We start from the raw sequence: 71,612 nt of genomic DNA, 5'->3' as shown, positions 1-71,612 counted from the left end.
TTTATTTAACTTCACATGATTACTAGCAGCAAGGCTTATCCCATGTCCCCAAGAACATAACAGACTACTCACAAGCCATCATATGGATCATGATCAATGGGGATGATAATACGATTAACAATCTGAACATATGATTCTATTACCAATAAAACTTCTAAGCATCAACTAAAAGTAGTAATCAACACCAGTAAGTAATGTCAGCAAAGGATTTGAGGCAATTGTTCATAGATCGGAAAGTAAGGGGAGATGGTGATGATGGTGCTGATGCAGATGGTCATGGAGATGATGATACCAATGATGATTGAAGCATTGGTGATGACGATGGCTTCGATTTCCCCTCCCAGATGTATGGAATTTCGACAGCTTAACTCACAGAAAGTGAAATGGTGCTCTTCTCTGTTCCGCCTCGTAGACAGCTGTGAAAAAATCCCATAAAATAAACCAGGCATTTTAAGGGTGATAAAGGACCAGGGGGCATCGAAGGCACCCAGGAGGACACTTGTGGGCCCCAAGCACCACGTGGACCTGCTACCTCTTGAGCATGCGTTGGTTTTTCCCTTGAAGAGGAAAGGGTGATGCAGCAAAGTAGCGTAAGTATTTCCCTCAGTTTTTTAGAACCAAGGTATCAATCCAGTAGGAGGTTACACGCAAGCCGCCTTGTACGTACACAAACAAATAAGAACCTTGCAACCAACGCGATAAAGGGGTTGTCAATCCCTTCACCGCCACTTGCAAAAGTGAGATCTGATAGAGATAATAAGATAAATATTTTTGGTATTTTTATGATATAGATTGGAAAGTAAAGATTGCAAAATAAATAACGGAAGAAATAGTAAATTGGTAGGAAAATAATATGATGGAAGATAGACCCGGGGGCCATAGGTTTCACTAGTGGCTTCTCTCAAGATAGCATAATTTACGGTGGGTGAACAAATTACTGTCGAGCAATTGATAGAAAACTGCATAGTTATGAGAATATCTAGGCATGATCATGTATATAGGCATCACGTCCGCGGCAAGTAGACAGAAACGATTCTGCATCTACTACTATTACTACACACATCGACCGCTATCCAGCATGCATCTAGAGTATCAAGTTCATAAGAACAGAGTAACGCATTAGGCAAGATGACATGATGTAGAGGGATAAACTCAAGCAATATGATATAAACCCCATCTTTTTATCCTCGATGGCAACAGTATAATACGTGCCTTGTTGCGCCTGCTGTCACTGGGAAAGGACACCGCAAGATTGAACCCAAAGCTAAGCACTTCTCCCATGGCAAGAAAGATCAATCTAGTAGGCCAAACCAAACTGATAATTCGAAGAGACTTGCAAAGATAACAAATCACACATATAAGAATTAAGAGAAGAACCAAATATTGTTCATAGATAATCTTGATCATAAACCCACAATTCATCGGATCTTGACAAACACACCGCAAAAAGAATTACATCGAATAGATCTCCAAGAGAATCGAGGAGAACTTTGTATTGAGATCCAAAGAGAGAGAAGAAGCCATCTAGCTAATAACTATGTACCCGAAGGTCTATGGTAAACTACTCACACATCATCAGAGAGGCTATGGTCTTGATGTAGAAGCCCTCCGTGATCGATTCCCCCTCCAGCGGAGCGCCGGAAAAGGCCCCAAGATGGGATCTCACGGGTACAGAAGGCTGCGGCGGTGGAAATAGGGTTTCGTGGTGCTCTTGGATGTTTTCAGGTATAATAAAGCCCATTAAACATCCAAAATAGATAATATAATAGCATGGAACAATAAAAAATTATAGATACGTTGGAGACGTATCAAGCATCCCAAGCTTAATTCCTGCTCGTCCTCGAGTAGGTAAATGATAAAAACAGAATTTTTGATGTGGAATGCTACCTAACATAATTTTCTAAGTAATTCTCTTTATTGTGGCATGAATGTTCAGATCCGAAAGATTCAAGGCAAAAGTTTAATATTGACATAAAAATAATAATACCTCAAGCATACTAACTAAGCAATTATGTCTTCTCAAAATAACATGGCCAACGAAAGCTTATCCCTACAAAATCATATAGTTTGGCTATGCTTCATTTTTGTCACACAAAAATGCTCTCATCATGCACAACCCTGATGACAAGCCAAGCAATTGTTTCATACTTTAGTAATCTCAAACTTTTTTCAACTTTCACGCAATACATGAGCGTGAGACATGGACATAGCACTATGGGTGAAATAGAGTATAATGATGGGGGTTGTGCGGAGAAGACAATAAAGAAGAAAGTCTCACATTGACGCGGCTAATTGATACGTCTCCAACGTATCTATAATTTTTTATTGCTCCATGCTATATTATATTCTGTTTCGGATGATTAATGGCTTTCTTATACACTTTTATATTATTTTTGGGACTAACCTATTAACCGGAGGCCCAGCCCAAATTGCTGTTTTTTTGCCTATTTCTGTGTTTCGCAGAAAAACAATATCAAACGGAGTCCAAACGGAATGAAACCTTCGGGAACGTGATTTGTGGAACAAACGTGATCTAGAGGACTTGGAGTGGACGTCAAGCAACAGACGAGGCGACCACGAGGTAGGGGGCGCCCCCCCCCCAGGCACGCCCTCCACACTCGTGGGCCCCTCGTGGCTCCACCGACCTACTTCTTCCTCCGATATATACCTACGTACCCCCAAACCATCAGAGGCATCCACGAAAACCTAATTCCACCGCCGCAACCTTCTGTACCCATGAGATCCTATCTTGGGGCCTTTTCCGGCGTCCTGCCGGAGGGGGCATTGATCATGGAGGGCTTCTACATCAACACCATAGCCTCTCCGATGATGTGTGAGTAGTTTACCTCAGACCTTCGGGTCCATAGTTATTAGCTAGATGGCTTCTTCTCTCTCTTTGGATCTCAATACAAAGTTCTCCTCGATTCTCTTGGAGATCTATTTGATGTAACTCTTCTTTTTGCGGGTGTTTGTCGGGACCGATGAATTGTGGGTTAATTATCAAGATTATCTATGAACAATATTTGGATCTCCTCTGAATTTTTTTATGTATGATTGGTTATCTTTGCAAGTCTCTTCGAATTATCAGTTTGGCTTGGCCTACTAGATTGATCTTTCTTGCAATGGGAGAAGTGCTTAGCTTTGGTTTCAATCTTGCGGTGTCCTTTCCCAGTGACAGCAGGGGCAGCAAGGCACGTATTGTATTATTGCCATCGAGGATAACAAGATGGGGTTTATATCATATTGCATGAGTTTATCCCTCTACATCATGTCATCATACTTAAAGCATTACTCTGTTCTTATGAACTTAATACTCTAGATGCATGCTGGATAGCGGTCGATGTGTGGAGTAATAGTAGTAGATGCAGAATCGTTTCGGTCTACTTGTCGCGGACGTGATGCTTATATACATGATCATACCTAGATATTCTCATAATTGTGCTCAATTCTATCAATTGCTCGACAGTAATTTGTTCACCCACTATAATACTTATGCTATCTTGAGAGAAGCCACTAGTGAAACCTATGGCCCCCGGGTCTATTTTCCATCATATTAATCTTTCATCACTTAGCTATTTCTTTTGCCGTTTATTTTACTTTGCATCTTTATCATAAAAAAACCAAAAATATTATCTTATCATATCTATCAGATCTCACTCTCGTAAGTGACCGTGAAGGGATTGACAACCCCTTTATTGCGTTGGTTGCGAGGTTCTTATTTGTTTGTGTAGGTGCGAGGGACTTGTGCGTGGTCTCCTACTGGATTGATACCTTGGTTCTCAAAAATTGAGGGAAATACTTACACTACTTTACTGCATCACCCTTTCCTCTTCAAGGGAAACCAACGCAGTGCTCAAGAGGTAGCACTAATCAACGGGCTAGGGAGATGCCCATCAATTGATGTCAATGCAAGGAGTAGGGATTGCCATGCAACGGATGCACTAGAGCTATAAATATATGAAAGCTCAACAAAAGAAACTAAGTGGGTGTGCATCCAACTTGCTTGCTCACGAAGACCTAGGGAATTTGAGGAAGCCCATTATTGGAATATACAAGCCAAGTTCTATAATGAAAAATTCCCACTAGTATATGAAAATGACAAAATAAGAGACTCTCTATCATGAAGATCATGGTGCTACTTTGAAGCACAAGTGTGGAAAAAGGATAGTAGCATTGTCCCCCTTTTTTCTTTTCTTTTTTTCCTTTTTTCGCCTTCCTCTTTTTTTGGCCTTTCTTCTTTTTTTATTTGGGACAACGCTCTATTAATGATGATCATCACACTTCTATTTATTTACAACTCAATGATTACAACTCGATACTAGAACTAAATATGACTCTATATGAATGCCTCCGGCGGTGTACCGGGATGAGCAATGAATCAAGAGTGGCATGTATGAAAAATTATGCATGGTGGCTTTGCCACAAATACGATGTCAACTACATGATCATTCAAAGCAATATGACAATGATGAAGCGTGTCATAATAAATGAAACGGTGGAAAGTTGCATGGCAATATATCTCGGAATGGCTATGGAAATGCCATAATAGGTAGGTATGGTGGCTGTTTTGAGGAAGATATAAGGAGGTTTATGTGTGATAGAGTGTATTGTATCACGGGGTTACTTATTGCAAAAATCTACAAGTCATCAAAAACCAAGCATTACGCGGATGGTCCTAGGGGGATAGATTGGTAGGAAAAGACCATCGCTCGTCCCCGACCGCCACTCATAAGGATGACAATCAAAGAACACCTCATGTTTCAAATTTGTCACACAATAGTTACCATACGTGCATGCTACAGGACTTGCAAACTTCAACACAAGTATTTCTCAAATTCACAACTACTCAACTAGCATGACTCTAATATTACCATCTTCATATCTCAAAACAATCATCAAGTATCAAACTTCTCATAGTATTCAATGCACTTTTTATGAAAGTTTTTATTATACCCATCTTGGATGCCTATCATATTAGGACTAATTTTATAGCCAAAGCAAATTACCATGCTGTTCTAAAGGACTCTAAAAATAATATAAGTGAAGCATGAGAGATCAATAATTTCTAATAAAATAAAACCACCACTGTGCTCTAAAAGATATAAGTGAAGCACTAGAGCAAAATTATCTAGCTCAAAAGATATAAGTGAAGCACATAGAGTATTCTAATAAATTCCGATTAATGTGTGTCTCTCCAAAAGGTGTGTACAGCAAGGATGATTGTTTTAAACTAAAAGGCAAAGACTCAAATCATACAATACGCTCCAAGCAAAACACATATCATGTGGTGAATAAAAATATAGCCTCAAGTAAAGTTACCGATAGATAAAGATGAAAGAGGGGATGCCTTCCGGGGCATCCCCAAGCTTAGGCTTTTGGTTGTCCTTGAATTTTACCTTGGGGTGCCTTGGGCATCCCCAAGATTAGGCTCTTGCCACTCCTTATTCCATAATCCATCAAATCTTTACCCAAAACCTGAAAACTTCACAACACAAAACTCAACAGAAAATCTCATGAGCTCCGTTAGTATAAGAAAACAAATCACCACTTTAAGGTACTGTAATTAACTCATTCTTTATTTATATTGGTGTTAAACCTACTGTATTCCAACTTGTCTATGGTTCATACCCCCCGATACTAGCCATAGATTCATGAAAATAAGCAAACAACACACGAAAAACAGAATCTGTCAAAAACAGAACAGTCTGTAGTAATCTGTATCAAACGTATACTTCTGTAACTCCAAGAATTCTGAAATAAATTGGTGGACATGAGGAATTTATCTATTAATCATCTGAAAAAATAATCAACCTAAAAGCACTCTCCAGTAAAAAATGGCAGCTAATCTCGTGAGCGTTAAAGTTTCTGTTTTTTACAACAAGATCATAAAGACTTCACCCAAGTCTTCCCAAAGGTTCTACTTGGCACAAACACTAATTTAAAACATAAAAACACATCTAAATAGAAGCTAGATGAATTATTTACTACTAAATATAAATAAAAAGCAAGAAACAAAAATAAAATTGGGTTGCCTCCCAACAAGCGCTATCGTTTAACGCTCCTAGCTAGGCATAAAGGCAAGAATAGATCTAGGTATTGCCATCTTTGGTTTTAAATTTTTTAGCGGAGTCATGCTCGAATCCGGGAGGAGATTCTTTACATTTCCCTTCATATTCGGAAATTATTAGATCTAAAGAATCCAACCGCTTATTGCAAAGGGTAAGCAACATATTCATGCGGTGGAGATTTCCGCTAACACTCTTAAGAGGTTCGAGAGATTTTTGTAAAATTTTCGTTACTTCGCAAATCTTCTCAAAAACTTGTGTCTCTTCCTGGGTATGATGTGGCCCCTTTTGTTGAGGTAGTGTTCCCACTATTCCCTCTATGATTTCGTGCGCAATACTAGGATCAATTTTGATAAAATTTCCCTTGGCAACGCAATCCAAGAGTTGTCTATGGGACATATTTAGTCCAACATAAAAATTGCGAAGTAAAATTCTAAAATTCACCTCTAAGGTGCAATTACGATAAGATTCCATCATCCTATGCCAAGCATCTTTTAAGTTTTCTCCTTGTCTTTGTTTGGAGTGAAGGACTTCAAACTCGGGAGACAAAGGAGCAGAAAGAGGACTAGCCATGACAACAAACGATCTAATACACGGCAACACAAGAAGCAAGCGAAAAAGTGGCGAACGGAAAAAGAGGGTGAATAAAATGGCAAAGGTGAAGTGGGGGAGAGGAAAACGAGAGGCAAACGACAAATAATGTAATGCGAGTGATAAGAGTTTGTGATGGGTACTTGGTATGTCTTGACTTGACTTGACTTGGCGTAAGCCTCCTCGGCAACGGCGGCAGAAATCCTTCTTGCTGCCTCTTGAGCATGCGTTGATTTTTCCCTTGAAGAGGAAAGGGTGATGCAGCAAAGTAGCGTAAGTATTTCCCTCAGTTTTTGAGAACCAAGGTATCAATCCAGTAGGAGGTTACACGCATGTCGCCTTGTAACAACACAAACAAATAAGAACCTTGCAACCAATGCGATAAAGGGGTTGTCAATCCCTTCACGGCCACTTGCAAAAGTGAGATCTGATAGAGATAATAAGATAAATATTTTTGGTATTTTTATGATATAGATTGGAAAGTAAAGATTGCAAAATAAATAATGGAAGAAATAGTAAATTGGTAGGAAAATAATATGATGGAAGATAGACCCGGGGGCCATAGGTTTCACTAGTGGCTTCTCTCAAGATAGCATAATTTACGGTGGGTGAACAAATTACTGTCGAGCAATTGATAGAAAACTGCATAGTTATGAGAATATCTAGGCATGATCATGTATATAGGCATCACATCCGCGACAAGTAGGCCAAAACGATTCTGCATCTACTACTATTACTCCACACATCTGAAGGAAATATGCCCTAGAGGCAATAATAAAGTTATTATATATTTCCTTATTTCATGATAAATGTTTATTATTCATGCTAGAATTGTATTAACCGAAAACATGATACATGTGTGAATACATAGACAAACAGAGTGTCACTAGTATGCCTCTACTTGAATAGCTCGTTAATCAAAAATGGTTATGTTTCCTAGCCATAGACATGAGCTGTCATTTGATTAACGAGATCACATCATTAGGAGAATGATGTGATTGACTTGACCCATTCTGTTAGCTTAGCACTTGATCGTTTAGTCTGTTTCTATTGCTTTCTTCATGACTTATACATGTTCCTATGACTATGAGATTATGCAACTCCCGTTTACCGGAGGAACACTTTGTGTGCTACCAAACGTCACAACGTAACTGGGTGATTATAAAGGTGCTCTACAGGTGTCTCCGAAGGTACTTGTTGGGTTGGCATATTTTGAGATTAGGATTTGTCACTCCGATTGTCGGAGAGGTATCTCTGGGCCCACTCGGTAATGCACATCACTATAAGCCTTGCAAGCATTGTAACTAATGAGTTAGTTGCGAGATGATGTATTACGGAATGAGTAAAGAGACTTGCCAGTAACGAGATTGAACTAGGTATTGAGATACCGACGATCGAATCTCGGGCAAGTAACATACCGATGACAAAGGGAACAACGTATGTTGTTATGCGGTTTGACCGATAAAGATCTTCGTAGAATATGTGGGAGCCAATATGAGCATCCAGGTTCCGCTGTTGGTTATTGGCCGGAGACGTGTCTCGGTCATGTGTACATAGTTCTCGAACCCGTAGAGTCCGCACGCTTAACGTTTCGGTGACGATTGTATTATGAGTTTATGTGATTTGATGTACCGAAGGCAGTTCGGAGTCCCGGATGAGATCAGGGACATGACGAGGAGTCTCGAAATGGTCGAGACGTAAAGATCGATATATTGGACGACTATATTCGAACATTGGAAAGGTTCCGAGTGATTCGGGTATTTTCGGAGTACCGGGGAGTTACGGGAATTCACCGGGAGAAGTATTGGGCCTCATTGGGCCACACGGGAATAGAGGAGAGAGGCCAAAAGGAAGGAGGCGCGCGCCCCCCCTCTGGCCCGAATTGGACAAGGGGTGCAGCCCCCTTTTCCTTCTCCCTCTCTCCTTCTTTCCTTCTCTCCTGCTTCGGAAAGGAAAGGGGAATCCTACTAGGACTTGGGAGTCCTAGTAGGACTCCCCACACTTGGTGCGCCCCCTCTAGGGCTGGCCTCTCCCTCCCTCCTTTATATACGGGGGCAGGGGGGAACCTCTAGACACAACAATTGATCTCTTGATCTCTTAGCCGTGTGCGGTGCCCCCCTCCACCATATTCCACCTTTATAATATCGTAGCGGTGCTTAGGGAAGCCCTGCCTCGGTAGCATCATCATCACCGTCACCACGCCGCCGTGCTGACGGAACTCTCCCTCAAAGTCGGCTGGATCGGAGTTCGAGGGACGTCATCGAGCTGAACGTGTGCTGAACTCGGAGGTGTTGTACGTTCGGTACTTGATCGGTTGGATCGTGAAGACGTACGACTACATCAACCGCGTTGTGCTAACGCTTCCACTTTCAGTCTACGAGGGTACGTGGACACACTCTCCCCTCTCATTGCTATGCATCACCATGATCCTGTGTGTGCGTAGGAATTTTTTTGAAATTACTACATTCCCCAACAGTGGCATCCGAGCCAGGTTTTATGCGTTGATGTTATATGCACGAGTAGAACATAAGTGAGTTGTGGGCGATACAAGTCATACTGCTTACCAGCATGTCACACTTTGGTTTTGCGGTATTGTTGGATGAAGCGGCCCAGACCGACATTACGCGTACGCTTACGCGAGACTAGTTCTACCAACGTGCTTTGCACACAGGTGGCTGGCAGGTGTCAGTTTCTCCAACTTTAGTTGAACCGAGTGTGGCTACGCCCGGTCCTTGAGAAGGTTAAAACAGCTCTAACTTGACGAACTATCGTTGTGGTTTTGATGCGTAGGTAAGAACGGTTCTTGCTCAGCCCGTAGCAGCCACGTAAAATTTGCAACAACAAAGTAGAGTACGTCTAACTTGTTTTTGTAGGGCATGTTGTGATGTGATATGGTCAAGACATGATGCTATATTTTATTGTATCAAATGATCATGTTTTGTAACCGAGTTATCGGCAACTGGCAGAAGCCATATGGTTGTCGCTTTATTGTATGCAATGCAATCGCCCTGTAATTGCTTTACTTTATCACTAAGCGGTAGCGATAGTCGTAGAACCACTAGTTGGCGAGACGACAACGATGCTACGATGGAGATCAAGGTGTCGCGTCAGTGACAATGGTGATCATGACGGTGCTTCGGAGATGGAGATCACAAGCACAAGATGATGATGGCCATATCATATCACTTATATTGATTGCATGTGATGTTTATCTTTTATGCATCTTATTTTGCTTTGATTGACGGTAGCATTATAAGATGATCTCTCACTAAATTTCAAGATAAAAGTGTTCTCCCTGAGTATGCACCGTTGCCAAAGTTCGTCGTGCCCAGACACCACGTGATGATCGGGTGTGATAAGCTCTATGTCCATCCACAACGGGTGCAAGCCAGTTTTGCACACGCAGAATACTCAGGTTAAACTTGACGAGCCTAGCATATGCAGATATGGCCTTGGAACACTGAGACCGAAAGGTCGAGCGTGAATCATATAGAAGATATGATCAACATAGTGATGTTCACCATTGAAAACTACTCCATCTCACGTGATGATCGGACATGGTTTAGTTGATTTGGATCACGTGATCACTTAGATGATTAGAGGGATGTCTATCTAAGTGGGAGTTCTTAAGTAATATGATTAATTGAACTTTAATTTATCATGAACCTAGTCCTAGTAGTATTAGCGTATCTATGTTGTAGATCAATAGCTCGCTTGCTCCCCGTTTATTTTGATATGTTCCTAGAGAAAAACTATGTTGAAATATGTTAGTAGCAATGATGCGGACTTGGTCCGTGATCTGAGGATTATCCTCATTGCTGCATAGAAGAATTATGTCCTTGATGCACCGCTAGGTGACAGACCTATTGCAGAAGCATATGCACACGTTATGAATGTTTGGCAAAGCTCGGTATGATGACTACTTGATAGTTTAGAGCACCATGCTTTACGGCTAAGAATCGGGGCTTCAAAGACGTTTTGAACGCCACGGAGCATATGAGATGTTCCAAGAGTTGAAATTAGTATTTCAGACTCATGCCCATGTCGAAAGGTATGAGACCTTTGACAAGTACTTTGCCTACAAGATGGAGGAGAATAGCTCAGCTAGTGAGCATGTGCTCAGAATGTCTGAGTACTACAATCACTTGAATCAAGTGGGAGTTAATCTTCCAGATAAGATAGTGATTGACAGAGTTCTCTAGTCACTATCTCCAAGTTACTAGAACTTCGTGATGAACTATAATATGCAAGGGATAACGGAAACGCTTCCCAAGCTCTTCGTGATGCTGAAATCAACGAAGGTAGAAATCAAGAAAGAGCATCAAGTGTTGATGGTTAACAAGACCACTAGTTTCAAGTAAAGGGGCAAAGGGAAGAAGGGGAACTTCAAGAAGAACGGCAAGCAAGTTGCTGCTCAAGTAAAGAAACCCAAGTCTGGACCTAAGCCTGAGATTAAGTGCTTCTACTGCAAAGGGACTGGTCACTGTAAAAGGAACTGCCCCAAGTATTTGGCGGATAAGAAGGATGGCAAAGTGAACAAAGGTATATTTGATATACATGTTATTGATGTGTACTTTACTAATGTTTATAGAAACCCCTCAGTATTTGATACTAGTTCAGTTGCTAAGATTAGTAACTCGAAACGGGAGTTGCAGAATGAACAGAAACTAGTTAAGGGCGAGGTGACGATGTGTGTTGTAAGTAGTTCCAAGATTGATATGATCATCATCGCACACTCCCTATACTTTTGAGATTAGTGTTGAACCTAAATAAGTGTTATTTGGTGTTTTGCGTTGAGCATGAATATGATTTGATCATGTTTATTGCAATACGGTTATTCATTTAAGTTAGAGAATAACTGTTGTTCTGTTTACATGAATAAAACCTTCTATGGTCATACACCCAATGAAAATGGTTTTTTAGATCTCGATCGTAGTGATACACATATTCATAATATTGAAGCCAAAAGATGCAAAGTTAATAATGATAGTGCAACTTATTTGTGGCACTGTCGTTAAGGTCATATTGGTGTAAAGCGCATGAATAAACTCCATGCTGATGGGATTTTGGAATCACCTGATTATGAATCACTTGATGCTTGTGAACCATGCCTTATGGGCAAGATGACTAAGATTCCGTTCTCTGGAACAATGGAGCGAGCAACTGACTTATTGGAAATAATACATACTGATGTATGCGATCCGATGAGTGTTGAGGCTCGCGGTGGGTATCATTATTTTCTGACCTTCACAGATGATTTGAGCAGATATGGGTATATCTACTTGATGAAACAAAAGTCTGAAACATTTGAAAAGTTCATATAATTTCTGAGTGAAGGTGACAATCATCGTAACAAGAAAATAGAGTTTCTACGATATGATCGTGGAGGAGAATATTTGAGTTACGAGTTTGGTCTTCATTTGAAACAATCCGGAATAGTTTCGCAACTCATGCCACCTGGAACACCACAGCGTAATGGTGTGTCCGAACGTCATAACCACACTTTATTGGATATGGTGCAACCTATGATGTCTCTTATCGATTTACCACTATCGTTTTGGGGTTATGCATTAGAGACAGCTGCATTCACGTTAAATAGGGCACCATCTAAATCCGTTGAGATGACACCATATGAACTGTGGTTTGGCAAGAAACCAAAGTTGTTGTTTCTTAAAGTTTGGAGTTGTGATGCTTATGTGAAAAAGTTTCAACCTGATAAGCTCGAACCCAAATCGGAGAAATGCGTCTTCATAGGATACCCAAAGGAGACTATTGGGTACACCTTCTATCACAGATCCGAAGGCAAGACATTTATTGCTAAAAATGGATCCTTTCTAGAGAAGGAGTTTCTCTCAAAAGAAGTGAGTGGGAGGAAAGTAGAACTTGATGAGGTAATAGTACCTTCTCCCGAATAGGAAAATAGTTCCACTGAAATCAGTTCCAGTGATGCCTACACCAATTAGTGAGGAAGATTAATGATGATGATCATGAAACTTCAGATCAAGTTACTATCAAACCTCGTAGGTCAACCAGAGTACGGTCAGCACCAGAGTGGTACGGTAATCCTGTTCTGGAGGTCATGTTGCTTGACCATAACGAACCTACGAACTATGAGGAAGCGATGATGAGCCCAGATTCCGCAAAATGGTTTAAGGCCATGAAATCTGAGATGGGATCCATGTATGAGAACAAAGTATGGACTTTGGTGGACTTGCCCAATGATCGGCAAAGCCATTGAGAATAAATGGATCTTCAAGAGGAAGACGGACACTGATAGTAGTGTTACTATCTACAAAGCTCGAATTGTCGCAAAAATGTTTTCGACAAGTTCAAAGTGTTGACTACGATGAGATTTTCTCACTCGTAGAGATGCTTAAGTCTGTCCGAATCATGTTAGCAATTGCCACATTTGATGAAATCTTGCAAATGGATATCAAAACTGCATTCCTAAATGGGTTTCTGGAAGAAGAGTTGTATATGATGCAACCAGAAGGTTTTAACAATCCAAAGGGTGCTAACAAAATGTGCAAGCTCCAGCGATCCATCTATGGACTGGTGCAAGCATCTCGGAGTTGGAATATACGCTTTGATGAGTTGATCAAAGCATATAGTTTTGTACAGACTTACGGTGAAGCCTGTATTTACAAGAAAGTGAGTGGGAGCTCTGTAGCATTTCTGATATTATATGTGGATGACATATTGCTGATTGGAAATGATATAGAATTTCTGGATAGCATAAAAGGATACTTGAATAAAAGTTTTTCAAAGAAAGACCTCGGTGAAGCTGCTTACATATTGAGCATCAAGATCTATAGAGATAGATCAAGATGCTTGATAAGTTCTTTCAATGAGTACATACCTTAACAAGATTTTGAAGTAGTTCAAAATGGAACAGTCAAAGAAAGAGTTCTTGCCTCTGTTACAAGGTGTGAAATTGAGTAAGACTGAAAGCCCGACCACGGCAGAAGATAGAAAGAGAATGAAAATCATTCCATATGCCTCAGCCATAGGTTCTATAAAGTATGCCATGCTGTGTACCAGATCTATTGTATACCCTACACTGAGTTAAGCAAGGGAGTACAATAGTGATCTAGGAGTAGATCACAGGACAGCGGTCAAAATTATCCTTACTGGAATAAGGATATGTTTCTCGATTATGGAGGTGACAAAAGGTTCGTCGTAAAGGGTTATGTCGATGCAAGTTTTGACACTGATCCAGATGACCCTAAGTCTCAATCTGGATACATATTAAAAGTGGGAGCAATTAGCTAGAGTAGCTCCGTGCAGAGCATTGTTGACATAGAAATTTGCAAAATACATACGGGTCTGAATGTGGCAAACCCGTTGACTAAACTTCTCTCACAAGCAAAACATGATCACACCTTAGTACTCTTTGGGTGTTAATCACATAGCTATGTGAACTAGATTATTGACTCTAGTAAACCCTTCGGGTGTTGGTCACATGACGATGTGAACTATGGGTGTTAATCACATAGTGATGTGAAATATTGGTATTAAATCACATGGCGATGTGAGCTAGATTATTGACTCTAGTGCAAGTGGGAGACTGAAGGAAATATGCCCTAGAGGCAATAATAAAGTTATTATATATTTCCTTATTTCATGATAAATGTTTATTATTCATGCTAGAATTGTATTAACCGGAAACATGATACATGTGTGAATACATAGACAAACAGAGTGTCACTAGTATGCCTCTACTTGACTAGCTCGTTAATCAAAGATGGTTATGTTTCCTAGCCATAGACATGAGCTGTCATTTGATTAACGAGATCACATCATTAGGAGAATGATGTGATTGACTTGACCCATTCTGTTAGCTTAGCACTTGATCGTTTAGTATGTTTCTATTGCTTTCTTCATGACTTATACATGTTCCTATGACTATGAGATTATGCAACTCCCGTTTACCGGAGGAACACTTTGTGTGCTACCAAACGTCACAACGTAACTGGGTGATTATAAAGGTGATCTACAGGTGTCTCCGAAGGTACTTACTTGTTGGGTTGGCATATTTTGAGATTAGGATTTGTCACTCCGATTGTCGGAGAGGTATCTCTGGGCCCACTCGGTAATGCACATCACTATAAGCCTTGCAAGCATTGTAACTAATGAGTTAGTTGCGATATGATGTATTACGGAACGAGTAAAGAGACTTGCCAGTAACGAGATTGAACTAGGTATTGAGATACCGACGATCGAATCTCGGGCAAGTAACATACCGATGACAAAGGGAACAACGTATGTTGTTATGCGGTTTGACCGATAAAGATCTTCGTAGAATATGTGGGAGCCAATATGAGCATCCAGGTTCCGCTATTGGTTATTGGCCGGAGACGTGTCTCGGTCATGTCTACATAGTTCTCGAACCCGTAGGGTCCGCACGCTTAAAGTTTCGGTGACGATTGTATTATGAGTCTATGTGATTTGATGTACCGAAGGTAGTTCGGAGTCCCGGATGAGATCGGGGACATGACGAGGAGTCTCGAAATGGTCAAGACGTAAAGATCGATATATTGGATGACTATATTCGAACATCGGAAAGGTTCTGAGTGATTCGGGTATATTCGGAGTACGGGGAGTTACGGGAATTCACCGGGAGAAGTATTGGGCCTTTTTGGGCCATACGGGAATAGAGGAGAGAGGCCAAAAGGAAGGAGGCGCGCCCCCCCCCCCTCTGGTCCGAATTGGACAAGGGGTGCAGCCCCCTTTTCCTTCTCCCTCTCCCCCTCTTTCCTTCTCTCCTACTCCGGAAAGGAAAGGGGAATCCTACTAGGACTTGGGAGTCCAAGTAGGACTCCCCACACTTGGCGCACCCCCTCTAGGGTCGGCCTCTCCCTCCCTCCTTTATTTACGGGGGCAGGGGGCACCTCTAGACACAACAATTGATCTCTTAGCCGTGTGCGGTGCCCCCTCCACCATATTCCACCTCGATAGTATCGTAGCGATGCTTAGGCGAAGCCCTGCGTCGGTAGCATCATTATCACCGTCACCACGCCGTCGTGCTGACGGAACTCTCCCTCAAAGTCGGCTGGATCGGAGTTCGAGGGACGTCATTGATCTGAACGTGTGCTGAACTCGGAGGTTCCGTACGTTCGGTACTTGATCGGTCGGATCGTGAAGACGTACGACAACATCAACCGCGTTGTGCTAACGCTTCCGCTTTCGGTCTACGAGGGTACATGGACACACTCTCCCCTCTCGTTGCTATGCATCACCATGATCCTGTGTGTGCGTAGGAATTTTTTTGAAATTAGTACATTCCCCAATAGTGGCATCCGAGCCAGGTTTTATGTGTTGATGTTATATGCACGAGTAGAACACAAGTGAGTTGTGGGCGATACAAGTCATACTGCTTACCAGCATGTCACACTTTGGTTCTGCGGTATTGTTGGATGAAGCGGCCCGGACCGACATTACGCGTACGCTTACGCGAGACTGGTTCTACCAACGTGCTTTGCACACAGGTGGCTGGCAGGTGTCAGTTTCTCCAACTTTAGTTGAACCGAGTGTGGCTACGCCCGGTCCTTGAGAAGGTTAAAACAACACTAACTTGACGAACTATCGTTGTGGTTTTGATGCGTAGGTAAGAACGGTTCTTGCTCAGCCCGTAGCAGCCGTGTAAAATTTGCAACAACAAAGTAGAGGACGTCGAACTTGTTTTTGCAGGGTATGTTATGATGTGATATGGTCAAGACATGATGCTATATTTTATTGTATGAGATGATCATGTTTTGTAACCGAGTTATCGGCAACTGGCAGGAGCCATATGGTTGTCGCTTTATTGTATGCAATGCTTCGCCCTGTAATTGCTTTACTTTATCACTAAGCGGTAGCGATAGTCGTGGAAGCAATAGTTGGCGAGATGACAACGATGCTACGATGGAGATCAAGGCGTCGCTGTCGGTGTACAAAAAGAGGGGCACACTTTTGTACCTTTTTACCTGTGCACGGGCAGTCGGAGCCGCGCCCACGACCACACCAAGTAGAACAGGGAAGGTGAACCAAGGGAAGACCGAAGCCCAAGACAATCAAAGCAACGCCAAGGCCAAGACCACAAAGAGCAGAGGGGCGAAGTAGGTTCCCCCGGCAAGACCCTTGCCGGGCGGCCTCAGCGGCCCCGGCAAGACCCTTGCCGGGACAGCTCGCCCCACACCAACAGAGCGAGCCACCCTTGAGCCCATGGCCCCCAACGCCGTCATCAACATGGGGCCAGGGCTCGGGAAGGCACCTCTGTGGTGGCATGCAGATCTTTGTGAAGACATATTCAAGATCAGATGAGGATCAGAAGACGACGATTCTCGGCAAGATCCCTGCCGAGGAAGGCCAACAGACCCCCGGCAAGGTCCTTGCCGGGGGACGACAGCACGCCACGGCAAGACCCTTGCCGGGCCACCCGGCAAGACCCTCGCCAAGGACGCCAGCGGGGCCACCGCCAAACCCGCGCCAAACAAGCTTCCACCACCGTTCACATGTAGCTGCCAGCCCAACCAACTGGGCAGGCACCTGCGTGGCAACATGCAGCTCCCAGGCCAACTCATCGAGCGCCTGCGTGGCGGCATGCAGATCTTCGTGAAGGCTCCGCCACCGCGCCACCTCAGCTGCCTGACTGCCTACATGGCACCACGCACCTCACTGGCCAGGGCGCGTGTCAAGGCGAGGAGGAGCGGTGACGGACGGGACGAGCCTCGCCCCCGTCCCCAATAAAGCAAGGGGACACCTAAGCTATGCATTAAATGCGTCTTGTCCTGTAATACGAGCGATAAGCTCAGGGCACTGTACGCCTTTTCCACCTCCTGTGTGTCACTGTGGCTGCCACTTTCAACTATAAAAGGAGGCCCATGGCATACTGGAGGAGGATTCGGCTCTTTCGAACCACGCACTGACCACAACTAGTTCGAGAGCTCAAGAACTCTCAGAAATACACCCACCAAAGCAGGACTAGGGTTTTACGCATCCTCCCGGCCCGAACCTGGGTAAACGATCCTTGTGCTGTCTACTAGCCCTGCTCTCCTCGCAACCCTGCGCCCCCGGCAACCGTAGTAGGGATTCTTGTGATCCCATAGGTGTCGTTCCACACTGACATCTTTGGCGCGCCAGGTAGGGGGCGCAATTGAGAGAATTTTGTCTAGTAGTTAGCCTAGCAGTTCTTCATCGCCCTTGGCTCCTGAGAAGAAGGCGGCCGGGGGGAACGACACCGGCCCGGCAACAAAAGATAAGTTATCCAGAGCTTTGAGTTATTTCCTCTTTTGCCTAAGGTTATCGTCCTCGAAGATCTCGCCTATGTATGGGAAGCCTGCACACAAAGGGGCCCTCCCGCGATTGGCAACGCCCTTGTTCTATTTCGAGTCCGCTCAACAGCTCAAAGCGGCCGCGTCGAGAGTGGCGGGGTAGCCTTCCGCACTTGGCAACGCTCCCGACTCTGACTCGAGTCAAGCTCGACAGTTCGGGCGGCCGCACTAAGCGCGGCAAGGTGGTTCGTTCGGTAGCAAGCACACCCGGCAGGCCAATGGGGATCCGTCCCCAAGACGCTGCCTTGGGTTTACGCGCCGGCGAGCCTACCCAGTAACGTAGGGTGGACATACAAAGGAAAATCGAACAGGAAAATAACATGCATAATACTGAAAGTGCTGCAGAGTCATATTACATCAAATTGTTGCTGCGGTTCTAACTAGAGATAGCGATTGTCTTGGTTGTGAACCTGCAGCGGCGAAAAAGAACGGGATGCCTAATCCCGGCGCTGGCCCTCCACCCTCAGAATTCCGCCGACACGGCTGATGATGGGCTTGATACGCTCCCTGAGCGACGCGAGGTCAGTACCCTCCGGCAAGCTCTCCAGCGCGGCGTCGAAGTCGAGGTCGGGGTACCAGTGCGCCACCTTGGTGAGAACCTTGGTCATGGCACCCTGGCAAAGCCTCCGGGACTCCTTGGCCAGTGAGGCCGCCCGGTTGGCGCGGAGCCACTCCAGAGCGCCGACGACCTTCTCAAAGAACATGGTCAGGCTGCAATTGGCGCTCACGCTCCGCTCCGGGACATACCTCACGTCCGGCATCCCCATGATGGCCAGCTGCGCAGCGGCCTAGTTGGCGACGGTGGTGAGGCGATCGAGCCAACGTTTCTCGCCCGCCACGTGATCCGCGAAGTTGAGGCCCTCGTTCGTCCGCAACTGCTTCTCGGCCTCCAGCTCCTTGGCCAAGGCCCCCTCTCGGGTTTTGGCCTCCGATAGCACCTTCTCGAGACCCTCCAGCTTCAGCTGGAGGTCTTTAATGGAGTTGTTGGCCTCGGAGAGCTCCCCAGCCTTGCCGACGACCGCGCCCTGCACCTCAGTCAGGGCACTGTTAAGCGTGTCCCTCTCCTGGGACAGCTTCAGGGCCTGCTCCTTCAGCCCGTCGCGCTCCGCCTCCAACTCCTCCACCTTGCCGGCGTGAACCTGGGCCTGGGCATTGAGCGCCTCTTCGTGCCTCTGCTCCAGCTCACCGATCTGCTGCAAGACAAGCCCCTCCACGCTGTGCTGCGCGCGCGGGTCGTGGGAAGCGGAGCGCGCGAAGAGTCTTACCACGGTAAAAACCGCCCCACCTGCCCGCGCACCGTTTTGGGCCTGGCCCAACAACGTGCCGCGCTTATGTGTGGCTCAGGCCCGGGGGCTCCTGTCGGTGTACAAAAAGAGGGGCACACTTTTGTACCCCTTTACCTGTGCACGGGCAGTCGGAGCCGCGCCCACGACCACACCAAGCAGAACAGGGGAGGTGAGCCAAGGTAAGACCGAAGCCCAAGACAATCAAAGCAACGCCAAGGCCAAGACCACAAAGAGCAGAGGAGCCAAGCAGGTTCCCCCGGCAAGATCCTTGCCGGGCGGCCTCAGCGGCCTCGGCAAGACCCTTGCCGGGACAGCTCGCCCCACACCAACAGAGCGAGCCACCCTTGAGCCCACGGCCCCCAACGCCATCATCAACATGGGGCCAGGGCTCGAAAAGGCACCTCTGTGGTGGCATTCAGATCTTTGTGAAGACATATTCAAGATCAGATGAGGATCAGAAGACGACGATTCTCGGCAAGATCCCTGCCAAGGAAGGCCACCAGACCCCCGGCAAGGTCCTTGCCGGGGGACGACAGCACGCCACGGCAAGACCCTTGCCGGGCCACCCGGCAAGACCCTCGCCAAGGACGCCAGCGGGGCCACCGCCAAACCCATGCCGAACAAGCTTCCACCACCGTTCACATGCAGCTGCCAGCCCAACCAGCTGGGCAGGCACCTGCGTTGTAACATGCAGCTCCCAGGCCAACTCATCGAGCACCTGTGTGGCGGCATGCAGATCTTCGTGAAGGCTCCGCCACCGCGCCACCTAAGCTGCCTGACTGCCTACATGGCACCACGCACCTCACTGGCCAGGGCACGTGTCAAGGTGAGGAGGAGCGGCGACGGACGGGACGGGCCTCGCCCCCGTCCCCAATAAAGCAAGGGGACACCTAAGCTATGCATTAAATGCGTCTTGTCCTGTAATAGAGCGATAAGCTCAGGGCACTGTACGCCTTTTCCACCTCCTGCGTGTCACTGTGGCTGCCCCTTTCAACTATAAAAGGAGGCCCATGGCATACTGGAGGAGGATTCGGCTCTTTCGAACCACGCACTGACCACAGCTAGTTCGAGAGCTCAAGAACTCTCAAAAATACACCCACCAAAGCAGGACTAGGGTTTTACGCATCCTCACGGCCTGAACCTGGGTAAACGATCATTGTGCTGTCTACTAGCCCTGCTCTCCTCGCAACCCTGCGCCCCAGCAACCGTAGTAGGGATTCTTGTGATCCCATAGGTGTCGTTCCACACCGACAGTCACGCCGGTGACAATGGTGATCATGACAGTGCTTCGGAGATGGAGATCACAAGCACAAGATGATGATGGCCATATCATATCACTTATATTGATTGCATGTGATGTTTATCTTTTATGCATCTTATTTTGCTTTGATTGACGGTAGCATTATAAGATGATCTCTCACTAAATTTCAAGATAAAAGTGTTCTCCCTGAGTATGCACCGTTGCCAAAGTTCATCGTGCCCAGACACCACGTGATGATCGGGTGTGATAAGCTCTACGTCCATCTACAACGGGTGCAAGCCAGTTTTGCACACGCAGAATACTCAGGTTAAACTTGACGAGCCTAGCATATGCAGATATGGCCTCGGAACACTGAGACCGAAAGATCGAGCGTGAATCATATAGAAGATATGATCAACATAGTGATGTTCACCATTGAAAACTACTCCATCTCACGTGATGATCGGACATGGTTTAGTTGATTTGGATCACGTGATCACTTAGATGATTAGAGGGATGTCTATCTAAGTGGGAGTTCTCAAGTAACATGATTAATTGAACTTTAATTTATCATGAACTTAGTCCTGGTAGTATTAGCATATCTATGTTGTAGATCAATAGCTCGCTTGCTCCCCGTTTATTTTGATATGTTCCTAGAGAAAAACTATGTTGAAAGATGTTAGTAGCAATGATACGGACTTGGTCCGTGATCTGAGGATTATCCTCATTGCTGCACAGAAGAATTATGTCCTTGATGCACCGCTAGGTGACGGACCTATTGCAGGAGCATATGCACACGTTATGAATGTTGGCAAAGCTCGGTATGATGACTACTTGATAGTTTAGAGCACCATGCTTTACGGCTAAGAATCGGGGCTTCAAAGACATTTTGAACGCCACGGAGCATATGAGATGTTCCAAGAGTTGAAATTAGTATTTCAGACTCATGCCCATGTCGAAAGGTATGAGACATTTGACAAGTACTTTGCCTACAAGATGGAGGAGAATAGCTCAGCTAGTGAGCATGTGCTCAGAATGTCTGAGTACTACAATCACTTGAATCAAGTGGGAGTTAATCTTCCAGATAAGATAGTGATTGACAGAGTTCTCTAGTCACTATAACCAAGTTACTAGAACTTCGTGATGAACTACAATATGCAAGGGATAACGGAAACGATTCCCAAGCTCTTCGTGATGCTGAAATCAACTAAGGTAGAAATCAAGAAAGATCATCAAGTGTTGATGCTTAACAAGACCACTAGTATCAAGTAAAGGGGCAAAGGGAAGAAGGGGAACTTCAAGAAGAACGGCAAGCAAGTTGCTGCTCAAGTAAAGAAACCCAAGTCTGGACCTAAGCCTGAGACTAAGTGCTTCTACTACAAAGGGACTGGTCACTGTAAAAGGAACTGCCCCAAGTATTTGGCGGATAAGAAGGATGGCAAAGTGAACAAAGGTATATTTGATATACATGTTATTGATGTGTACTTTACTAGTGTTTATAGCAACTCCTCAGTATTTGATACTAGTTCAGTTGCTAAGATTAGTAACTCGAAACGGGAGTTGCAGAATGAACAGAAACTAGTTAAGGGCGAGGTGACGATGTGTGTTGGAAGTAGTTCCAAGATTGATATGATCATCATCGCACACTCCCTATACTTTCGGGATTAGTGTTGAACCTAAATAAGTGTTATTTGGTGTTTTGCGTTGAGCATGAATATGATTTGATCATGTTTATTGCAATACGGTTATTCATTTAAGTTAGAGAATAATTGTTGTTCTGTTTACATGAATAAAACCTTCTATGGTCATACACCCAATGAAAATGGTTTGTTGGATCTCGATCGTAGTGATACACATATTCATAATATTGAAGCCAAAAGATGCAAAGTTAATAATGATAGTGCAACTTATTTGTGGCACTACCGTTTAGGTCATATTGGTAAAGCGCATGAATAAACTCCATGCTGATGGGATTTTGGAATCACTTGATTATGAATCACTTGATGCTTGCGAACCATGCCCTATGGGCAAGATGACTAAGATTCCGTTCTCCGGAACAATGGAGCGAGCAACTGACTTATTGGAAATAATACATACTGATGTATGTGATCCGAGGAGTGTTGAGGCTCGCGGCGGGTATCATTATTTTCTGACCTTCACAGACGATTTGAGCAGATATGGGTATATCTACTTGATGAAACATAAGTCTGAAACATTTCAAAAGTTCATATAATTTCAGAGTGAAGGTGAAAATCATCGTAACAAGAAAATAGAGTTTCTACGATCTGATCGTGGAGGAGAATATTTGAGTTACAAGTTTGGTCTTCATTTGAAACAATGCGGAATAGTTTCGCAACTCATGCCACCTAGAACACCACAGCGTAATGGTTGTCCAAACGTCATAACCGCACTTTATTGGATATGGTGCAATCTATGATGTCTCTTACCTATTTACCACTATCGTTTTGGGGTTATGCATTAGAGACAGCTGCATTCACGTTAAATAGGGCACCATCTAAATCCGTTGAGACGACACCATATGAACTGTGGTTTGGCAAGAAACCAAAGTTGTTGTTTCTTAAAGTTTGGAGTTGCGATGCTCATGTGAAAAAGTTTCAACCTGATAAGCTCGAACCCAAATCGGAGAAATGCGTCTTCATAGGATACCCAAAGGAGACTGTTGGGTACACCTTCTATCACAGATCCGAAGGCAAGACATTTGTTGCTAAAAATGGATCCTTTCTAGAGAAGGAGTTTCTCTCGAAAGAAGTGAGTGGGAGGAAAGTAGAACTTGATGAGGTAATAGTACCTTCTCCCGAATAGGAAAATAGTTCATCACTGAAATCAGTTCGAGTGATGCCTACACAATTAGTGAGGAAGATTAATGATGATGATCATGAAACTTCAGATCAAGTTACTATCAAACCTCGTAGGTCAACCAGAGTACGGTCCGCACCAGAGTGTTACGGTAATCCTGTTCTGGAGGTCATGTTGCTTGACCATAACGAACCTACGAACTATGAGGAAGCGATGATGAGCCCAGATTCCGCAAAATGGTTTAAGGCCATGAAATCTGAGATGGGATCCATGTATGAGAACAAAGTATGGACTTTGGTGGACTTGCCCAATGATCGGCAAAGCCATTGAGAATAAATGGATCTTCAAGAGGAAGACGGACACTGATAGTAGTGTTACTATCTACAAAGCTTGAATTGTCGCAAAAATGTTTTCGACAAGTTCAAAGTGTTGACTACGATGAGATTTTCTCACTCGTAGAGATGCTTAAGTCTGTCCGAATCATGTTAGCAATTGCCACATTTGATGAAATCTGGCAAATGGATATCAAAACTGCATTCCTGAATGGATTTCTGGAAGAAGAGTTGTATATGATGCAACCAGAAAGTTTTAACGATCCAAAGGGTGCTAACAAAATGTGCAAGCTCCAACGATCCATCTATGGACTGGTGCAAGCATCTCGGAGTTGGAATATACGCTTTGATGAGTTGATCAAAGCATATAGTTTTATACAGACTTACGGTGAAGCCTGTATTTACAAGAAAGTGAGTGGGAGCTCTGTAGCATTTCTGATATTATATGTGGATGACATATTGCTGATTGGAAATGATATAGAATTTCTGGATAGCATAAAAGGATACTTGAATAAAAGTTTTTCAAAGAAAGACCTCGGTGAAGCTGCTTACATATTGAGCATCAAGATCTATAGAGATAGATCAAGATGCTTGATAAGTTCTTTCAATGAGTACATACCTTAACAAGATTTTGAAGTAGTTCAAAATGGAACAGTCAAAGAAAGAGTTATTGCCTCTGTTACAAGGTGTGAAATTGAGTAAGACTGAAAGCCCGACCACGGCAGAAGATAGAAAGAGAATGAAAATCATTCCATATGCCTCAGCCATAGGTTCTATAAAGTATGCCATGCTGTGTACCAGATCTATTGTATACCCTACACCGAGTTAAGCAAGGGAGTAAAATAGTGATCTAGGAGTAGATCACAGGACAGCGGTCAAAATTATCCTTAGTGGAATAAGGATATGTTTCTCGATTATGGAGGTGACAAAAGGTTCGTCGTAAAGGGTTACGTCGATGCAAGTTTTTGACACTGATCCAGATGACTCTAAGTCTCAATCTGGATACATATTAAAAGTGGGAGCAATTAGCTAGAGTAGCTCCGTGCAGAGCATTGTTGACATAGAAATTTGCAAAATACATACGGGTCTGAATGTGGCAAACCCGTTGACTAAACTTCTCTCACAAGCAAAACATGATCACACCTTAGTACTCTTTGGGTGTTAATCACATAGCGATGTGAACTAGATTATTGACTCTAGTAAACCCTTCGGGTGTTGGTCACATGACGATGTGAACTATGGGTGTTAATCACATAGTGATGTGAAATATTGGTATTAAATCACATGGCGATGTGAGCTAGATTATTGACTCTAGTGCAAGTGGGAGACTGAAGGAAATATGCCCTAGAGGCAATAATAAAGTTATTATATATTTCCTTATTTCATGATAAATGTTTATTATTCATGCTAGAATTGTATTAACCGGAAACATGATACATGTGTGAATACATAGACAAACAGAGTGTCACTAGTATGCCTCTACTTGACTAGCTCGTTAATCAAAGATGGTTATGTTTCCTAGCCATAGACATGAGTTGTCATTTGATTAACGAGATCACATCATTAGGAGAATGATGTGATTGACTTGACCCATTCCGTTAGCTTAGCACTTGATCGTTTAGTATGTTGCTATTGCTTTCTTCATGACTTATACATGTTCCTATGACTATGAGATTACGCAACTCCCGTTTACCGGAGGAACACTTTGTGTGCTACCAAACTTCACAATGTAACTGGGTGATTATAAAGGTGCTCTACAGGTGTCTCCGAAGGTACTTGTTGGTTGGCGTATTTCGAGATTAGGATTTGTCACTCCGATTGTCGGAGAGGTATCTCTGGGCCCACTCGGTAATGCACATCACTATAAGCCTTGCAAGCATTGTAACTAATGAGTTAGTTGCGATATGATGTATTACGGAACGAGTAAAGAGACTTGCCAGTAACGAGATTGAACTAGGTATTGAGATACCGACGATCGAATCTCGGGCAAGTAACATACTGATGACAAAGGGAACAACGTATGTTGTTATGCGGTTTGACCGATAAAGATCTTCGTAGAATATGTGGGAGCCAATATGAGCATCCAGGTTCCGCTATTGGTTATTGGCCGGAGACGTGTCTCGGTCATGTCTACATAGTTCTCGAACCCGTAGGGTCCGCACGCTTAAAGTTTTGGTGACGATTGTATTATGAGTCTATGTGATTTGATGTACCGAAGGTAGTTCGGAATCCCGGATGAGATCGGGGACATGACGAGGAGTCTCGAAATGGTCGAGACGTAAAGATCGATATATTGGACGACTATATTTGAACATCGGAAAGGTTCCGAGTGATTCGGGTATTTTCGGAGTACCGGGGAGTTACGGGAATTCACCGGGAGAAGTATTGGGCCTTATTGGGCCATACGGGAATAGAGGAGATAGGTCAAAAGAAAGGAGGCACCCCCCCTCTGGTCCGAATTGGACAAGGGGTGCAGCCCCCTTTTCCTTCTCCCTCTCCCCCTCTTTCCTTCTCTCCTGCTCCGGAAAGGAAAGGGGAATCCTACTAGGACTTGGGAGTCCAAGTAGGACTCCCCACACTTGGCGCGCCCCCTCTAGGGTCGGCCACTCCCTCCCTCCTTTATATACGGGGGCAGGGGGCACCTCTAGCCACAACAATTGATCTCTTGATCTCTTAGCCGTGTGCGGTGCCCCCTCCACCATATTCCACCTCGATAATATCGTAGCGGTGCTTAGGCGAAGCCCTGCGTCGGTAGCATCATCATCACCGTCACCACGCCGTCGTGCTGATGGAACTCTCCCTTAAAGCTCGGCTGGATCGGAGTTCGAGGGCCGTCATCGAGCTGAACGTGTGCTGAACTCGGAGGTGCCGTACGTTCGGTACTTGATCGGTCGGATCGTGAAGACGTACGACTACATCAACCGCGTTGTGCTAACGCTTCCGCTTTCGGTCTACGAGGGTACGTGGACACACTCTCCCTCTCATTGCTATGCATCACCATGATCCTGTGTGTGCGTAGGATTTTTTTTGAAATTACTACGCTCCCCAACAACATCGACCGCTATCCAACATGCATCTAGAGTATTAAGTTCATAAGAACAGAGTAATGCATTAGGCAAGATAACATGATGTAGAGGGATAAACTCAAGCAATATGATATAAACCCCATCTTTTTATCCTCGATGACAACAATACAATACGTGCCTTGCTGCCCCTGCTGTCACTGGGAAAGGACACCGCAAGATTGAACCCAAAGCTAAGCACTTCTCCCATGGCAAGAAAGATCAATCTAGTAGGCCAAACCAAACTGATAATTCGAAGAGACTTGCAAAGATAACAAATCATACATATAAGAATTCAGAGAAGAACCAAATATTGTTCATAGATAATCTTGATCATAAACCCACAATTCATCGGATCTCAACAAACACACGGCAAAAAGAATTACATCGAATAGATCTCCAAGAGAATCGAGGAGAACTTTGTATTGAGATCCAAAGAGAGAGAAGAAGCCATCTAGCTAATAACTATGGACCCGAAGGTCTATGGTAAACTACTCACACATCATCGGAGAGGCTATGGTCTTGATGTAGAAGCCCTCCGTGATCGATTCCCCCTCCGGCGGAGCGTTGGAAAAGGCCCCAAGATGGGATCTCACGGGTACAAAAGGTTGCGGCGATGGAAATAGGGTTTCGTGGTGCTCTCGGATGTTTTCAGGGTACATGAGTATATATAGGCGAAAGAAGTAGGTCGGTGGAGCCACGAGGGGCCCACGAGGGTGGGGGGCGCGCCTCCCTGCCTCGTGGCTTCCTCGTTGCTTGCTTGACGTCCACTCTAAGTCTCTTGTATTGCGTTTGTTCCGAAAATAACTCTCCCGAAGGTTTCAGTCCGTTTGGATTCCGTTTGATATTTCTTTTCTGCGAAACACTGAAATAGGCAAAAAAACAACAATTTGCACTGGGCCTTCGGTTAGTAGGTTAGTCCCGAAAATAATATAAAAGTGTATAATAAAGCTCATTAAACATCCAAAACAGATAATATAATAGTATGGAACAATCAAAAATTATAGATACGTTGGAGACGTATCAGGACCCCATAGGCCTCTCCCAGAGAGGTGCCAGACAGGCTGGGCCTCTTCTCATGAGACAATTGCAAATATGTTTCTTGTTCTTTTTTATGCTCGAAATAATAATTGCATGCCCTCGTTTTGATCCTTTTCTACAACTTTCCGGCAATTTCTCTTTTTGGGGGAAACATGTAAATTAAGAGGAAACATGCATCTAGAATCATGCAAATTGGTGAACTTACATCATTAATAAAGAGTAATTTATTATAAGAAATAGTAATACAAAATAGGCGTATCATGTGTACACCACCTAATTATCATGTACGTTCTAGGCTCCTCCACCTAGACCCCTATACTTACTGTGAGCAAAATACCCACGAGGAACTGCTTTTGGCATACCCAAAACAGGTTTAACTTAATAATGTGCTAAAACAAAGGAAAAGAAACAAGTCATGAGTACCGAGTAGTGTCACTAGTTGTGACGCGTGATATTAAACAGATTTGAAAGTTAGGGCCATGTCCTACCCAGTTATATATCCTTTGAATTTTTTTTTTGTAAGTTGACAACTTAGTATATGATTCATTAAAAATGGTAGAAGAGAGTTGCCTAGTTAATTTACGGAAAGCTGAATGAAAAACGTTGGAACATGCACATAAGACAGGGCACGCCAACCGATCGTACAAGTAGAATAGAGTTGTGCAAGTAATTTTCGGAAAACCGGATGAGAACCATTAACATGCCCACAAGATGAAGGCAATCCAACCGATCTGACTACACCCCAGATCCTCACCCACCGCCAAGGAGAGGAATGCAGTCGAGATAGTCTATAATGTCATTGTCATCGTTTCTCCTCGAGCAAGTGACTCCAACTTCACCACAGACGACCAACCAAAAGCCATTAGACGAGTGACACACGAGAACCCTGTCAACCCATGCAAAACAATCGACCGAACGCGTCATGACTGGCCAACTCCCACTTCAGTGACGAGTCCCCTCGGAGAAAGAAGTAGCACCAACATAGCTCAACCTGACCATCACATGACATCGTTGTTGTCACGTCGCCCTACGACTCTATCCGGTTTCATGCCTAGAAACATGCTGAATGGCCGACGACGAAGGACATGCCGCGACCCTGCTCCTCTTGGCACAATCATCACTGCCACATAAGCTACAACGTCACCGGATGTGAAACAAACCATGACATTCGCACCCGCACCATCAGTTAGCCATCCGCCTGAGTGCGATGTTGTGTAAGTCCAGCACCAAGAGAGCGTGAAAGGGACGGTGGCCTTGAAGGCAACACCCCAAAAGCGGGACGACGTGGAAATGACCCGATGGCTTGACCTGACCCGCACCAAAGTCTTAGGTTTTCGCTTCAAGGATATTACGCAAGGGTGGAGGAAGAGTGAGAGCTCCACAATCGGCCCTAATGGTGGAAACACCACATGCAGGCGTCATGCTCTCAGGGCTTTCATCCTGTTTTATAGATGAAAGAACCACCGTATCCATACAATGGGAATTAGGAAGGCGCTATGGCTGATGGATGTAGCGGTTGGCTCTCTTTTAATCGGAGGAGGAATGATTGGCACCATCAAAAAAATTATTGTGTTTATTCGTGGTCTGATCTGGTGCCGAAAGTCCAGGCCAGAGCATGCGCAGCGCATGTGACACGCTGCCATATACGCGGAAAGGAGCAGTGTGCACTTGCACGAATTTACCAGCATATCAGCTGGCAGGGAGCGTAGGCACGAGACGGCAGCAGATCAGTCGCTGCCTTTGCCATTGCCATTACTCGCCGCGATCCGCTCCCAGAACGAGCAGGATTTCCACCGGACGACAGCACACGCCCCCTACAATACGACCCGTCACGTAGCCGGAGACCCCGAATCGGCATCCACCGAACGTGCCGGGAAAAATCTCTTCTCGCCGTCTCGATCAGTCGGACACAATAGGTGCCATCTGGGTGTGGTTCCACCCGCGCCGTTCGTCCCTCCCCTGGCACGTCCGTCGAGTCCAGTCGCACATTCCGACCCTCCCCATCCGTGTGGTGTGACACCCGCATTCCCCGCCGCGCCACCCCGCAAATCCTGCCTACTAAACCCTACCTCCTTCCTCCCGACCTCCCCCCGGTGCGACCTCCACCCGGCTCACGAGCGGCAGGCACCAGGAAGGACGACTGGTTGGTTTCGTCTGTTTTTTCCTCGCCTTCCGCTACGTTTCTTGTTGACCTGCAATCCGGGATCGTTTTGGGGTTTCTCGCGCTGATCTTTCGTTTCCTTTGTGGCAATCGTGGGATCTTTCCTTTCCTTCGCCGCATTGTAAGGGTTCTGATGATGCGGGAATACTCCTGCTCCTGGTTCCTGACGGCCTTGCCTGCATCCTTTCTTTTTTATCCATTCATGGGTTTGTGGTCCTACCATGGCATCCCTCATGCACTGATTGAGATTGGAGTGCCGGTGTGAGGCCGATGAGCCCGATTTCTTCTTCTGAAAAAGGAAGAAGAAAGAGCTCCTCGAGCCATGGCGATTCTCCCAAGATTTTGAGCTTAATTTGTGTTTTTCTTTTCTCCGATGGTCGTTAATCCTGGAGAGGAAATGGTTTATACTGTGAATGTTACCATGTTTATTCACCTTTCCAGCAATTGGTTTCAAATCCGTTGGTGCTTCATGTTTTTTCAGGTGCTTTTTGTGTGGGGTGGATTGGAACATTGAAGGATGGTTCTGAACAAGCTGCTCCAGCTGTTTGGAGTAGGCAAGAAGAAGAAGAAGAAGGATTCCAAGAAGAAAGGTGATCTGCCCTTCCCGATCCAACATGATTTATTTGTCACTGGTAGACTGCTATCGATTCACATGGTCGATCGAGCTTTGTTCATTTAATGATGCTTCAAGAGAATAACCTAGTTTGTTCAATGTTTTTCTCATCCGATGGGGTTGCCACTCTTTCTTCCAGCAACTCTGGTATGAATATGTTTTCCGGGTGCAGGGAGACTGCATATCTACCCTGCAGTTGTAATGGATAAAATTCTTCAGTTAATTTGGCTGCTTGCTCTGTGGTCTAGATAGTTGTATCAGGATGGTATGGTTGGACGTTTAATTTGCACTAATTTGTCTTGCTTGTGTTGGAACTACTGAACCGCATGGATTAACTCTTAGGAACCCAACAAGTTCTAAGTTGATATCTTACTACTCCCTCCGTTCCATATTACTTGTCGCTGATTTAGTACAACTTTATACTAAATCAGCGACAAGTAATATGGAACGGAGGGAGGTACATGGTTAAGAGACACGCCGCAAATGCCACATTGTGATGTGGGACATGCATTTTCACATGAAAAGTAAGAAGAATGATATCCTGGTGTAGTTAGAGTGCTACTAGAGTTTGGTTATGGAGGAATACCCAGGGTTGGGCAAGCTGGCATGGGACTGAATCTTAACACTGCCATATTACTTGGTTGGCCAGTCCCCTCCTAGCCAACCTATCCGTTTTTTTAGTTTGGTTAGACGTGAAATGGCACTATGAATCCATGTCTCTCTGTGGTTAACAATGTCTGAAGTTTGTTATATTAATTAACCCATCATGTAATAAATAAATGATTTTTTGTTATTTCGTCAATGTTCTTCTAACAAATGAATGAATCATTTTATGCAGGAAAGTCCATCAACCCTGTTTCGCAAGGTAGCCTTCCATGCCAAATGTAAAATCTTGAAATGTTCCATATGCGCCCTCTGATTAGATATAAACCTTATCAGCAGTTATCTGAAAATGCATATGACACTTTCAGTTGGTTGAGTACTCACTACTGAGTAAAGTAAGCCCTGAAATGGATCTAGGAGTTGCGAAAATCTTGACTAATAAATTACTCATGGTCTTACTGAATGCGGTGCAGCCACTTGGGAGTTGTATTTCCATTGTCTAAAACATTTGTAACCACATGTATAAGGAAGCAATTAGTTTGGTGATCTACAGAATGAGGACTGAATTACATGCATATATTATACATGTCGTATTCGCAGCCTGAGGAAATCACAGCTATTTATATATTTTAATTTATGCATGTCGTACCAGTTTTATTGACACTGTAGGATTACTTCGAACGGCATCCAACTTTCACAAAAGTTAACATGGAAACTAGCTCGCAATCACTTGGGGGGTGGGTGCAGGGATACAGAAAATTGAGGTAACTGGACTTACTAGATTGAACCAGTAGATTTTTAACCTGCCACAGAGATGTGCTTTCACACTAATATCAGTTGTAATGATACCTTATTCACAACAAATAAATACAATACTTTGAGTTGAAAACTACCGAGGCATTGTCGCAATGAACCTCGGTATAGGCTGCATCAGATGGAATCCCATTCTATATCTCTGGCCTAAACTTCTATGTACATGTTTGGTGACAGCATACGTCGTTAGTCAACGTTTTACTGGATTTCAGGTGCTGCTCCACACTCTACTTTTAATATCCTTGCGAGTCACAGTCTCTTGGATCCATGTTCAAGTGGGGCTGGTACGGTGCTATCAGTGCCAAAGGACGAGCCTGAATGTTCGAGTAATATCTCATCGATGGTAAAGGAAGGACATGGATCTGGAAATGAGGATCACAAGTCATTTAACCAGTTTGATGTTGTTCAAGATTACTCCGACCACCACTATGCAAAGACTTCACCAGGGAAGGTATGCTATGTCCTTTCTTGAACTCTTTTCTGTTAGGCCCAACTGCTAACTAATTTCCCGCCTCCTATCTGTGACCAGACCACGAAAGATTGGGCGAAAACAATCCAAAATGAATGGAAGCTTCTGCAGAGAGATCTACCTGGTCAGTACATATGTAATATCTTTATATGATAAAATTGGTATGCTTGTTTTGATCAGACTATGTCAATTTGATAACGATATGTTCATTGATTCTTCTAACTTGATTGTACGGGTGGGAGTTTTAAAAATGGCTGTTGATTCCCACATTAACTCGTGGCATTATTCATGTTTGCCTCAATGTGTTAAAAAAATCATGATCCATTTCTGTGCGTATGAATGCCCCCCGCCCCCTACTTTAACTATATAAAATTTAAAGGATGGTACTATTATTTCCATGCAGTCAATCATTCATCATTCTCTGCACTTTGTGTATGCCGATTATATCTTATTAATTTTCCTGCTAAAAGTAAAGTATATTAAATTTGTATTAACTTCAAGGTAGTATCCGTACATTCTACCTTGAGTAGCTGAACTCTGAAAGTTTTGATGGTTGTTCAGTTCAAACTTGACACAATTCATGCTCAAATTATTTAAATATTCCTTGATGCTATTTTTGTTTATACTAACGTCCTACAGACTGCCACTATAGAAACTTCAAAGGATATACTGTTGTTTCTATACAACCATCATTTTCTGCATTTATTGGCCCTTTCATACAGTTTCTCATAATGGATTGTTGACACCTTTCTATGCTATCTTGTCATAGTGGATATATCATGTTCAGAAACTAATCATTTATATTTGAAATGAATGGGAAAACTGGGAACTACTCACAACTCCTAAACTAATGGGTAGTATGGGGGGTCCTAGTGTCAACACATGTGTCATTTCATATTTGCAACTGCAGTCTTTCTTTTAGCTCCTTAATCAGTTGATTTCTTGTATTAACAACACTTGGATCTGAATTTTGTTTCAATATGCAGAATCTATTTATGTTAGAGTTTATGAAGATAGGATTGATCTGATTAGGGCTGCCATTGTTGGGCCTGCTGGAACTCCATATCATGATGGTCTGTTCTTCTTTGATGTTTGTTTTCCTCCTGAATACCCGCGATGTCCACCGGTATGTTTACCACTTCACAGCCGCCTTCCCCTTGTTTTTACCACTTCACACTGGTCTTCCAAAATTGCAATATCTTAACAGAAACCTATTCAATGTGCACAGAAAGTTCATTTCCATTCGAGTGGACTTCGGCTTAATCCAAACTTGTATGAGAGTGGTAAAGTTTGCCTCAGCCTGCTGAACACTTGGTTAGGTTCTGGATCTGAGAAGTGGGGCAAGTCAAATTCCACCATGCTGCAGGTGTTGGTCTCCATCCAGGGCCTTGTGTTGAATGATAAACCATACTTTAATGAGCCAGTCATCTTTAGCTCTAAAGAAAAGCATTCCCTTGGATATAATCAGACTGCATTTGTCCTAACCTGCAAGCTGATGTTGTATTTACTTCATAAGCCTCCAAAGGTCAGTATAGAATCCTCATTTCTTGCCAGGGTAAAAATGGTGTCTTTGGTGGTCTCCATGCTGTGAAAGAAGATTTGAGTTTTCACGGTTAGAACATTGCTCACACGCATTCAGAAAAAACTGCATAGATCCAAAAGCATCTAAATTCAGTGTTATGTTTAAACCAGTTCCTACCATAGTTAACTAAATCGAATCTTTAATGTTTTTATTTCTTACAGAGAAGAGAGAACTTGGAGGCAACTTCATTTTAATACTGATTAATTTGATGAATATCTTGTATAATTGTACTTGTCATCTCCATAAACTCTTTTTAGTGGCGCAGTACTCCCAACCCATATAGGAGATGTTTTTGTGAGTTGTGACGTGAAATTACCAACTCCAAGTTTTGCTCATTTTAGTTGCACTATTAAGAAGTGTACACCTCTTATGAACAGTATGCTTGTATGGAAAGTTGAACATACCTCTATGAAGTGTACACCTATTTCTTTAGGGCGCTGAATTCATTGTTACAGTTCGTTTTTCCTTTTATGCAGCATTTTGAGACCCTCATTGTGTGCCATTTCCATGAGCGGGAGCGGGCCATCCTAGAGGCATGCCGTGCATATGCTTCTGGCATGGTCGTCGGATCATCGGTCATGGATGGCCGGACTTACCTCCGCAACAAGTGCTTTGCAGGTTTCAAGAAATCCCTCGATGCACAGACTGAACTTCTCGCGAAGGAGCTATCCGCGAACAGACTTCATGCGCTACAACTGAAGAGAGAGGTGGATGCTGCAGATAAGACCATGTCTACCAGCTAGGCTTCTCGTGTTTCAGAAGACACCTGACCATTGGCTGTAGTTTAGCACTTGCTCGCTATTTGTTAGCTATTTGATGAAGAAAATTTGCCCCTTGATTTCTATGTCTACCCACTTTTGTGGTTTTAGCATGCAACCTTAGTGCAATACATGTTGGTAGAAACTTGTTACACTAGCTTCGGTGCCTGCATAAAGATGGCAATAGAACCTGTGCCGCTTTGATGAGCAGCACGAATTGACTTCTTTTGTGTGTGCAACTCAAGACAGTTTGTGAAGTTTTAAACATGATTTGTTCATTTGGTGAGTTACAAGCACGCTGAATGTAGCATTTTTAAAAGTTGACCCCAAAGGATCTCGAATTCATTAAGTAAGAAGAAAGTTGGCCGGTTAATTAATGAAAAATAGGGCAAAAACTGTCACAACACGCCCACAAAATCTAGGCACCCTGGGCGAACTAGTAGCCTACGCAAGAACGCACACACGCCTTCGAAGAGAAAAACGTCGTTAAGGTTGCAACCCGGTGGCATTGTCATCACACCTCTGCGAAGGCGACTCAGACTTCATCATCGACGACCACCAACTAGCTTGCACCGCAAACAAGCACTAAGGCCTGCGCTGATCGAAGCCAAACAGTCAACTGACGACCAGGCAGTTCCAACTTTGTCGACAAGCATTGCAAGAGAAAAGTGTTGGGCCTATGCCGAGCCAGCGCCGAAATCGACCACCCACCTCGTGTCATTGTCACCGCAAGCTCCTCCTCAGTAGCTCTGACTTTCATAGAGACAAAGTGAGACACAGCAACCCCTTGAACACGACGGAAGAGGCCGACTACCAGAGCACAACTGTAACCCTGACTCCACCTAAGCCGCCATCGTTGCCACAAACAGGAAGCCGCATAAACCTCTGCATCACCGGAGGGACACCTGCCGACCGCAATGTCGCGAACATCCGCCCCCTGGAGCACGCAAACGGGATCCAAAACTTTTCAACATGACGCCCCAAAGAGGGAAGCGACAATGTCGATGGCGTCTCCCAACCCGGTGGGGCCTTAGGCTTTCACCTGAAGACCTGGATTCGAGGGTATGCAGGGGTAAACTCCACGACGATGCCTCCGATGAGGTAACACGACGTCCACAGAAGCTGACGCCATCGGGCAGCCAAAGCCCAGCAAGCTTTCACCAGGATCACCGCCGAACACCACACCCCACGCACTGCACCTCTGCCGAGCCTGCACACCTCTCACGAAGCAGCCACGACGTAGGAGACACAACAATCATCACCGCCGGCTAGAGAAACCAATGAGCCTGATCCGCCAGAACCTGCAGATCCGCCACCCACCTCATGTTGCACCACCACAAGCTCTCCTTGCAACACCGAAGCCGGGGGGACTCCCGTAACCCGCCGTGGCGAGCTGCCTGCAGCCCCCGCTGCACTGCCAAGCCACGCCACAGCCGCCAGGCATAGCCAAGCTAGCACAGCCGCCCCACCACCACGAAGGAGCTGGATACAGTTGCAGCCGAAGCATTGTTGTTTGGCTGCACACAAAGCCTCCATTTATCGAGGAAGTCTTACCTCTAGATTTTTCGACTGTATTGAACCCTTTAGAGCAACTCCAACCAGACGACTCATTTCGTCCACTCACATTTGGGTCGCCGCGGAAAAAAACAACGACCCAACGCGCCGACCCATTCCCAAGACCGGTCCGCTTCGCGTCCGCACGGACCCCTTTCATCCACTCGGTGTCGTCCCCTCAGCGTCCGCCGTGGCCCCACATGTCGATCGGCCAACAACCCAAGCGGTCATAATTAACGCGGCCACCTAACGAGGGCCCGCCTGACATTGTGTGCATGGCCGCCTTTTCCCGGGGGGGGGGGGGAGGGCTACTCCCGTAACCCGCCGCACTGCCAAGCCACGCCACAGCCGCCCCACCACTATGAAGGAGCCGGATACATTTGTAGCCGAAGCATTGTTGTTTGGCTACACACAGAGCCTCCATTTGTTGAGGAAGTCTTACCTGTAGATTGTTCGACCGTATTTAACCCTTTAGAGCAACTCCAACCAGACGACTCATTTCGTCCGCTCGCGTTTGGGTCGCCGCGGAAAAAATGATGGCCCAACGCGCCGACCCATTCCCAAAACCGGTTCGCTTCGCGTCCGCGCGGACCCCTTTCTGGCCCAAATATGCGTCCCCTCGGTGTCGTCCCCTCAGCGTCTGTTGCAGCCCCACATGTCGATCGGCCAACAACCCAAGCGGTCATAATTAACGCGGCCACCTACCGAGGGCCTAACTAACAGTGTGTGCATGGCCGCCTTTTCCTCGGGGGGGGGCTACTCCCGTAACCCTCCGTGACGAGCTACCTGCAGCCCCCGCCACACTGCCAAGCCATGCCACAGCCACCAGGCATAGACAAGCTAGCACAGCCGCCCACCATCATGAAGGAGCCGGATACTGTTTGCAGCCGAAGCATTGTTGTTTGGCTACACACAGAGCCTCCATTTATCGAGGAAGTCTTACCTCTAGATTGTTCGACCGTATTTAACACTTTTAGAGCAACTCCAATCGGACGACTCATTTCGTCCGCTCACGTTTGGGTCACCGCGAAAAAAACGATGGCCCAACGCGCCGCCCCATTCCCAAAACTGGTCTGCTTCGCGTCCATGCGGACCCCTTTCTAGCCCAAATACGCGTCCCCTCGGTGTCGTCCCCTCAATGTCCGCCGCGGCCCCACATGTCGGTCGGCCAACAACCCAAGCAGTCATAATTAATGCGGCCACCTACTGAGGGCCCACCTGGCAGTGTGTGCATGGCCGTATGGCTGCCTTTTTAATGGACACGTGTGGCGGGGCCGGCCTCATCCACTCCTCCCGTCCACATCTTGCCACCTTTGCTCCCTCGGCGGCGACCAGGAAACCCTAGCCAGCTAGCCAACCCCAAACCCTAGCAAAGCCGTGGGCATCTTCAGGGGGAGGGAGGAAGGGGAGGTTCAGCGCCGGAGTGAGCTCTTCCCGCGGGCTCCCTCCTCCACCGCCGCCGGCTAGACGCGGCACGCCACCACGGGAGCAGGAGCGGTTGTACATCCCAGTCCACCAGGCGCGGTGGCACTGGGAGCACTGCCAACCCCTGCCGTATCCTGATGTGAACTTGTCGCACAGCTGGTATTTGGACCCGCAGCGCATCCCCATCCCGGTGGCGCTGTGGTCTGTTGGGGATACACATAACAGGTAGGCCCACGAAGGGTCGAAATATCGTAAAGCATGGGGTCCACACATCATGTGGGTCCTGATAAATCTCATACAGACGTACTATCCACTCTGACATATCATCATACCGTCCACTCGGAAGACAATCAACCACTCGGTCGTATGGCTCACTCGGAAGGCAGTCAACCACTCGGTCGTATGGCTCACTCGGATATGTGAAGACCAACAGTCGACAAGGCAGTCGAAGCATCATCTGACTTTACAGCATCAATGCCCCACTTTGTAACATAGGAGGTGAGGGGGGGGGCACTCTATATAAGCCACCCCCACCACTAGACTAGGCAGGCTCATTCTTCCCCTCGCTCTCATCTCTCTTGCCATTAGTCTCAGGACTACGGAGATCCGTTCTCCTCCCCCTCTCTCAAATACACCATGTAACTCCGTGTTCATGACAGATAAAAGAAAGCCTCTCCGGAGCACGAGACGTAGGGTTGTTATCTCCACTATGAGAGGCCCGAACTCGCTAAAACCACTGTGTCACCCATTTGCATCTCGATAGCTCATGCTCCTTTACCATACCCCTTCCTATTATCGGAATCGTTCCTACGACACGGCCCGCGAGGGCACACGCGGAGGAGGTTTCCCGGCGGCGTGAGCTCCTTGCGCCGGAGCAGCGCGCCGTACATGCCTACGCGCCAGACTCTCCCAACTGGGAGCGTTGGTTTGCGCTAGAGCACGAGGAGGAGTGTCGCCTCGGCGCCCACATCGACCACGACGTTCCACCGGCGGCCCTGCGGGTAAAACCGGAGGTAGAGCAGATGGAGGTGGACTACCAAGCCACCCTCGAGGAGGCCCTGCAGCACGCGCTGGAGGTGAGCCGGCTCGAGGAGGACGCCCATTGGGATAGGATATAAGCCACCCCCACCACTAGACTAGGCAAGCCCTTGCTCTGTGCGTAGCGAGGGGCTCCGTCCACGCGCCCCTGTTCGTGCCGCCATCGCCGCCGGCGCCGACCCTCGTCGAGCCAAAGGCCGAGCCGGAGCGCGAGCCAACGCCCACGTGGAAGTGGTCACCGCCACCCCCTACTTGGTCTGAGGAGTCCTATTCGTGGATCGGCCAGCTCCGCGAGTGGGTGAGCGCGCCTCCCTGCTACTTCGCCTCCATGCTGGAAGAGGAGGCGGCCCACCTTGAGTGTTGGAAGGCGCATTGGATCGCGAAGGAGGGGGCCGACGCCGAGTAGCAGATGCGTCGGGAGCAGCAGCTGCGGCGCGAGGAGGAGGAGGAGCGCGCCCGCCTCGCCACAATGCTGCCGCCGTAGCAAATGCCGGAGGAGGCTGTCCTGGCGGCCTATGAAGCCACGTTCGGTAGGGCTGGGCCGCCTCCCGTCTTCATCGACCTCACCGGCAGTGACGGCGATGACAACAAGGGCAAGGGCAAGGCCGTCTACTAGGGCAGCGTGTGGGCGTTTATTAGAGTTTTTTAATTTTTTGTATGTTTAAGTGGACTTTGGCCGGCGTTTGACCGGCCATTTAGGTATAATTATGCTTAATTACGTCAGTGTCGGGCACGTCGGCAAAAAATGTGTATGCCTCTCAATGGACGCACCTGCCGACCCGAATGAAAACGGGTTGGAGTTGCTCTTACCCTGATTTTTTTTAGCAATTTTATCCTTGAGGTTGCCTACAAGCACCTCCATGCAATTTTACGAGAATAACCCGTGGAAAAGTAGACTACACAAAGTTAATTAAAGAGATAGAAGAGAGTCGTAAAATACAAGTAACTCTCTCTCTTCTCTCCTCTCAGAACTCTCTTCTCTTTCTCTGTCAAAGAGCGCAGGATATGTGTTGAAAAAGATGGGTGGGCTGAAGAGAGTGCAGGATCAGTACTATGCCTATCATCGTTGTGCGACAGTGATCGCTGGACTGAAGTGTCCCAAGCCGACGACCGGTCCACGCTCCGGGCTTGGTCATGTCTTCCGTCAGACGAAAGCCAAGCTGCGTGCGTGCGTGTGATGTTCGGCTGGATGCGTCCATGCGTGCCTCTCTTTTCCCGAAAAAGAGAAAATGTTTCCATTTCCCGTTTCCACGTCCCGTCTTCTTCTTATCTCGTGCTTATCTTGCCGAGCCCGCATATATATAGAATCGCGGGCAGGTTGGCACTTTCCACTCCTGTATTCACGCGAGATTCCCGGCCTTTTTACCTAGCATAGCACAGGGCCCTAGGAGCAGGGCTACAGATCACATGCCGGATTTCGCCATTGTCGCTTCCTTTCAGAGTTTCAGGGAAAAGGAAAGGCATGCCATCCCATCCCTCCCAAAACGAGCAGGAGAATCACCGGACGCGCGCCCCTAATCACGGCCACGATGCCAAATATGCGTATGGTGTATGGCATGGTGCTTGCGGTTGCAGAGGGGGACGCGGTGCACCGTGCTTGGGGTCGGTCCGTCTGGTCTGGTCTTGCGGGGCGGATGCGGGGCAGGCAAAAGCGCCGGTTGGGGCCGAGCTTTGCCTCCCCGGCACGCAAGCCCTCCCCATCCGTGTGGTGTGACCCCGGGTTCCCCTCCCTGCAAACCCGGGCTCGGGCTCGCGCACGCAGCCACCACCCCCACCCCCGCCCTGAGACCGACCGTCTCCTCCCCTTCCTGCACCTCACCTCGCCCTTTTTCTCGCCTACTACTGGCGACTGCACCACTACTACTGACTGTTCCCCTTCGGCGCTTCCCCCCACTTCCCCGGCGACCGGTGGCGCCAGGACCGACGGAGCAGGCGAGGGTTCCGGTCTGCTCCTCCGACTCCCTCTTGCTCTGCTCTGCTCTGTTCTCCTCCCTGATCGTGCTGGTTTGCTCGCTTCTTTCTTCAGTCCCTCGCCATGGTTCTATACTCTTTTGATTGATTGTGCGATCTGGGGAGGAGAAGGAGGAGGGAGGGATGCCCCCGAGATTCTGCGATCATCTTTCGTTTTCTTTCTGGCTTTGTGGGGTTATTATCATGATGCAATGATACTCTTTGCCCCCATGGTGTGATGTTCTTGCGTGCTTTGCTTCGTTTTGTCTGTTGCTGGGTTTGGTCGTGTCGTGGGTCCATTGGCCCGACCATGGCGTCACTCCTGCACTGATTGGAGTGCCTGTGTTTTGTATTGTACTACATATAAACAACTCACCGGGGCCGACGAACATGAGTTCTTCCTTAAATAAAGGGAAAAGGGGAACAAGAAATCAACCAAGTGGAAAAAAAAGAGTTCCTCCTGTCCAAGATTATCATGTTCTTCACTTTCATGCATATATGTCGTTCATGCGCATGCCTTGATTTACATCTGTTATCCGCCTAATTGCGTCATCTTTCTTTCTAGCTGTTGGTTCCAAATCCAATGGCGTTTCATGCTTTTCAGGTGCTTTCTCTGTGGGCTGGATTGGATTAGAGGATGGTTCTCAAGAAGCTGCTTCAATTCTTTGGAGTTGGCAAGAAAAAGAAGAAGAATTCCAACAAAAAAGGTGATGATATACCTTCCCTGGTTAACTTGGTTTATTTGTCAGCGGGGATGCATCACATGATCACTGGATAGGATACCCCTTGCCCTCTTTAAAACAATAACCTGGTTTGTCCAATGGTGGTCTCATCCGATAACCATGTGTTTCTTTTTTTGGATAATGATGATGCATGTGTGTGTTCTTGGTGAAACTGCATACCAATGGGGCAGTCGTAATTTGTTGGAATAACAGAATAATTAGAGGCTATTGTATGGTCCAGATAGTTATGTCAGGATGTTTAAATCTTTATACACTTATTTGTCTTGATTGTGTTGGAGCTACTGAAGTACGATATCATCGATAGAATCTGAATGCTACTGTATTTTAGTTGGATATAAACTGGCATATGAATGCATGTCTGTGATGATCGATGATGTTTTGGAGTTTGTTATATCAAGCCAATTATTTGTTGGAAAAACATTTTATAGAACTTGTTATTTCCCTGAATGTTCTAATGAATGGTTCTATTTATGCAGGCAAGTCCATCGACCCTCTTTGGCAAGGTAGCTTCGGATGACCAATGTTAAATTTTGAAATGTTCTGTTTGTGCCTCCTGATTGTTTTTTTTTTTACTTTAAATGGCATCTGATAGTACTATCTGAGAAATATCTATTACAATTTAGTTTTCACTTGCAGTACTGATTACAGCCCTCAAATGGGTATCTGAGTTGTGACTCTTGACTATAAAATACTTATGTCATTCTTACTACATGCAAAAGTAGATGCGCGATGCAGCTACTTCAGTGGTTGTACTTCCATTATCTGAAGAAAATGCAGCCTCTTAGAAATATAGGAGTCTGTATCACTGGTTTAAGGAAGCAATTAGTTTAGTGCTCTGTGTAAACAAGGGCTGGATGTCAGGGATATACTACTCCCTCCGTCCGGAAATACTTGTCGGAGGAATGGATGTATGTAGACGTATTTTAGTTCTAGATACATTCATTTTTATGCATTTCTCCGACATGTATTTCCGGACGGAGGGAGTACATGTATTGTTTCATACTTGAGGAAATTACAACTATTAGCTTAATGTTACGTAGATTTTACACTGTACCATTCCTTTAAAACGGCGTCTTGCTTTCACTAAATTTAACATGACAATTAGCTGGCTTTCATTAGGAATGAGAGCAGGCATTAATGAAATGGCAGTAACTTGTCGTTGAACTGGTAGAGATTTCAGACCATTTTTAATGAAACCTTGATGTTAGTGCTCCCAGCAAAGAAATACTACTATACTTTGCAATTGGCAGGGATAGCACCGTTAAGAAAGCTGATAACCAGCTACTAGTTAATTTTTGGAATGTGTCTTTTATCCTTGATGATGGGCAATCCATGTGATGGAGGAACCACATAGGCATTGTTGCTGTGCCCCCCAACGAGATGAGTGATCTTGGCTGCATTAGATGGGATCCCATCCTGTACAGGCTTGTTATTCTAAATTAAAATGCTGTAGTTGCTAGTGCCTGTTGGTCGAGTTTCTCCCCCTCTGTATCTGTCCTAAACTCGAAAAGTATGTACATATGTGGTGATAACATTCATACTTAGGTCATAATCTTCTGGATTCAGGTGCTAGTGCTGCTCCACACTCCACTGTAAATGTCCTTACAAGTAACATTCTTTTGGATCCCTGTTCAAGTGGGTCTGGTAATGTGCTGTCACTGCAAAAACATGAACCTGAATGTTCAAGTAACATCTCATCGACGATAAAGGCCGTAGATGGATCTAAAAATAAGGATCAGAAGTTATTTAACCAATTTGACGTTGTTCAAGATTACTCTGACCACCACTATGCAAAGACCTCACCAGGGAAGGTATGCTATGTCCTCTTTTGAACTCTATCTCTATAAGGTTCAACTGTGAATTAATTTCCTGCCACCAATATGTGACCAGACAAGCAAAGATTGGACGAAAACAATCCAAAATGAATGGAAGCTTCTACAGAGAGATCTACCTGGTTGGTACATATATTTCTTTATGACGAAATCAAGTATATATTTTTTATCATCCAACTATCATGACATTGATGGTGAATACTGAAAGCATCCAAAGGTCCTTTATTATTGTCATCAAACTGTTGTTTGTGCTGATTTCTTATTAATTTGACCTGCTAAATATAGTATGCTAAATATTTGTTGACTTCAACGTAGTATCACATTCACAACACCGTATCTGAACTTTATTAGGATATGCTCATTGATCCTTCTAAACTAGATTGAGTTGTGCGTGCTTTTACTAATGTCCCCCCAGTGGAAGAATTCCTTGATGCCATTTTTGTATGTACTAGTGTCCCCCCAGTCTGTAACTATAGAAACTTTAGTGGATGCTACTATTGTTTCCATATAGTCAACGTTCTCTGCATTTCTTGGCCCTTTTCTGGCAACATCTTGTATGTACGCCGGCGTTTGGGTGCACTCCTGCAATAAGCCCCTAATGCAACAATTAAAAAACTCATGATTATTTTAGAACTCCTTTCCTATCATATTGGATATACCGTGTCAGATAGTATCATTCGATATACTTGGAGAAGAATGGGAAAAATGAAAAAATTTAGCAACTGTCAAATCATGTTGTCATATAACTTAGCCTAACTTAATGTGTCAGCGACTCATGTCATATTTGCACTGCAGTCTTTCTTTTAGAGGATTTACACCTGAAATCAGTTTTTTATTAACAACTCATGATTATTTTAGAACTCCTTTCCTATCATAGTGGTGGTCTCAATTTGGTTTCAAATTATGCAGGATCTATATATGTTAGAGTTTATGAGGACAGGATTGATCTGCTAAGGGCTGCTATTGTTGGGCCTTCTGGAACTCCATATCATGACGGTCTTTTCTTCTTTGATGTTCGTTTCCCTCCTGAGTACCCGCGATGTCCACCGGTAAGTAGGCACTTCACACCCACCTCCCCCTTCTTTTTCAACTTTATCACCACAAATGCAATCTCTTAACAATTACCTATCCAATATGCACAGAAAGTGTACTACCATTCAGGTGGGCTTCGGCTAAATCCAAACCTGTATGAGAGTGGAAAGGTGTGCCTTAGCCTACTGAACACTTGGTGGGGTTCTGGATGTGAGAAGTGGAGCAAGTCAAATTCCACCATGTTGCAGGTGTTGATCTCCATTCAGGGCCTTGTGTTGAATGATAAACCATACTTTAATGAGCCAGGCTACAAAAACACAGTTAATACACCTGTTGGTGAAAAGCATTCCATGGCATATAATCAGACTGCGTTTGTACTATCCTGCAAGACTATGTTGTATTCACTTCGGAACCCTCCAAAGGTAATTACAGAACCCTCATTTCTTGCCATGGTAAAAAGATGTCCTGATTACTCTTCATGGCGTAAAAGAAGATTCTCAGTTGCCATGGTTACAAAATTGCTGATACCCGTCCTGGAAATAAACTGCATAGATGCATATTGGGTTAGAATAAGCTCCTACGATACATAAGTAAATCAAATCATTTGTGTTTTCATTTTTTACGCTGAATATGGAAGCGTAAATTCTTTTTATTCTGAACAATTTGAGAAACAATCACAGATTACTGGGACACCCTAATAGCTGAATTTTGTTTCTCTTGTAACAATTGTACCTGCCATCTCCTTAATTCCTTTTTAGCTGTGATAAGTCGGCTCTGTGAAGTTAGACAATCTGCACCCATAGAGAGAGGAATTTTTTCTTGTGAGTTGTGACATGAAATTACCAAGTTCAAAATTTTCACATCTTCATAACATGTTATACTTTTATTTATGGAATGTTGAACAAATAGAGCAAGAAAAATCAGTTTCTGAAATATCACCACCATTGTGCACCAGTATTTTCTAAAGAAAACCGAGGTCCCATCCCAAGTGGAACTGGTTTGTAGCACATAGCAAAAAATACATCCTTCAGATTTGTACGGCGTGTGCATTGTTCTTCATGCCACTGAATTCATTCTTACAAGCCTTTCACCCGGTGCAGCATTTTGAGACCCTTGTCGTGCACCATTTCCACGAGCGGGAGCGTGCCATCCTGGACGCATGCAGCGCATACGCGTCTGGCATTATCGTCGGATCATCGGTCAGGGATGGCGCGAAGTACGCCTGTGATAAGTGCTTTGCCGGTTTCAAGAAGTCCCTGGATGCACACACCGAACTTCTCGCAAAGGAGTTGGCTAAGAACAGAGCTCAAGCGCCGGAACTGAAGGGAGACACGCCAGCCGCAGATGAGATCGCGTCTACCAGCTTGGGCCAGACCTGACCATTGCTAAATTCACCTACTTAGGGAGTAGCTTGGAAGAAAAAGGGTGTGTAAATCACAATCCACACGGAAGGTATGGAATAACTCTAGGGGTGATGGTATGACCGTAGATGAATTGGTTGTAGCTTAGCACTTGCCGTTTCTGGAAGATGAAATTTCGCCACGTTATATGTCTACCCCACTTTGTGGTTTTATACATGCTTGGTGCGTGCTGCACTTAGCTTCAGTTGCCTCTGCAAGTGTGAATAGAACATGCATGTGCCACTTTGATGACCAGCACAACTCGATGTTTATTTTATGTTTCATGTTTCAGCCTGATTAATCAAAAGTAAATAGCAAAACAAAAACAAGGATATTACAGGTTCAGTCATGTGCACAGTCTTCAGCTTTCAGCTTAGAAAGATTTAAGCAGACATGTTTCCATCTAATCTATCTAATCTAACTATAAAAGAATGTCTGCATCTCACAACTGGCTTACGAGCAGAGGTACAAAACTTGATAGTTCAGTTAGCAGCCGTTAGCAAATGAGACATCTCATCAGGTATATAACGGAAATCACCACAGTACAGTACAGGAGGGTTTATACAGTGATATACGAACACGGGGTATCTGTATCTATGGTGTCCAGTAGTCCTACAAGCACTCAAAAAACCCGATGCAGCTCTAGAAATACTCGAACTGGCCGGAGCCCGTCTTGGCTGCCGCAACAGCGCCAGCCGATAAGCTGCTCGGAACGTTGCCAAGGCCACGCTCTGCCGCCTTCTTCTCCTTGCCTAGGTACTGCCTGAAGTCGACGGGGTCCGGTACCGACGGCGGGTGCGCGCTCCTGACGAGCGCCCAGTTCACGCCCTCGAAGAACGGGTGCTGCTTGATCTCGGTGGCGCCCCTCTTGGTTGCGATCCTCTTCTGGGGGTCCTTGGTGAGCAGTCCCCGGATGAGGTCCCGCGCGACGTTGCTCACCGGCGGGCTCTCCGGGAACCGCAGCGGCTGCTCCACCACGTTGCTCAGGGTGGCGCGGTTGCCGTTGCCCTTGAAGGGCGTCATGCCGTGCAGCAGCTCGTAGAGGAAGATGCCGAAGGTCCACCAGTCCACCGCGCTGCCGTGGCCCTCCCCTCGGATGATCTCCGGCGCCAGGTACTCGTGGGTGCCCACGAACGACATGGACCGCGCGTCCGTCGGCTCCGCGTTGAACTCCATGGTCTGCAGCCCGTGGAGGCTGAGGTCCGACTTGGTCTTGTTGCGGTTCCTCTTGCTCATGCTCATGCTCAGCATCCGCGGGAAGAACGCCGACGGCTGGATGCACCCGTTGCTCACGCCCTCCGTGTTGGCCAGCCCTTTCTCGATGCCGTTGGGGCCTGCGTGCACCGAAGACGACTTGACGAGCATCGGGCTCACCGAGCACCGCAGCGACAGGTCGAAGTCGGACAGCATGATGTGCCCCCCGTCTCGGACGAGCACGTTCTCCGGCTTGAGGTCTCGGTACACAATGCCTAGCATGTGGAGGTACTCTAGTGCGAGCAACACCTCAGAGGCATAAAATCTAGGCAAAAACAACCAGGGAAAGAGAATTATGATGAGCAATTGAGCTATATACATGTCATCGCACAAACACCGAACCGGAATCGAGTACCAATAACAAGGTAGTACTAAATACAACAATCTGAACTCTGAAGTGAACCAACCTGGCTGCTTGCTCGGAGAAGTGCTTGTGCAGCTGCTTCTGCCGAAGCGAATGGAGATTACCGCCGCAGCAATACTCCATGACAAGGCAGTAGAACTTGTCGGTCTCGAAATGAGTGTACAGCGTGGGCAGAAAAGGGTGATCGAGAAGGCCGAGTATCTCCCTCTCCGTTTGCGCCCTGATCAGCTTGTTCCTGCTGATGAGCGACTCCTTGTCCATCACCTTCATCGCGAAGAACGTGTCTGTACCCCTGAGCTCCACAAGGTAAACACTGCCAATGTCCCCGTATCCAAGGCGCTTCAGAAGTCTAAAGTGGACTAGGCTGAGAGGGGAGTCCCTGGAGGTGGCCAACTGGACAGCCTCCCATCGGCAGTCCCCTCCGGTGTGATGCTTGACATGGCCGGACATGCAGCTATCCAAGCTGTTACTTCTTGGACTGTCAGCGCTACCTTGAGGAATGGTTAGAGCGGAATCACTAAGTTTCTCTTGTGTATTACTGTTCATGCCTTTGGATGCTGCTTTTGTTGGTGTCAGCACAGGGCTCTCTGCAGGATTAACGAGGCGTTTTGTCATGTGGTTCGGGTTTCCTTTGTCAGCAAAATCTTCTTTCTTGGGACGTGGTTTCTTATCGGAAGGGATCTGCGAGTGTGCAGCCTGTTTGGATGCTGTGGATGGATTGGCTGAGACACCTGGTTGATTCCGGTCTAAGGCGCCATTGAACGCTGTATTTCCACGAGTGCTGAAGTCCATTGGGATCTGCGAGTGTGCAGCTGGTTTGGATGCTGTGGATGGATTGGCAGATACACCTGATTGATTCCGGTCTAAGGTGCCATTGAACGCGGTATTTCCACGGGTGTTAAAATCCATTTTGTCATTCGCGGTGTCCAGTTTGTTGTATGACCTGGAGTTCATCTGAAACTTCACAAAATAGTTCATTATTACAGTAAGAATGTGCAATAGTAGAATCATTTAACTCTAGAAGTAGAATTTGGAAGACCAAATGGTGCATTATAATTCCAAACAAAACAACACCTTCACAATGATCATGATAAGAGGCATTAATCAACTTCCCAGGAAGAAATAAAAAAAACTGAAGAACTTTTTGCTGTCATAACCATTGCTAATTCTGTATTCCTGGTTATATAGCCTTCTTATATGATACATCATTTTGAAGAAATATTACATTGTTTCAGTCGACAATGTCTAAAATAGTAATAATGCATTATTTTACGTAATAATAATGGATTTGTACAAGAATGAAAATACAATTGTATTGATCATTATATTAACATTGTTACCTTATAAGTTGTGTATATACACCACAGTTCTCAAACTATCACATATGCCATTTTAAAATAAATTTAGTACATAAATATGCATATCCATGAATATGCAAGAAGTGTAATTTGGAGGCAGAACATGCACATACAGACAAGTTGACTATATGAAGTCATGTATCTCAGACTCCTAGCTCAGAAGTTACACAACTGTCACGGACAGGCATACAGATGTACAATACAATTATAAAATCCGTGATCCGTTCTCTGAAATAGCAAAGGCCTAGCTGAGAACTTTCTCTGAACATAACAACGCTGTGTCAAACTAGCATGTGAGCGTGTCTGATCATGTATGCAAGCACCGAACAATCGCGAAGGAACATACTCAAAACCAATCAAATTGAAGCGCCAAACCAAGCAGACATGTCGTTCACACCTTGCATTTTGCAACGCATTGGAATTAAAAAAAAAACTCCGGTTTAATCCGGAATTTACTGATATATCTAGCACATTGGAACAGGCTAGCAGGGGTGACCGATCGCCGGGGGAAGAGGCACAAACAAACCTGGAGTGGATCAGGTGAGGCGGACCAAGCCCCGGCGGCCCCCGCAAACGCCACGGCAAGGCACCGTCTGGAAAGGGGGCAGACGCGAGGTCACCCTCCTATGGGCGGGGAGGCGGCGACGGTGGAGGTGGTTGTTTCGCGGGGAGGCGACGGGGCGTGGAGGAGGCTGGGGTGGGACGGGGAAGGCGCGCGGGAATGGGTGGAGAGGAGGCATTGCTAAATTTAACAAGGAGCACGCGCAGGCGCAGGCGCAGGCGCGGCGGAAGTGGGAGGCGGTGGAGAGAGGAGGGGGAGGAAGGGGTTGAAAGAGGTGACGGCCGGGGCGGCGTTTCCCAAGGCGGGCCGGACTGTGGAAGACGAGCCGGCATTTGGAACGATGTGGTGTGGTTGCGTGATTTTGAGGTTTGGAAATAAACTGGGAAAACGACATGTCTCAATTTTTTTTCTGTTTTTTTCAAAGCGGGCTATAGCATCTGCAGCAGTCTCCCAAAAGATCTCTCCCTATTCAGGTGTGCCCTTGTAGCAGTTTCACTGTAAACCTTGCCCTTGCACCCTGGCATATGAGCCCCATATGTCAGTGACTAATTTCTCCTCTTTTTCTCTCTTGCATCCATGTTAGACATCCACGGAGCTCCGGCGACCCGCGGCACCGCGGTTGCGGGAAACGGTGAGGCAGCGGTGGTACGGTGAGGCGACGGGACAGGATGCAGCGGCAGCGTGACGGGGCATTTGTTTGGCGATCAATGAAGGCGGCGCGTCGGGGTGGCAAGTTTTTTTAGAGAGTTGCAACTCTCCCTCTATTTGAGGAGAGATCGGGTGTTTCTTTCTGGGAGACCAAATTTTTCTGGGAGAATAAGGAGACTGTTGAGTATAATGTTTATTAGAAAGTATATGATAGACTAGGATTTGTTCTTACCTTGTCTTGTATTCCAAGATGACTGTGTGTGTGTGTGTCCATGAGGCTCAAGCAATAAAACAACTATTCCACCGAATCCCCCTTTCCCTTCTAACATGGTATCATCCTAATCCCGATCCAAAACCCTAGCCGTCACCACCGCTTCCGCATCGCGCCGCCCCCGGGACGGTCGATCTCCATGATCGCCACCGGGGGCCGCGCCGCCCGTACCTAGGGTTCGTCCGCCGGTCGTGTTGACCGGTTGTCCTAGAGAGTCTTTTTCCTAATCCATTGATTGGGGTTTTTTCTCTCGCAGATCGATTGATCGGCGTTATTTTTCTTTGGTTTTCCGATCTCAGATGGGTTTGGGTCGCCCATTGCCGTCCGTCGTCTACAACGCGCGTCTACTCCAACGACATCTTCATCATCTTCGACTGGATCAATTGCGGGCGCGACGCCCAGGTTTTACGCATGACGCGCGTCCGATGTGCTAAGGATGTCGGCCGCTCGCGCGGTTCTACGCTAGCCACTCGTCCTCGCCTCGTGCCCCGCGAGCGTGGTTTCCTGCTCAAGCGTCCGCATCGGCCCATCGTTCAACACTGCGCGTGGCCGTGTCCCTACGTGCATGTGCTTGTGCTGCCCCTTGATCCACACAGGGCATGTTGGCTGCTCGTACCTGCTACATCCAGTACGGCGAAGGTGAAGGCTCTCCGTCTGCTTGCACTTGTACATCTCAGCCCCCACAGCTCCTGGGCGTCCGGTTGCGAGCCGCTGCATTGTCCGGCCTCGCGGACGCAGGCCACCGAATTTCATGAAGATCGTCCGTACGTGTCTCTTCACCGAGCGAGCAACATGATACAACTGTGTCGTCCCTTCGGACCGCAGCGTTGCCGTCCCCGTGGTTCTCCCTGTGGCTGCATCGATCTGCGCCGCCGCTGCGTCGCTCCTTCGGGCCGTAGCGTCGCGGTCCGTGGTCCCCGCCGCCACCCTGAGGTCGTTCCCGTGGTTGCACCAACTCGCGTGCTGCCGCTGTGCCGCCCCTTCGGGCCGTAGTGCCGCGGCCGGCGGTCAACCGCTGCACTGAGGCCCGCTCCAGGCCGTCCCCGAGGCTGCACCGACCCTCGCGCTGCCGCTACGTCACCCCATCGGGCCGTAGCGAGCGTGGCACGCGATCCCTGTAACCCCGAAGGTCTTCCCCGCCGTCGCCTCAACCTGCCCACCGCCGTTGTGTCGCCCCTCCAGGTCGTAGCGGTGCGGCCCACGGTCCACCGCCGTCCCCGCGCGTTGACTTTCCATGGTATGCACCGCGCCGCCTCCCTTGGCGCGGGAACGCCACCGTCCGCGCCGGTCCTCGTCACGCTGTCGGGTTCTTCCTCGCCTACTTCGAGTACCGTCGTCGTGCTTCTGACCTAGCCGCCGCCGCTCTTCTTCCTGGTCCACGGCCTACCTCGACACCGGCCACCCCGACTCGACATCGACCACGGCGTCCCTCGCACGGCTACCTCGACCACGGCTACACCACCCACACTCTCGGCTCCCTCGACAAACGGCACAAAGGGCTACCGCCTTGCTTGAGCAAACTCGTCGGTTTTCACTCCAGCCATGCCTTCCACGATGCATCGACCGTTGCGACTGTGGGGGGGGGGTGTCCATTGGCTTGCCTTCAGATTCTTCTCCAGTCTCACCATCTGCGTCGCTACCGTTGTGACTGCGGGGGGATGTTGAGTATAATGTTTATTAGGAAGTATAGGATAGACTAGGATTTGTTCCTACCTTGTCTTGTACTCCAAGATGACCATGTACTCCTATATATATGCCCATGAGGCTCAAACAATAAAACAACTATTCCACCGAATCCCTCTCTCCCTTCTAACAGAGACTACTGGAGATGCTCTTAGACCTCTATATCATTGTAACACAGAGCTAATTTGCTCTGCGCCACTTAGCACTGTGCATGAGGTAGCTCGGCCCACATCATTGACATTTTGCGATCTCGTCCCTTCGCTCATCACTCCCTCTCTGTTTAGGACCATATAGGCGTAAATACACATTTCCCTCCGGACTCTTCCAAATCTCGTGGCAGTCCTTCGCGTGTGTGATCACCTCGTCCTCGGATCTGCACTCAGCATGTTTGTGGCTAGCTCTTTCCGGTATGGCCGGCGGCCTCGCTCCCCAACGGTTCCCCTCATGCACTACCCCAACTGTCGTAGCGAGGTGAAGTTTCTTGTTTTAGGGGCATGTGAGCATGAAGGTTGGGTCTTCTACAAGTACGACAATGATGGAATAAGTCGTTGGCGCTCTTTTGGTCTTGTTTCGGTTGGTGTCCATAATTTGTAATGTATAACTAGGTGATGCACTTGCAAAATTGCAGCATGGATGTAACTTTTGGCATTGGGAGCTAGAGTACGTGGAGTATTTGGCTCACCACAAATACCTCGTAGTTAATGCTATTGTTGATGCACTTGGCCGGGCTGAAGGAAGAAGTGAAGAACTAGAGTGTGAGAAAGAGACCAAAGCTCGTATAACTGGAAAACTTCCGAAAGTGATAAAAGGCTACAAATGCAGGAGCCAGCAGCCTTGTGAGAGCTAAAGCTAGAGATGCTAGAATGTTGAAGATGATGAATGCTTTGTTAGTATTAGGAGGACAGATGATGTTTGTTATGAAGAAATGTGTTGTTGTTCGTTTAATGTTGTGTGTGATCATGTCTTTTGCAATGCTGAAGAAATAATTTCAGCAGCGTGTTTAGTAATTAGTACCATAAGAAATGGTTAGGTTAATGTTTTTTTTACTTTAGATGATGTATATTTTTTGTGTTGACGTGGAGGTAATGGGAAAATTTAGGTTATGCTCTTAGTAAGTGATGAAATGAATTGCGGTGTTCATATTTTTAACAGAAAAATGCGAATAGGGACACTTAACCTATTTGAGGAAATGCCAACTGGAAGCTAAATTCAGTTAGAACTAGCTTTTTGCATGTGTGCTGTTAATGCTTCATCTACTTCATCACAGTAGAGACGCAATAAGTATTTTTGTTAGCTAGGTTGCTTGCCTAGTGAAGCTTCCTTGTGCAAGGTGACGGTGTCTTAGACTAGGGGGTGCTAACCACGTCGACCCCATCATAGTGGGACGGGCCAAGGACCCATGGATCATCAACAAGTGGGCCAAGACTATCATGCCTTTCGGTGTGCTCAAGATGGAATCCTCTGAACACCTGGCGCATACTCCAAGACACATTCGAATCATCGGCATATTTATCCCTAGATGTAACCGACCTACATGTAAACCCTGGGTAACTGTCGGTGTCAAAACCGGCAGATCTCGGGTAGGGGGTCCCGAACTGTGCGTCTGAGGATCAATGGTAAAAAGGGACAATGGGGACACAATGTTTACCCAGGTTCAGGCCCTCTTAAAGGAGGTAAAACCCTACGTCCTGCTTGATTATATTCAATGAGTATAGGGGTTACAAGAGTTTATCTACCTCGAGATCGTAATGACTAAACCCTAGCTGTCTAGCCTATAAGAATTCTAATGATCTCTATGGACTAAAACCTCCGGTTTATATACACACCGGAGGGGCCTAGGGTTGTACAGAGTTGGTTTGCAAGGGAAGGAAATAACATATCCGGACATCAAACTTGCCATCCACGTATCCAAGAGTCCTACCCGGAGACGGGGGAAAAGTCTTCTACTTTTATCTTCACCGCCCATCAGTCCGGCCCATATCAAATAGTCCGGACACCCAAGGACCCCCTAATCCAGGACTCCCTCAATTTCCCCTGAACCAGTCTTCGATGATGATGTGTTCAGCATGCGGATTGTCTTCGGCATCGCAAGGCAGGTTTCTCTCCTGAACATTTTAGGATAGCTCCCTGCAAAGGAACTGTATCCGGCTCTGTATAGTTAATACAACCCTTAGCCACGAAGGCAAGATATCAAAATAAAACGATGTCTTTTACTGACAACTTTTTCCGACGAAGCGTCACATCTGGCTCTTTAAAATTTCGAACCATTTCCACGCCCCGTTTCGCGTTTCGAGGCATAACCTCCATTGGCACGTCTTGTCAAAACAGAGATCGTGCCCGCCCATTGCGGGATTCTCATCAATACGGTTTTGGGTAATCCAACCGTGCCATTCGCACGATCTCTTTGGGAACAAGCGAGTTTTAAGGCTTGAGAGGGGGCGTTTGGTATTTCACCGCCTATAAGAGGATAAAGATCCCTTCTTTTTTCCCCACACCTTCTTCTAGCTCCTGCCTCCCCATCTCTGAGCTCCAGCGCCCAAAACTTGAATCTTTCCCACCGCCACCAACCTTCCCAGCCATGTCTGGATCCGGTTCCAAGGGCAAGTGGGAGGCCTCCTCCGTCACTGAGAAGGACATCAAAGAGCTCCGGAGCGCGGGATATCTATCCGCGGATATTGCGCACAGGCTCCCTAGCAAGGATCAGGTCATCCCCACTTTGGAGCCCTGCGAGAGGGTTGTATTCATTCCCCATTTCCTTCGAGGTCTAGGGTTTCCCCTCCATCCCTTTGCCCGGGGCCTCATGTTCTACGACGGGCTAGATTTCCATGATCTAGCCCCAAATTATTTCCTCCACATATCGGCGTTCATCGTCGTGTGTGAGGCTATTCTCCGCATCCCCCTGATGCGGCGTGAAGCTACGTCGGTATTTCCCCAAAGAGGAAGGGATGATGCAGCACAGCGGCGGTAGGTATTTCCCTCAGTGAAGAAACCAAGGTTATCGAACCAGTAGGAGAACCAAGCAACACAACGTAAACAGCCCCTGCACACAAATAACAACTACTCGCAACCCGACGTGTAAAAGGGGTTGTCAATCCCTTTCGGGTAGCGGCGCCTAATGATAGGCAAACGGACGTGAATAAAAGTGTAGTAGATTGATAGATCGAATGCCAAATAAAATAAATAAGAATAAAATGCAGCAAGGTATTTTGTATTTTTGGTTTAATAGAGCTGAAAATAAAAGCAAAGGAAAAGTATATCGCAAAGGCAAATAATATGAGAAAGAGACCCGGGGGCTGTAGGTTTCACTAGTGGCTTCTCTCGAGAAAAATAGCAAACGGTGGGTAAACAAATTATTGTTGGGCAATTGATAGAACTTCAAATAATCATGACGATATCGAGGTAATGATCATTATATAGGCATCACGTCCAAGATTAGTAGACTGACTCCTGCCTGCATCTACTACTATTACTCCACACCAGTATGCATCTAGTGTATTAAGTTCATGGAGAAACGGAGTAAAGCAATAAGAACGATGACATGATGTAGACAAGATCTATTTATGTAGAAATAGACCCCATGTTTTATCCTTAGTAGCAATGATACATACGTGTCGGTTCCCCTTTCTGTCACTGGGATCAAGCACCGTAAGATCGAACCCACTACAAAGCACCTCTTCCCATTGCAAGATAAATAGATCAAGTTGGCCAAACAAAACCCAAATATTGGAGAAGAAATACGAGGCTACAAGAAATCATGCATATAAAAGATCAAAGAAACTCAAATAACTTCCATGGATATAAAAAGATAGATCTGATCATAAACTCAAAGTTCATCCGATCCCAACAAACACACCGCAAAAAGAGTTACATCATATGGATCTCCAAGAGACCATTGTATTGAGAATCAAACAAGAGAGAGGAAGCCATCTAGCTACTAACTACAGACCCAAAGGTCTACAAAGAACTACTCACACATCATCGGAGAGGCACCAATGGAAGTGGTGAACCCCTCCGTGATGGTGTCTAGATCGGATCTGGTGGTTCTGGACTCTGCGGCGGCTGGAACTGATTTTCATCGATGCCCCTAGGGTTTCTGGAATATTGGGGTATTTATAGAGCAAAGAGGCGGTTCAGGGGACAGGTGGGTTCTGCTCTGATACGTCCATTTTGCATCATGTTTCTTACTGTTATTTATGATATTTTTATCCATAATAATGCTTTTTGGAGTAATTCTAATGCCTTTTCTATCATAATTTGCAAGGTACAAACAAAGATGGACATCTGGACCTGGAAAACCTATGTCAGGCTACCTATTCTACACAACTCCAAATAAATTGAAATTTCACGGAGAATTTTTATGGAATATTTGAGGAATATTGGAGCAAATAACTACCAGAGGGGGCCCACCAGGTGGGCACAACCCACCTGGGCGCGCCAGGGAGCCCAGGCGCGCCCTGGTGGGTTGTGCTCACCCAGGCCCACCTCTGGTGCCCATCTTTTGGTATATAGGTCGTTTTGACCTAGAAAAAAAATAAGGAGAGGACTTTTGGGATGGAGCGCTGCAGTCTCGAGGCGGAACTTGGGCAGGAGCACTTTTGCCCTCCGGTGGAGCGATTCCGCCAGGGGAACTTCCCTTCCGGAGGGGAAAATCATCATCATCATCATCACCAACAACTCTCCCATATTGGGGAGGGAAATCTCCATCAACATCTTCAACAACACCATCTCATCTCAGACCCTAGTTCATCTCTTGTGTTCAATCTTGTTACCGGAACTATAGATTGGTGCTTGTGGGTGACTAGTAGTGTTGATAACATCTTGTAGTTGATTACTATATGGTTTATTTGGTGGAAGATTATATGTTCAGATCCAATATGCTATTTAATACTCCTCTGATCATGAGCATGATTATCATTTGTGAGTAGTTACTTTTGTTCTTGAGGTCATGGGAGAAATCATGTTGCAAGTAATCATGTGAACTTGACATGTGTTCGATATTATGATGGTATGTATGTTGTGATTCCCTTAGTGGTGTCATGTGAACGTCGACTACATGACACTTCACCATATTTGGGCCTAAGGGAATGCATTGTGGAGTAGCAATTAGATGATGGGTTGCGAGAGTGACAGAAGCTTAAACCCCAGTTTATGAGCCATTCCGTAAGGGACCGATTGGATCCAAAAGTTTAATGCTATGGTTAGAATTTATTCTTAATACTTTTCTCGTAGTTGCGGATGCTTGCGGGTGGGTTAATCATAAGTAGGAGGTTTTTTCAAGTAAGAACAACACCTGAGCACCGGTCCACCCACATATCAAATTATCAAAGTACCGAACACAAATCAAACCAACATGGTGAAAGTGACTTGATGAAAATCCCGTGTACCCTCAAGAACGCTTTGCTTATCATAAGAGACCATTTTGGCCCGTCCTTCGCCTCAAAAGAATTGGGCTACCTTGCTGCACTTTTGTTACTACCATCATTACTTACTCGTTACAAATTATCTTGCTATGAAACTCTGCTACTTACAATTTCAACACTTGCAGACATTACCTTGCTGAAATCCACTTGTCATTGCCTTCTACTCCTCGTTGGGTTCGACACTCTTACTTATCGAAAAGAGATACAATTGATCCCCTATACCTGTGGGTCATCAAGGATATTTTCTGGCACCGTTGCCGGGGAGTGAAGCGCCTTTGGTAAGTGGAATTTGGTAAGGAAATATTTATATAGTGTGCTGAAATTTATTGTTACTTGTTACTATGGAAAACAATCCTTTGAGGGGTTTGTTCGGGGTATATTCACCTCGACCGGAACCACAATTAGCTACCCCTCAACCTACTGCACCTACTGAAAATATTGAATATGAAATTCCTTCGGGTATGATAAAACAAGTGCTAGCTAATCCTTATGCAGGAGATGGCACCGAACATCCTGATATGCACTTGATATATGTAGAACAAATTTGTGGATTGTTTAAGCTTGCACGTTTACCCGGAGATGAAGTTATGAAGAAGGTTTTCCCTTTATCTTTGAAGGGAAAAGCATTGGCATGGTATAGGCTATGCGATGATATTGGATCTTGGAATTGGAATCATTTGAAATTGGAGTTCCACCAAAAAAATTATCCTATGCATCTAGTTCATCGTGATCGGAATTATATATATATAGTTTTTGGCCTCGTGAAGGAGAAAGTATCGCTCTAGCTTGGGGGAGGCTTAATTCAATGTTATATTCATGCCCCAATCATGAGCTCTCAAGAGAAATTATTATCCAGAATTTTAATGCTCGGCTTTCTCATAATGATCAAACCATGCTTGATACTTCTTGTGCTGGTTCTTTTATGAAGAAGACTCTTGAATTCCGGTGGGATCTTTTGGAAAGAATTAAACACAACTCTGAATATTGGGAACTCGACGAAGGTAAATAGTCAGGTATTAAGCTTAAGTACGATTGTGTTAAATCTTTTATGAATACCGATGTTTTTCAAAAGTTTAGCACTAAATATGGACTTGACTCTGAGATAGTAACCTCCTTTTGTGAATCATTTACTACTCATGTTGATCTCCCTAAAGAGAAGTGGTTTAAATATCACCCACCTATTAAAGAAGAAATCAAAGAACCGGTACCAGTTAAAGAAGAATCTATACTTTACAATGTTGATCCAGTTGTTCCTTCTGCTTATATTGAGAAACCACCTTCCCCCGTTAGGATAAAGGAGCATGCTAAAGTTTCAACTATGGTCAACAAGAGTTACATTAGAACACCTAAACCTGATGAACAAATTAAAGTGGAACCTAGTATTGCTATGGTTAAAGATCTCTTAGAAGAAGATGTAGATGGGCATGTTATTTACTTCTGTGAAGAAGCTGCTAGAATTGCCAAACCTGATAAAAAGGATAAACATAGACCTGTTGTTGGCATGCTCGTTGTCTCAGTTAAAATAGGAGATCACTGTTATCATGGTTTATGTGACATAGGTGCTAGTGTGAGTGCTATTCCTTACACCTTATATCAAGAAATTATGAATGACATAGCACCAGCAGAGATGCTATTCCTTACACCTTATATCAAGAAATTATGAATGACATAGCACCAGCAGAGATAGAAGACATAGATGTTACTATTAAACTTGCTAATAGAGACACTATATCACCAATTGGTATTGTTAGAGATGTTGAAGTCTTGTGTGGGAGAATAAAATACCCTACTGATTTTCTTGTTCTTGGTTTCCCACAAGACGACTTTTGTCCTATTATCTTTGGTAGACCTTTCTTGAACACTGTTAATGCTAAAATAGATTGTGAGAAACAAACTGTCGGTGTTAGTTTTGGTGATGAGTCTCATGAGTTTATTTTTTTCAAGTTTAGTAGAAAGCTTCATGAAAAAGAATTGCCTAGTAAGGATGAATTATTGGTCTTGCTTCTATTGCTGCCACCTACTGCCACTAGAACAATATTTGTTAGACCATGAAAATGATTTACATATGCATGAAAGAAATGAAATAGATAAAATTTTCTTTGGACAACGTCCTCTGCTTGAACACAATTTGCCTATTGAAACTCTGGGAGGTCCTCCTCCACCTAAAGGTGATCTTGTGTTTGAACTAAAACAATTGCCAGACACTTTGAAATATGCTTATCTTGATGAAAAGATGATATATCCTGTTATTATGAGTGCTAACCTTTCAGAACATGAAGAAGAAAGACTATTGAAAGTTGTAAGGAAGCACCGAGCTGCTATTGGATATACTCTTGATGATTTAAAGGGCATTAGTCCCACTATATGTCAGCACAAAATTAATATGGAACCTGATGCTAAACTCGTTGTTGATCACAAACGTCGGTTAAATCCGAAGATGAAAGAAGTGGTAAGAACTAAAATATTAAAACTTCTGGAAGCAGGTATAATCTATCCCATAGCCGATAGTAGATGGGTAAGTCCTATTCATTGTGTCCCTAAGAAAGGAGCTATAACTGTTGTTCCTAATGATAAGAATGAACTTATTCGACAAAGAATTGTTACATGCTATAGAATGGTAATTGATTTTAGAAAATTAAACAAAGCAACTAGAAAAGATCATTACCCTCTGCCTTTTATTGATCAAATGCTTGAAAGATTATCTAAGCACACACATTTCTGTTTCCTTGATGGATATTCTGGTTTTTCACAAATACCTGTTTCTCAACTTGATCAAGAAAAGACCACTTTTACTTGTCCCTTTGGAACTCATGCTTATAGACGTATGCCTTTTGGTTTATGTAATGCACCTGCTACCTTTCAAAGATGTATGACTGCTATATTCTCTGACTTTTGTGAAAGATTGTTGAGGTTTTCATGGATGACTTTTCTGTTTATGGGAAGTCTTTTGATGATTGTTTAAGCAATCTTGATCGAGTTTTGCAGAGATGTGAACAAACAAATCTTGTCTTGAATTGGGAGAAGTGCCACTTTATGGTTAATGAAGGCATTGTCTTGGGTCATAAAATTTCTGAAAGAGGTATTGAAGTGGACAAAGCTAAGGTTCATGCAATTGAGAAAATGCCATGCCCTAAAGATATAAAAGGTATTCGTAGTTTCCTAGGTCATGCTGGTTTCTATAGGAGATTTATCAAAGACTTTTCTAAAATTTCTAGGCCTCTCACGAGTCTATTGCAAAAGGATATTCCTTTTGTTTTCGATGATGATTGTTTAGAGGCATTTGAAACACTCAAGAAAGCCTTAATTTCTGCACCTATTGTTCAACCACCTGATTGGAACTTGCCTTTTGAAATTATGTGTGATGCTAGTGATTATGCTGTTGGTGTTGTTCTAGGACAAAGAGTTGATAAGAAATTGAATGTTATTCATTATGCTAGTAAAACTCTAGACAATGCTCAATGAAACTATGCTACTACTGAAAAAGAATTCTTAGCAGTGGTGTTTGCTCGTGATAAATTTAGACCTTATATTGTTGATTCAAAAGTAATTGTCCACACCGATGATGCTACTATTAAATATCTTATGGAAAAGAAAGATGCTAAACCTAGACTTATTCGATGGGTTCTATTGCTACAAGAATTTGATTTACATATCACTGATAGAAAAGGAGCTGAGAACCCCGTAGCTGATAACTTGTCTAGGCTTGAAAATTTGCCTGATGACCCACTACCTATTGATGATAGTTTTCCTGATGAGCAGTTAGCTGCAATAAATGTTGCTAATGATACTCCTTGGTATGCTTACTATGCTAATTACATTATTGCTAAATATTTACCACCTAGCTTTACATACCAACAAAAGAAAATATTCTTCTATGATTTAAGACACTACTTTTGGGATGACCCACATCTTTATAAAGAAGGAGTAGATGGTATTATTAGACGTTGTGTACCAGAGCATGAACAGGGAAAAATCCTACAGAAATGTCACCCCGAAGCTTATGGAGGGCATCATGCTGGAGATAGAACTGCTCACAAGGTATTGCAGTCAAAATTTTATTGGCTTGCTCTCTTCAAGGATGCCCGTAAGTTCGTCTTATCTTGTGATGAATGTCAAAGAATAGGTAATATCGGTAAGCATCAAGAAATGCCTATGAATTATTCACTTGCTGTTGAACCAATTGATGTTTGGGGATTCGATTACATGGGACATTTTCTTTCCTCTAATGGGTATACACATATTTTGGTTGCTGTTGATTATGTTACTAAATGGGTAGAAGTTATTCCAACCAGTAGTGCTGATCACAACAGCTCTATTAAAAAGCTTAAGGAAGTTAATTTCCCAAGGTTTGGAGTCCCTAGATATTTAATGACTGATGGTGGTTCACACTTTATTCATGGTGCTTTCCGTAAAATGCTTGCCAAGTATGATGTTAACCATAGAATTGCATCACCCTATCATCCTCAGTCTAGTGGTCAAGTTGAACTTAGTAATAGAGAAATAAAATTAATTTTGCAAAAGACTGTCAATAGGTCCAGGAAGAATTGGTCAATGAAATTAGATGATGCACTTTGGGCTTATAGAACATCATATAAAAATCCTACGGGTATGTCTCCTTATAAAATGTTTTATGAAAAAGCTTGTCATTTGCCCCTTGAGTTAGAACATAAAGCATATTGGGCAATCAAAGAGCTCAACTATGATTTCAAACTTGCTGGTGAAAAGAGGTTATTTGGTATTGGCTCATTAGATGAATGGAGAACCTGTTGAGGATGTAGACCTTAGAGTCACCCGCCAGGAGGGGCCGGGTTACTCTTTGGATGGTCATTGCCAGAAGCCCGGAGCCAAGTTTCAAGACGATGGGCCAGAGATGGGCTGAGACCCGGATACGGCTTAGGGCCTGTAGTTACAATCATTATTATGGTAGACTTGTAGTATAAGGCAAGTATGGTTTAGAGTCCAAGCCGGACGTTCTTATGAGCCGGTCGGGACTCTAAGAGCTGCTGGGCGTCAGCCTCCCTATATAAAGGGACGACCCGGCAGCGGTTCGAGGGCGAGATCAACCTCATCGAGAGCCGGGCACAGCTGTTTAGCTCCCTGGCGATCGTAACCCTAATCAATATCACCTCAACTGGACGTAGGCTTTTACCTTCACCGTAAGGGGCCGAACCAGTATAAACCCTCGTGTTCCTTGTCCCGCATAACCCCTTCAAGCTTCCTAGTTGCGATGGCTCCACGACTAAGTCCTAGATTGAGGACATCTGCCGTGACAATTCCACGACAGTTGGCGCCCACCGTGGGGCTCGCGCACGGTGGATTTGAGTTCTTGAAGGGCAGCTTCGAAGGGCTCAAGGGATATGCTGTGGGCCGGATGACCAAGAGTCATCGCGGCAAGCTCTACATCGACGATGCGGACTGGGGCCCCGACGCCGGCTCAATTGAGTACGGGTACCGGGTCCCCTTTGGCGCAATTCATGTTTTCATTGGCAAGATTGGTGAGCCGGGCCCCGGGCCGGATCTCTGCGCCGACCTCATTGAAACGGCTCAGCGCGCACAACCCGCCCGGGCCCGGCCTGCCTTAAGGCGCGCTTTTGTGGGATGCATCCATGGAGGGCCCTCTGATCCATCCGGGTCCGGTGATGAGGTGGCCGCCGGCTCTGACGGCGAGTCGGCCACTGATGAGTCAAACTCGTTGTACCAACTTCAGGATGGCAGGCTCATGGGTTGTTCCGACGGTGACAGTATTCCGGACCTTTTTGAGCCACCAAGTCAGGTTGGAGTTTTTATGCCTGGTGCGCAGCCTGTTCAGAACCCTGCTGCTGGAGCGGGAAACCCGGTGCCTTCTCCGGCTCAGGTGCTAATGGATCTCACGGATAAGATGACGGCCCTGTTAACCGCCACGGTTGACCCGGCGGATCAAGCTCAGCATGATGCGGAGGTGGCACAGCTAAAATTGGATCTGTTAAAAGCTAAAGAGGATCTCGCAGTGGAAGGGATCAGGCTGGCCGCGGAGCGGGCGGCTCTCGATGCCCGGACTCAGCTGATTCAGGCGCAGTCCTTCCAACTCACGATGGATCAGAACGCGGCCAACGAGGTCATGAGAAGGAGGCATCAGAAGGCCCAGTCCCGACTTCCGCCGGTTTACGATCCACGCAATCTCTTCAACACGCCGGGTGCAGGGCCTAGTAACCCGCCAGGGGTCATTGCGCCCGGGTCTGGGCCCCTTATTCAGCCATGAGTGATGGGGCCTCCCCAGGCGCACCCCGCCCCGCCTCAGTATGTGCCAATACCCCCGGGTCATTATGATAACCCGCTAGAGAACATGGTAGCTGCGGCAGCACGGCTGACGGCTCTCCCCATTGACGGCGATTCTCCGGCGGCCATCGAAACCCGCCGGGTCGGGGAACTCCTGCAGACGGCACTAGCGCAGCAAGAGGCGTACTCCTATAGCCGCGACAGGATCCACTCGACCCCTCGTCCAGGCCAGAGCCCGAGTTACAGCCGGCACATGGTCTCAGCAACTGGTTCAAGTAATGTACGACGCCATGACCCGCCCCCTGGCCATGGCCCGGCTCATAATGGAGCCTTCTACGCAACAGACCAAGCGCGGCAAGAGGCGGAGCAGGCGCCTCAATTGACGGCTTATCAGACCCCCCCGGCTTATCCGACGACGTCCGTTGATGTGGGAATTTCTACCAGGACTGGGGGTGTCCCTTGTTTGGTACCAGCCATCCGTAATGAACGTCTACCTAAGGACTTCAAGGGCCCTAGGAAGGTGCCTAACTATACAGCGGACTTACAGCCTGCAGCCTGGATTGAGAGCTATGAGATGGCTATGGAATTGCTGGAGGTCAGTGAGGCGGCCATGGCCAAATATTTCACCATGATGTTAGATGGAACTGCCCGCACGTGGTTGAAAGGGTTACCGCCGAACTCCATTGGGTCTTGGGTTGAGCTGAAAGCCCGGTTCATTCAAAACTTCAAAGATACCTGCAGGCAATCTATGTCAATTGTGGATTTGACTAACTGTAAGCAGCAGGAGGGTGAGTCCACGACCCATTGGGTTCGCCGGGTCAAGGAGATCATACATTCATCAGATAAGATGGATGCCGGCTCTGCAGTCTTAATGTTGGAACAGAACTGTCGCTTTGTGCCCCTTAAGATGAAGCTCGGGCGACTCAAGCGCGACTGCACCGATATGGGTACCCTAATGGCGGCTCTTGTCAAGTACGCCGATTCCGATGGTACCAAGGATCCCCCTTCAGATGATGAAAGGGCAGGGAAGGGAAAGAAGAATGGCAACGGCAAGGGTCCTCAGTTTAACCCGGGGAACCAAGGAGGAGGCAAGCGTAAGGCCGATGGCAGCCTAGAGTTTGTAGCCAACGCCAACTCCCAAGGTAATAACCAGCGACGCAAGGGGAGGCCCCCTCCCCGAGGCGGCGGGTCAGGTCCAACGCTGGAGCAGCTGTTGAATGAACCATGTCCAAGGCACGGCTCTAGAGAGAAGCCGGCGACTCACCTGTGGAAGGATTGCGCGATCATGAAGGCCTTTAAGAGCTACAATGGCCCGGGCGGCGGCTCAGGCGCCGGCGGCTTTCATGGCCCGGGCGGCGGATCAAATTCCGGTCCTCAGAACGGTCAAGGGGGCTTTAATCAACAGTCTGGTCAGGGTCATCAACAGCAGCAGGGGGGTTATCAGACCAACCCAAAGCAGCTTAGCGGTGGACAGTATCATGTGTTCACCACCAGTTTGTGCAAACGGGATCAGAAGCTTCACAAGAGAGCTGTTCATGCTGTTGAGCCGGCAGTTCCATGCTACTTACGGTGGTCTGAACAGCCTATAGTGTGGAGTAGGGAGGATCACCCTCCCCGGGTGGATAACCCGGGCCACTTGGCCTTAGTGGTGGCTCCTCAGGTGGGAGGCTATAAGTTCACAAAGGTACTCATGGATGGAGGCAGCAGCATCAATATCCTCTATTATGAGACTTTTTGCCGTATGGGATTGGTTGATAAGAACCTCAGCCAGTCAAACACTATCTTCCATGGTGTGGTACCCGGTAAGTCGGCTTATCCAGTCGGCAAGATCGAATTGGAAGTGGCTTTTGGTGATGAGAACAACTACAGGGTGGAGAAGTTGACCTTTGAGGTGGTCAAGATAAGAAGTCCGTACCATGCTATATTTGGACGGCCGTGTTATGTGTACTTACAGCTCAAGATGCCGGGTCACAATGGGACCATTACGGTTCACGGCAGCCGGAAAGTGGCTCTGGAGTGTGAGGAAGGTGATGCAGCTTATGCAGAGTCTGTTTGCGCCACAAAGGAGTTGAAGTTTTATAAAGACAATGTTGACCCAACAGATATGACCTCTTTGAAAAAGCCAACCACGGAGAATGAACCAGCAATGAAATTTAAGTCAGCTGACGAGACTAAACTTGTTGATTTTGTTCCAGGTGACTCGTCTCAGCAGTTTAGCATCAGTGCAAATCTGGACCCGAAATAGGAAAGCGCGCTCATCGAGTTCATCCGTGAGAATAGGGACATCTTCGCATGGAAACCTTCTGACATGCCAGGTGTACCTAGAGAACTCGCTGAGCACACTCTCAATATTGATCCGAAATTTAAGCCGGCCAGACAGTTCCTTCGGCGGTTTAATGAAGAGAGGCGAAAAGCTATTGGTGAAGAAGTAGCCCGGCTCTTGGCGGCCGGGTTTATCGTTGAAGTCTTTCACCCGGAGTGGTTGGCTAACCCGGTGCTCGTGCTCAAGAAGAACGGCACCTGGCGGATGTGTGTGGACTACACGGATTTGAACAAGGCGTGTCCGGCTGATCCTTTTGCCCTCCCCCGTATTGATCAAATCATTGATGCTACGGCAGGTTGCGCACGCTTAAGTTTCTTGGATGCTTATTCCGGGTATCATCAGATTAAGATGGCAGTTAAGGACCAGGAGAAGACGGCGTTCATCACTCCCTTCGGAGCCTTCTGCTATGTGTCTATGCCCTTTGGACTCAAGTGTGCACAGGTGACTTACCAGCGTTGTGTACAGAATTGTCTTCATAAACAGATCGGGCGCAATGTTCACACTTACGTGGACGATATTGTGGTTAAATCCATCAAGGAGGAAACCCTAATAGATGACTTAAGGGAAACCTTCGATAATCTCCGGGTCTACAAGATGATGCTTAACCCGGCCAAGTGTGTTTTTGGTGTTCCTGCAGGCAAACTATTGGGCTTCTTGGTTTCTGACAGAGGCATTGAGGCTAACCCGGAGAAGATCAAGGCCATCACTTCCCTGGCTAAGCCGGCGTGTATAAATGACGTTCAGCATTTGGCGGGTCGCATCGCTGCTTTAAGCTGGTTCATAAGCCGTTTGGGTGAGAAGGCTATGCCTTTATATCAGTTGATGAAGAAAACTGATACCTTTGTCTGGAATGATGCAGCTAATACCGCTTTTGAGGATTTGAAAAAGCAACTGGCAGAGCCCCCCGTCCTTGCCGCTCCGGTTGATAAGGAGCCCTTGCTACTGTATGTGGCGGCAAACGCACGGGCCGTCAGCGTGGCTATTGTGGTGGAGCGCAAGGAGGCGGGTAAGGAGCATCCGGTTCAGCGACCGGTTTATTATGTCAGCGAAGTGCTCATTGAGACCAAGCAGCGGTACCCGCATTGGCAGAAGCTTGTGTATGGTGTGTTCATGGCAAGCCGGAAGCTTAAGCATTATTTTCAGGGTCATCCCATCACTGTGGTCAGTTCTGCCCCTCTTGGTGATATCATATAGAACAGAGAGGCCACAGGGAGAATTGCTAAGTGGGCTATAGAACTTGGACCTCATGGTCTCAAATATGTGCCACGCACTGCTGTTAAATCTCAGGCTTTGGTGGATTTCATCAACGATTGGACAGAGTCACAAGTGCCTGAGCAAAAGCCGGATAACACTTATTGGACTATCCACTTTGATGGGTCCAGACAGTTGGAGGGCTCGGGGGCTGGTGTTGTATTGGCTTCCCCTAAAGGTGACAAATTCCATTACGTGCTACGGTTGATGTTTCCTTGCACTAACAATGCGGCTGAATATGAGGCTTTGCTCCACGGTCTTCGGGTGGCTAAGGAGATGAGCTTAAGCCGGGTAAGGTGCTTTGGTGACTCAGACTTGGTGCCTCAACAAGTATCAGGCACCTGGGATTCTAAGGATCCTCTCATGGCGGCTTATCGCCGCGAGGTTGAGGCCATTGCTGGGCACTTTCAGGGATACCAAGTGGAGCACATTGATCGCAGGAAGAACGAGGCGGCTGATGCTTTAAGCCGGCTAGGCTCCCAGCGAAAACCGGTGCCGCCTAACACTTTCTTGGATGTCCTGTATAACCCGTCGGTTCGGTTGCCTACAGAGGAGGACTTGGCTATCCCTGACCCGGAGGCACGACTGGTGGCGGCTCTTCATGTCATACCAGACTGGACAATGCCATATCTGGCTTATATAACCCGGGGAGAGTTGCCTGAGGATGAAACTTTGGCCAGACAAATCACCCGGCGGGCTAAATCAATGATCGTCATCGATGGTGAGTTGCATCATCGCAGTGTTTCAGGGGCATTTTAGCGTTGTATCTCCCCTGAGGAAGGTCAAGAGATCTTGCGCGAGATCCATGAAGGGGATTGTGGCCATCATGCCGGTTCAAAATCTCTTGTGGCCAAGGCTTTCCGTCATGGTTTTTATTGGCTGACGGCTCACGCTGATGCAGATGACTTGGTCAGTAAATGTGATGGTTGCCAAAGGTTCTCACGACAGGCTCATGTGCCGGCTCAGGAGTTGAGGATGATCCCAATCACTTGGCCCTTTGCAGTCTGGGGGCTTGATATGGTTGGGCCTTTTAAACGGTCCAAGGATAAGAAGACCCACCTCTTGGTGGCAGTTGACAAATTCACGAAGTGGGTGGAGGCTGAGCCAGTTAGCAAGTGCGATGCAGCCACGGCGGTTCAATTTATGAAAAAGGTGATTTTCCGCTTCGGCTTTCCGCATAGCATCATAACTGACAATGGAACCAATCTATCCAAAGGCGCTATGGAAGAGTTTTGTCAACGAGAGCATATCCGACTTGATGTTTCCTCAGTGGCTCATCCCCAATCCAATGGTCAAGCTGAGAGAGCTAACCAGGAGATTCTGAAGGGCATCAAGCCCCGGCTTTTGGTCCCTTTGCAACGGACGCCGGGTTGTTGGGTGGAGGAGTTGCCCTCCGTCTTATGGAGCATCAACACTACTCCTAACAGGTCTACAGGCTTCACGCCTTTCTTCATGGTTTATGGAGCAGAAGCAGTCCTCCCCAGCGACATCTGTCACGACTCACCTCGCGTGGCGGCTTATGTTGAGACGGATAATGAACAGGCGCGCCAAGATGCTCTGGACTTGTTGGACGAACAGCGTGATGTGGCCGCAGCCCGTTCAGCGATTTACCAACAAGACCTGCGCCGTTATCATATCCGCCGGGTCAAATCCCGGGTCTTCCAGGAAGGCGACCTTGTGCTCCGGCTCATCCAGGATCAAACAGATGCACACAAGTTATCCCCACCTTGGGAAGGGCCCTTTGTGGTCAGTAAGAACTTGCACAACGGGTCATATTACCTCATTGATATTCGGGAACATAAAGATTCGGTAAATCTGAGGAGGAGACCCGTCGGCCGTGGAATATAGCTCAGCTTCGGCCTTACTACACTTGAGCTGCCGGCTCTCGTGGTGTACATATTTATCTCAGATATGTATATATTATGATAAGCCATAAAGCAGGGCCTCTGTCCTTTTTTCTTCCCCAATTATGCGTGTGTTCTTTTTTACATGCTGATTTAAAGAAGGATCCGGCTTATGATCGTATTTAAGTCTAGCCGTAAGCAGTAAGGTCACTTGGGGGCTTCCTGTTCAAACATGGGTCGTATTCGAACCAAAGAGAACATAGCTGTCGATACCCACTTGATTGGCAAAGTGCCGAGCTCGTTGGGAAGTTAACTTTGATCATATTTGAATCACAGTTTAACCCCTCTGACAACCGACGCGGATCGTATTCGAATCAGCGTCGTTAAACAATTTTAAGAATCACTTGGGGGCTTCCTGTTCAAACATGGGTCGTATTCGAACCAAAGAGAACATAGCTGTCGGTACCCTCTTAATTGGCATCGCCACACCCACTGGGGGCTATATGATCGTATCCGAATCTTGGCTTAACCCCTTTTGGGCCGGGTCTCTGGTCGTATTCGAACTGGAAGCCCCTAAGTTCTGATTTATCACAAGTTTACTCTAATTATGACAAAGTGTGCATGGCCGGGTTTCACCTGCCGGCTTAATTTTGGGTTTATCTTGTTAATTGAACATCGTGGATGTCATCAAGGCAAGTCAATTAGAGTTAAGATACCAACCGTGCTACCCGGGTTATTTAATCCAGAAGTATGCTTACAGGCCGTTAAGTGTGTTATCACGGCTATGTTCAGAGTGTAACTAAGGACCAGTCCTTTTTGATTCATATTCCGGGTTATCCATCTCAAACACCTGCTTCTCAGGGTGGTAAGCCGCCTTGAGACTTGTGATTTGCCTTTCTATGCAGATACTTAAAGGCACCTTTAAGGTTGAGAAGGACAAAGGGATAATTATGACCCGGAGGAACACCAAAAGGATAACTTCAAGGGATTTCAGCATTCATTACATGCACGATGGCACGGCAGAGATAAATTGTTGCACCTATTCTATTACAAAATTTGTCAAGTCTCAAGGATGGAGCGTTGTTCGGTGAACCGCCAGCCGCTTTATGATGCCTGTTGAGTTGAAGTCCCCGGCTCGTTCCTGTCTTCTGCTCCGGCTGATCCCAAGACCTCGAAGGTTGACGACTTCCAGTTGATGCCGCTGAGAGCTTCGAACTGGGCTTCTTCGTCAATTAACCCGGCCGGGTCAATCTCCGGGGCGAAGGTGTGCTGGCGAGCCGGAGGAATCAGATTGAGAGCTTCATAGCGAGGGGTTGGAATCCTCTGATTCTCTGTGTTGTACCCCGGCTGATACTTGGTTAAGTCGGTGTCATTCCCGATGATGGTGGCCACCGGGCGTACAGCCTTCACACATGTCGCGAAGTCCTTCTGGTCGAAGGCTGAGCCGTCTTCCTTCAGGCTTGGGTAACCCAGGGCGATGTCTGCCGGGTCTAGCTCTGGCAGGAATGCTTTGGCCCGGCTCAGCGCGGCAATTGCTCCGGCTCTTGCGGAGGCTCGGCGTAGCTCCTGGATCCGCTGTGGCAGAACAGCGAGCCGGCGCAGGACTTCGGCCAGATGGGTTGGCACCTCGTTGGATAGGGCCACCACAGCTAAGGCACGCTGTGACCCGGTGTAGAGTTGTTCCACCAGGGTGTACACGGCCTTTAACTTGGTGACCACGCTCTGGTTAAGGTTGGCACTCCTGGGACCTGTTTAATAAAGATCAGATAAGCCGGTGACAAGGATGAATCATAACATATACAGACTTGATGAAAGCCGGCGAGGCGACTTACCGAAGATAGCAGCCACCATTTGGGAAACCTGGCGCTTTAGGCCGGAGAGCTCAGCGGTCTTCTCAGTGAGGGCCTTCTCCGCCTGTTCTGCCTGGGTCACCAGTGCGGCTTTCTCCTCAGCCCAGGCCTTCCGCTCAGCATCAAATTCGGTCTTCAGCTTCTCTTGAGCGGCGATGCTGGAGACAAACTTGGCGTTTGCCTTCCGGGTCTCCATCTCTTGTGTCTTTAGCCGGCTCTTGAGATCCGCAAGGTCCGACTCTAATTTCTTGCCAACAGCCTGCATATGTTTCCGGGTTATTAACAGTCATTCTATAAGTCCCAAGCGCTTTCCAAGAAAAGACACTTGGCACTTGGGGGCTAATGCATATTGAACGTATCTATCTACGTACTGCCGGCTTAGTTGAGTAAGCCGGGGCCTAAGTCTACAACATATTCAAGTATAAGTTGTCGACTTGGGGGCTAGCATGACAAGGGTCACTATGCAGAAAGTAAGAAGACAGCAGAAGGATACCTCAGATTTTTGTTGGATCTGGTTGACCATGGCGATCTCGGCGTCCCGGCTCTTGTGAACTTGGTTGATGTAGCCAGAGACGAGCTCTCCAATTCTCAAGTCGGTGTAGCTGGAGAGGTCCAGATTCACCCGGTGGGGCTGCAGCAATTCCCCCTTCGCGGAGCATTTGGCCAGCACGGTCGGCCGCCCCGGCTCAACATACTCCGTCCGGGTAATTACCACATCCGGGTCGTCAGCTGGTGGGGCTGAGCCGGAGGCCTCCGGGTTAACCGACGCTTCGGTCGTTGTCTTGGTAGTCGGGGCAGGGGCTTCAGGCG

At 46.3% G+C, this 71,612-nt stretch overlaps 3 protein-coding genes across 12 annotated transcripts; 2 read left to right on the top strand and 1 right to left on the bottom strand.

Annotated features, from left to right (window-relative positions):
• Positions 1–29,596: 29,596 nt before the first annotated feature.
• LOC109776215 (putative ubiquitin-conjugating enzyme E2 38) lies at positions 29,597–35,010 on the top strand. 5 transcript variants are annotated; one of them, XM_020334870.4, is made up of 8 exons: positions 29,597–29,889; positions 30,389–30,497; positions 31,359–31,385; positions 32,149–32,387; positions 32,466–32,529; positions 33,392–33,531; positions 33,634–33,930; positions 34,464–35,010. In XM_020334870.4, the coding sequence occupies exons 2-8, from the start codon at positions 30,425–30,427 to the stop codon at positions 34,728–34,730; spliced, it is 1,107 nt and encodes a 368-aa protein (XP_020190459.1). In that variant the 5' UTR covers positions 29,597–29,889; positions 30,389–30,424; the 3' UTR covers positions 34,731–35,010. The 5 variants fall into 5 exon arrangements, with proteins under 5 accessions (XP_020190459.1, XP_020190462.1, XP_020190461.1 ...); XM_020334873.4 differs by having other exon boundaries at positions 33,634–34,017; XM_020334872.4 differs by having other exon boundaries at positions 29,670–29,889; positions 33,634–33,771.
• Positions 35,011–40,327: 5,317 nt separating this feature from the next.
• LOC109776213 (putative ubiquitin-conjugating enzyme E2 38) lies at positions 40,328–45,930 on the top strand. 5 transcript variants are annotated; one of them, XM_073510165.1, is made up of 8 exons: positions 40,328–40,706; positions 41,317–41,419; positions 41,932–41,958; positions 43,022–43,266; positions 43,346–43,409; positions 44,197–44,336; positions 44,430–44,741; positions 45,420–45,930. In XM_073510165.1, exons 2-8 carry the CDS (start codon positions 41,350–41,352, stop codon positions 45,696–45,698), a joined length of 1,137 nt encoding a protein of 378 aa, XP_073366266.1. In that variant the 5' UTR covers positions 40,328–40,706; positions 41,317–41,349; the 3' UTR covers positions 45,699–45,930. The 5 variants fall into 5 exon arrangements, with proteins under 5 accessions (XP_073366266.1, XP_073366265.1, XP_073366269.1 ...); XM_073510164.1 differs by having other exon boundaries at positions 40,481–40,706; positions 41,278–41,419; XM_073510166.1 differs by having other exon boundaries at positions 40,530–40,766.
• Positions 45,931–46,172: 242 nt separating this feature from the next.
• LOC109776212 (serine/threonine-protein kinase RHS3) lies at positions 46,173–49,499 on the bottom strand. Of its 2 annotated transcripts, none has more exons than XM_020334864.4 (3): positions 49,222–49,499; positions 47,381–48,297; positions 46,173–47,238 (listed from the first exon to the last, which is right to left on the bottom strand). In XM_020334864.4, exons 2-3 carry the CDS (start codon positions 48,289–48,291, stop codon positions 46,362–46,364), a joined length of 1,788 nt encoding a protein of 595 aa, XP_020190453.1. In that variant the 5' UTR covers positions 48,292–48,297; positions 49,222–49,499; the 3' UTR covers positions 46,173–46,361. The 2 variants fall into 2 exon arrangements, with proteins under 2 accessions (XP_020190453.1, XP_020190454.1); XM_020334865.4 differs by having other exon boundaries at positions 47,381–48,291; positions 49,222–49,494.
• Between the last annotated feature and the right edge of the window lie 22,113 nt (positions 49,500–71,612).

Source organism: Aegilops tauschii, chromosome 3 (genome assembly GCF_002575655.3).
Source record: "Aegilops tauschii subsp. strangulata cultivar AL8/78 chromosome 3, Aet v6.0, whole genome shotgun sequence".
Lineage (NCBI taxonomy): Eukaryota > Viridiplantae > Streptophyta > Magnoliopsida > Poales > Poaceae > Aegilops > Aegilops tauschii.
This window is presented reverse-complemented; position numbering and strand designations above follow the sequence as displayed.

Coding starts and splice junctions, on each gene's coding strand:
- LOC109776215 (XM_020334870.4), top strand. CDS start 30,425: ATGGTTCTGAACAAGCTGCTCCAGCTGTTTGGAGTAGGCAAGAAGAAG. Junction 32,530..33,391: donor TCTGCAGAGAGATCTACCTG/GTCAGTACATAT, acceptor TTCAATATGCAG/AATCTATTTATGTTAGAGTT. Junction 33,931..34,463: donor TACTTCATAAGCCTCCAAAG/GTCAGTATAGAA, acceptor CCTTTTATGCAG/CATTTTGAGACCCTCATTGT.
- LOC109776213 (XM_073510165.1), top strand. CDS start 41,350: ATGGTTCTCAAGAAGCTGCTTCAATTCTTTGGAGTTGGCAAGAAAAAG. Junction 43,410..44,196: donor TCTACAGAGAGATCTACCTG/GTTGGTACATAT, acceptor CAAATTATGCAG/GATCTATATATGTTAGAGTT. Junction 44,337..44,429: donor AGTACCCGCGATGTCCACCG/GTAAGTAGGCAC, acceptor CAATATGCACAG/AAAGTGTACTACCATTCAGG.
- LOC109776212 (XM_020334864.4), bottom strand. CDS start 48,291: ATGAACTCCAGGTCATACAACAAACTGGACACCGCGAATGACAAAATG. Junction 47,239..47,380: donor TTCTCCGAGCAAGCAGCCAG/GTTGGTTCACTT, acceptor GTTTTTGCCTAG/ATTTTATGCCTCTGAGGTGT.